This window comes from Leucopleurus acutus, assembly GCF_964270905.1.
Source record: "Leucopleurus acutus genome assembly, chromosome: 5".
NCBI lineage: Eukaryota > Metazoa > Chordata > Mammalia > Artiodactyla > Delphinidae > Leucopleurus > Leucopleurus acutus.
Genome location: NC_139147.1, coordinates 3,768,123 through 3,839,702, shown reverse-complemented (window position 1 = coordinate 3,839,702; position 71,580 = coordinate 3,768,123). Strand labels below are relative to the sequence as shown.

General features: G+C 50.3%; 1 protein-coding gene across 1 annotated transcript; it reads right to left on the bottom strand.

The window, feature by feature from the left end:
- Positions 1 to 11,213: 11,213 nt before the first annotated feature.
- On the bottom strand, positions 11,214 to 69,631 carry C2CD2 (C2 calcium dependent domain containing 2). Its single transcript, XM_082839149.1, has 14 exons — positions 69,355 to 69,631; positions 53,913 to 54,011; positions 43,263 to 43,382; positions 40,124 to 40,228; positions 35,125 to 35,247; positions 31,908 to 32,028; positions 30,040 to 30,148; positions 27,930 to 27,994; positions 26,114 to 26,238; positions 25,453 to 25,627; positions 24,521 to 24,634; positions 21,983 to 22,110; positions 20,031 to 20,358; positions 11,214 to 11,624 (listed from the first exon to the last, which is right to left on the bottom strand). Exons 1-14 carry the CDS (start codon positions 69,625 to 69,627, stop codon positions 11,404 to 11,406), a joined length of 2,106 nt encoding a protein of 701 aa, XP_082695275.1. The 5' UTR covers positions 69,628 to 69,631; the 3' UTR covers positions 11,214 to 11,403.
- Between the last annotated feature and the right edge of the window lie 1,949 nt (positions 69,632 to 71,580).

The window sequence follows — 71,580 nt, the reverse complement described above, 5'->3', positions numbered from 1 at the left end:
CAAATATAATTGTTCCCAGAAAAGCTATTAGCCTTGTAATTGGGGGTGATTTTTAAATTTATTTATTGGTCTTCTGGAAAAAACAACTATTCCTTCTGCTTGCAAAATCAAACATTGTATTCTTTGTTGGTAGCTTTTTTGCAAAAATATGAATCAAAGATATAGGAGAAAAAAACTTTATACAGGATAAATCTTACTATCTTTCCCTTTCAAAATTCAAACTATAGTCCTATTTCTTAACCATTCACCATAAGGCAGTGATGTCAAGGAAATCCAGAGAAGCAGAGTGGAGCCATGAAAATGTGGAAAACGTGAAAATGTCCAGGTTTGAAACAAAATACGGTGGTGTTTTGTGTGTACTGGGTGGCGGGGGAGGCTAACTTATAAAAACAAAGTGTCTGCATCATTACACTCTCCAGGGAGAGTTCTCACTGTTGCCTTTGAAGATCTGTCATAAAACCAATTGCTCATTTACTTTTCGTCCTTAAAAATACGTCCAGGAACCAAGCTGGGTTTCTCCAAATGTATCTGGTGAGTCCAGATTCTATGAGAGTGGCTTAAGCAAACGTGGTTTCTGTGGGTTGGCCGCTTAAATATGTACACGGGTCCACGTGTCTCTGATCACACACTTGTTTCTACCATTTTAATCTACCCTTGGTGGGGCAGGATGGCAATTTCTGAGCTTTTGTGGAAAAAAAGGAAATCTCATCTACTACCTTAATAGAGATTAACACATAACAGCTATAGCTATCAGCACGGTGGATATTTCCATAATGCGTTTTCACTTGTCTTCTCAAAGCTGACCTTCATCGCGAATACCCGTCCCCTCGCCAGAGGCCACATGGCCGGCTGGTCCACCTGTCCGCGCCAGGGCGGGGCCAGCGCGCCGTTTTCCAGCACAGCCACCCACCCCGAGGGCGGGCACATGTCACCTGTCCACGGATTTCACTACCTTGCCTCTGCCACCCAAGGGTTTACACAAACAGGATGCAGGGTGCTCGGGGCGGGGCGGCGGCGGGGGGAGGCTGGGCAGCCCCGTCGCCCGAATCCTGGGGTCTGCCTTGCTAACCGCAGGAGCGGGGGGTCCAGGGACCCTCCCCATTCGCCCCCGGGGGCTGGGCCCAGGACGGGGGAGAGTGACATCACGAGGAACCGTCGGCGACGAGGGCGCCCGGGGGCGGGACCGCGGGCCGGGGGCCGGGGGCGGAGGACCCCCAGCGCCGCGCCCACGGGCGAGCGCGGCCCCGGCCCCGCGCCCCGAGCGGGCGGGCCTGGGGGAGCGGGCGGCGGGGCCCGCGGCGGGGCCGGCGGCGGGCGGGCTGGCGGCGCGCAGGGCGATCCCGGAGCGGCTCCGGGAAATCCAGCCGGGTTTTGACTCCGATCGCCCACGGTGCCCGCAGCCGGCGAATGTAACAAAGAACAGGCGGCATGGCGGCTGGACCGGGGCGGGCGGCGGGCCGGGCGGGGCCGGGGGCGGCGGGCCAGGCGGGGGCGCGCGGGGGCGGCGGGCCGGGCCGGGCCGGGGCGGCGCGTGCGGGGGCGGGCGGAGGGCGCGGGGCCCGGGCTTTACCTGCCTTTGGAATGTGCAGAGCGGGATCGGATCCGGACTCCGGGTTGCGATCCGCTCCGGAAACTACGCAGCACCGGAAGCCGGGGGGCGGTGGCGGGGCATTGTGGGAGTTGTAGTTCTCCCGGGGCGCGGGCGGCGTGGACGCGAGAGCGTGGGAGCGGACGGCCTGGACGGGAGAGCTGGGGAGCTGGCGGCCTGGACCAGGGGTGGGCGGTGTGGTCGCGGAGCAGGCGAGCGGGCAGTGTGGACGGGAGAGCCTGGGAGTGGGCGGCGTGGACGGGGAGGCGGAGGAGCGGGCGGTGTGGAAGGGAAGCGGGCGGCGTGAACGCGGAGCGGGCGGCGTGAACGCGGAGCGGACGGCCTGGGCGCGGAGGCGGGCAGTGTGGACGGGGAACAGTGGAGCGGGCTGCATGGACTAGCGAGCAGCAGGGCGCGGGTCGTGTGGACGGAGGAGAAGGTGGCACAAACCAGTGGAGCGGCAGCGGGGTTGCGGACCGCATGGACGAGGGGGAGCCGGAGCGGTGTAGACAGGACTCTGGCGGGGCTTGGGCGGCGTGCACGGGGCAGCGGCGAGGCGTGGACGGGGCGCGCGGTGAGCGAGTAGCGTGGATCCGGATTGGCGAGTAGAAGCGGGGCGGGTTCCGGCTGCCCTCTCTCCGAGACTGGAGGGAGCGTCGTGCGGCCACGCGCGGCCCCTTACCCGGTGGCGCAGCCGGGTCCCGCCACCCCCGGCAACTTTGCGCTGGCAGCTCGTGCAGGGCCCCTACCCACACCCAGTACCTTTCTTCTGATGGCTCCGTCGAGCCTGAATTCCCTGGAGGGGGCTGGGAGGGTTAGGTGCGAGCGGGGGTCGAACTTTTCTTTAAAACAGTTCTAAGATTTGCCGCCCAAGCATAATGATTTCTGAATCTAGCCCATGGACTGCTGCCATTCTTGGTCATCTTTCTGTCCACACAGTGAACGCTTGGAAGCCCTTGCTCTGCCCCCCAATTTCATGAATCAGAGCAGCTCGCTGGTGAGCGGAGAGCGGAGCATTTCAATCCAGGCCCAGTGAGTCCCCGAAGTCCCCGCTGTAACCACTACCCCACACTGCTCTGTGCAAAGTTTGCACACAGACGCAGGCTGCGAAATTGAGGCCAGAGAGCTCCCTGGCACTGAGTGTTTCTGCCCCTCCCTCCACCCCAAGCTTGGGGGCTGGTGTGGCCTCCTGACCCCCACCAGTCACAAAGTATTAGAAATAGAAGGGACCAAAGGGATGGCTTATCTAGTCCTGGCCTCTCATATTCAGAGATGTAAGCTGTCTTGTTCATTTATGCCTGGCAAAAAGCCTTCGTTAACAAAGTCAAAGAGAGGGGCCGAACAGAGGGAAATGATTTGAAATTGATATTAGAAAGGGCTCGTTCCCCTCATATATGTAAAGCTCTTAAGAACCATTAAGAAAACGATAAAGAACCCAAGAGAAAAATGAACAGTCTATGGACAGTGCACAGAAAATGCAATGGCTCCTATAAGCGTAGGAGGTGCTAGTCAACTCTATTGTTGCAGCCATGTATGTAAAGCAAAATCACAGTGAGATCATTTTTATCAATTACATTAGCAAAGAATTTTCGAAGTTGAATAGCATGATTTTGGAGAGACTGTGGAAAAACAAATGTTCTCATCCTTTCCGGGTGGGAGATTTAACGGGTACAGCCTCCATCCAGGCCATTTGTTGATATCCACAGAAATTCTAGATGCACGTAGCCTTTAGCCCAGCAGTCCCGCCTGCAGGAATTTATCCTTCAGCCAGACTCACTTGTATTGGTATGTGTTTGAGGTTGATCTTTTTGGCTTGTGGGACCTTAGTTCCCTGACCAGGGATTGAACCTGCGCCCTCGGCAGTGAAAGCGCGGGGTCCTAACCACTGGACCGCCAGGGAAGTACCCATCAGCAGGGCACATCCTCAGGGAGTGGGGAGGGAGCCTGCAGAGTGTGCAGTGCTGCCGGGGCTCATTTCGCCACCCCCCATGTTTGATGTTCTGCAGTGGCTTCCCAGTGGCACTCACGGTAGGTCTGCACCACAGCCTCCTACACCTAGATCACCTCACCTGTGTCCCCTCACCTTCACCCTGCTAGTGGCCCCCACTCCGGCTCCAGCGGTGAAATCCCAGCCCGCCGCCAGGCTTCTGTTCCTGCAACACATTCCCAAGATCTGCACTCATTCCCACTATCTTGGAACACGCTCCCAGGTCCTCCACCACCATCTCCCCGTCATTCTGGTCTTTGCCCAAATGTGCCCCAACTCCCAAGAGCCCCAAACTGACCACGACAGCTAATGTGCTCCCCCCACCTACACACCCACCCCTCTGGTGACATCACTCACAATTCTCATCCCAGATGGCTGGTTCTCTGGTCTCTGCACACTAAGTATCTACTGTCATACAGGCACAAAAGCAGGTCGTTTATAGAAAAAAGTGTCAGGTCAGAGCCAGAGTGGAAAAGCAGACAAGACCTCAACCCCCCTAAAGCCATTTCTCATAGCAACACATGCAGCCCAGGGCTGGGTCCACATTCCCCAAGGTCATTGCATCTTCAAAAGAAATCTCAGCCTGTTCATTATATTCTGCCTGTGAGGGCTGGAAATAATTCCTTTTAAGGCAGGTTTGTAGCCAAAATTCTAAAGTTAAAAAAAAAAAAGGTTTGTTGCTGAAAGTGTCAAATTCTTATTGTTAACAACTAATGCAACAGGGCTTCACTGAATTCCAGGCAGAAAAAAAGGAAAACCATCTATAAAGGATGTCATGGAGGCAGTCGGGGAAATGTGAATATAGACTGTGATACTAGATAATAGTATTGCATTGACGTTAAATTGAAATTTTTAAACATTAATGTTAAATTCCCCAGATGTGATCATTGCATTGAATTATGACATGAAGATGCCTGTGTTCTTAGAAAAAGTCTTCTGAAGAATTTAGGGTGAAACATGATGTCCTCAAACAATAATTGATCGATTGACCGATAGATGCTGGACAGAGCAAATGCTGCAAAACTGGGGAATCTAGGTGAAGGGTATGTAGGTCATTCTGTAGGTTTGGAATTTTTAAAAATAAATTGGGAGAATTTTAAAAAAACATAAATAGGGAAGAGCCTCCCTTATTGTCAGTGGATTTTCCTTCCTGAACAGAGACTAGCTGTGACGTTAAGATGTCATCAGTTTACCGCATGGCCCCAGATTGGGTGTCATGCTCTCAGTCCTGACATTGGCTTGCCTGACGTGTACTTTCCAACTAACTTGTCTCATCAGCTCTGGTTTTTTGTTAATTTAGATATAAAACTCCTTTGCTAGGGGACATTATGGATGTACATATCCTAAGCTTCACTTCTTTACACCACCTTTAGCTTCTACTTTCATTCTGGCTAATTCTTCCCATCCAGATAAAGAGAGAAGTAATCAGCAAATAATCTCATTCCTACTGTGTGCAAAGCAGTGCATCTCACTTTCCATCATCCTCACCCACAACAGGGAGCACTAAAGTTCAGGAGAGACTGCATAAGGCCACAAGTCCTTGGTCTCTCCAGTTGACACAAGGCAGTAGAGACTTGTGGTCACGAACACGGAGTCTCCAGCTGGACAACCTGGCTTCAAATTCTGGTTCTGCCACTAATCAGCTGTGTGATCTTGGGCAAGTTACCTAACCTCCCTGTACCTCAGTTTCCTAATCTGTAAAGCAGAGATAGATCATAACTCATGGGGTTGCTTCAAAGAGTATAGGAGTCAGTATCTGTTAAATACTTTGCAAAATTCCTGGCACGTAGTAAGTGCTCAGTTAGTATTGGCTATAATCACTGTGATCTCGAGTCTTTCTCTCCTGGTATTTCTCTAAAATACCAAGTAACCCAAGGCACCTAGGCAAGCATCCAACTTTATAAATATTGATGACATCAATATAATGAATAGGTTTTTTTGTTTTTTGTTTGTTTGTTTTTTTGTTTTGTTTTTTGCGGTACGCAGGCCTCTCACTGCTGTGGCCTCTCCTGTTGCGGAGCACAGGCTCCGGACGCGCAGGCTCAGTGGCCATGGCTCACGGGCCCAGCCGCTCCGCGGCATGTGGGATCTTCCCTGACCGGGGCACGAACCCATGTCCCCTGCATCGGCAGGCGGACCCTCAACCACTGCGCCACCAGGGAAGCCCCAATAATGAATAGTTTTGAGTGCCTGGCACATGCCGGGCACAGCTTGGCGATTTGCATTATGGACAGTCATGGTTACAGAGCCAAGGTGAGCAGTGGACAATGGTGAAAGTTGGTGCTTCAGGGGGTCTGGCCTTGGCAGCGTTCTCTTGAGGGTGGGCACCGTGCAAGGTCCTTCATCCTGGTGGCCAGCCCTCTGTGGTGAGCGAGCTGCATTTTCTTTTAATAAACGATTTATTGACATATACTCACAGCAGCCTATAATTGTAGGAAGTGACCGAGATGAAGAGCAGCACGTTTTTTGTCACGTGCCGCCCCTCCGTGTCTGGCTCTGTCCCCTGACCCTGGGCCCTGGTGAGTGGGGTAGGATTGGAGGAAGCAGACTTCCTATTTGAGCTTATATAAAGCTGTCTGCTGATGTCCATCGTTGCTCTAAGTGGGCACCATCCTAGACCCAGGGGATACGGGCACCTACATTCTTGCTGGGGTGCAAGTCTAGGAGAGGGTGAGGTGGGGCCAAGTGACAGGGACTGAAGGATGCCAGCGGAAGTGCCCTGGGGCATCCGAGGCGCCGAGCACTTCATGCAGAAAGCAGGGCTTGTGTTTGGTTAGATCGTAAGAACAGGGAGAAGTGCATCCTGGGGCCGAGGGGTGTGCATTCCAGAATGCCCAAAGGTGGTTGAAGTGGATACGTTTGGGCTGTACAGAGGGGATTGGCAAGAACAGTGTGCACCTGCAGGTGACTGCAGAAGATCAGGCTGGGAAAGCTGGCCATCCAGCAAGTCCCTCCAGATTCCTAGAGTGTCAGTGCAGAGTGGACCACCGGCCACACGGGAAGCAGCAGTTCAGTCCCAGGCCCCAGGATACCTTAATCCCAAACCAGTCGCAGCACCATCGCCACCTGCCACGTCCAGAGCAGAGAATCCAGGGTCTGAGCCCCGCTAACGCTGGGGCTTTGCACGGGCAGACTCTTCCTCTGAAATGCAGAGCTGTGCATCAGTCTCGGCCCTCAAGTGACCACTCCACACCCGAGAGGACAGGCAGGGTCAGGACAGTGGAGAGGAAGGGTGGGGGGATGGGCGAGGGGCTGGGCTGGGTACCAGTTTTCTAAGTGCCAGGTGCTTGGGTAGATTAGTGGGATGAAACTGCTGAAACAGGGAAGCTGATGACCAGGAGAGACGTGAGGTGCAGGACGCTGTCTGTGCACCCCTCCCGGCCGACCCGTCCCCACCCAGTAACCGTGGAGGAGCCCAGGCCAGCCTGGATGCCAGCCACCACAGAGCCCCACCTGGCATATGCCCCTCTGACCCCGTGCAGGTGTCCACTGTGCACCCACCCTCAGGCGACTGCTGGGATGGGGCGATGACAACGAGGGCGATGGATGGATAAAGGCTTCACGCCCCGAGGGGACAGCACTCCTCATAAGGTCCCTGGGGATCATACAGGGTCACGTGGCCACTGGGGGACCCAAGCCAAGCAGGCCCTGACTGGCAGCACCTACAATTCACCAGAACCCCAAAGTTCACGGGAGACATGGACGGTCTAGTAAATGATTTTCACCCCAGGCCTAAAGCAGGTGCTAAGTGACTTACGAATCACCTAAGGAGACTGTTAGGAGGACAGCTCCTGGTTTAGCCAGCTGACCAGGGTGGCGCCTGACAAAGGAAAGACCAGGATTCCGGCGCCTCAGAGAAGCCGCTGGACTTCGGGGACAGCGCAGGACTCGGCAAAAACGACTCAATGTTTAGTGTTGCATGGGCACGTTTATTTCCTTCAAAGATCGTTCGTGTTCCAGCCACACCTTCCCCGCATGAACCCAGCTGCACAGGGCTGGCGCAGGACTGCAGTCTGTTTTTAAAGTGCTTCCCAGGGATACAATCATCGTCGGGTACAGTCATCACCACACTTGGTCATCAAGCCAAACCTCCCCACATACCTGGAAAACCTCTTATTTTCTTCTTTAAAAAAAAAAAAAAAAAGTAGCTTGATACGATATCGGGGGGAAAAAACCCTACAAGCCTAAATTATAAACGGCACGTCACTGACCAGTTGGCAGCTGGGTGAATGGGGCAGTTTGTTGTATTTCAAATGCGTCCTCATCCAGAAAGTAGGAATGTCCCCCCCAAAAAGGAACCAGAGAGGTGTAACCTGAGTTTGCTTCGCGGGATTAGCAGTGCTGGCGTCCCTGTGCCGCCTGCTTTGGTCATCACGCCTTCGCAGGTTTGGGGCAGCAGAGGCAGGGTCTGGCGTCAGGTCTAGGCCGGCGCTGAGATCTGATTTTCATCTGATGGAGTTAAATGTTCTGACTTCGAACATCCACCAACTTACACTGTCAGGTTGCAAGAGAGCCGAGCTGGTTACTCAGAAAACACTTGAATTGAGTGGCAGCAGCGTAAATGAATCTTTCCCTTTCTGTTCGAGAAGAAAATCTGCACTGTTCTTCTATAGATGTGGCCAGCGAAACAGTCAAACATCTGGACAGGCACCCAGCTTGTCGGCAGCGGCGGGCCAGGTAGCCCTCTCTAGGAATCCAGGGCCGCTTGTGAACTTAAACTTGAGACCTGATTTAAATAAAGTGCTCGGTCTAAACCTTCTTCCTCACGGCAGGTTTTCAACTGGAGCGATGAGATGGGTACTTCTGTTGACGCTACATGAAAACATACACGCACCCCTAAAGGTCCATTTCATTCCTCCGCAAAGAACACAGGCTCGTCCTTAAACAAATCCAGGAGAATTGTTGACAGCTCATTAAAACCAACGTGACCAGCTGGTTCCGGACATACAGACGCACATTAACATTAGTGCTCGCGAGAAACTGCTTTCAGAACACCACTCTGCAAAGATTTCATCGAGACAAAACAGAAACCAAACCAAAAGCCCTCAGAACACTCCAGCATGTGGAAGAGGTAAGGGAATAAGGTGACTTACAAATGAGTAGGTTTTGCATTTGGTGTATAATCTAGATTGATGTTATGACATTTACTTTGACATAAATATCCTACATCATTAAAAACCAGATCTGGATAAACAGCTTGGAAAGTAAACATTCACAGTATCGATACAGCCCCTGTTCTCATGGTGCGACCCTGACCCTACGCTTCTTTTCTCTCATCCTATTCCCTGCTACGTTAGTGTCCTCCGTAACTTCAGAAAAAGCCATTTGATGGTGACTGTGTGTGTGTGTGTGTCTGGAGGGTAAGCTCTGGGATTGACTCAAATGTACAGGGTTCTTGATGTATCCAATAGACACCAAGAAATACGCATCTCCCAGCAACACTGTCCCCCTCGTGTTAATCCACGCGCTTCTCACACACGGGGTGGACGCAGCCCACCTGACACATGCCCAGGACCCTGAAGAGGTTTCAAGTCACGAGGAAGCTGAGAGAGCAGAGCCCCGGATAAAGGTATGAAGCAGAGAATAGAATGCTCATGGGGTCATTCAGGAATGGGAACAGCTAAGACTTCTTTTCAGAGCGAGAAACGTGAACCTAAAACTCTTGACACCTTCACGCTTGAGTAAATCGAGTCCATCTGAATTTCCAAATCAAAAAATTGTACTAACTACTTCTGATCAGTGCCTGAAATTCGACACACAATATCCTCTTAGAATTAATTCTGGAATGTCACAGGTTCTGTCGACCACATGAGAGAGAACAGTAATCCTTCAAGTAGAAGAGAACATTAATGAGACCATCGGTTCCAGAAAGACTAGTAGCGATTACTAGCCTATGGGGACTAACTTGGTATGAATATACTATATTTTGGAATACCAGGTGCTAATTTACAGTGATTACAATTGGAGTATAATCTTTGAAAGCAAACTATGCTGAAAAAGTCATTTTACAGTTACTCGATAATTCTCGGGATACCTAAGAATTTTAAATGTGCATTTTCCAAAATTCTTAATGTAGTTTTCTAATCTCTCCCTCAGAAAAAAGGAAAGGAAAAAGTTCTATAATTTTGACTTTTATAAAGGTTTTGCTCATCCATGGCTCTCTTACTCCTGAAATATATGTTTAAGGATTCACAAAAGCAGCTATAGGAAGGAACTCACCCAATTTCACATCTGTGACAGGAGCCAAGTTTTCATTGTAGCCTTTAAATCTTATTGGAGGAAAATGAATCTTACTCAAAACCTTTCACCCTGATAACAAGTGCTTTTTTTTTTTTTTTTTTTTTTTTTTTTTCGGTACGCGGGCCTCTCACTGCTGTGGCCTCTCCCGTTGCGGAGCACAGGCTCCGGACGCGCAGGCTCAGCGGCCATGGCTCACGGGCCCAGCCACTCCGCGGCATGTGGGATCTTCCCGGACCGGGACACGAACCCGCGTCCCCTGCATCGGCAGGCGGACTCTCAACCACTGCGCCACCAGGGAAGCCCGACAAGTGCTTTTTAATAAGCATGTCTCCTAAAAGTGTTTCACTGAGAAGGAGTGGACGATGTGAAAATTGTGAATGAACCCCAGGGTAACGGCGTACAGATGAGGAAAGTGGTTTGGAAGACACGAAGGGATATTAACATCGTGTGCCGAACTGACTGTTTTTTCCACTGGAAATCTAAACAAGGGCATCCCAAGAGTTGCTAAACACAGTAGAATTCTGAAGAGCTCACAGAAGAAGTGTGACGCACGTTTGGCTCATTTGTTATTAAACTTCCATTCCTAAGACTCACATCTGAGACATGAAATAATTTCCTCTTTTGCCCTAAAAGTACTTTGTTTCGGCTCTGGGCAATATTTGGCAAACCCACCTTGGACTGCAGAAAAGCCATATGTGTGTGGTGCCCGTGTCCCTCTAGCTGTGGCCTATTGCTCCTAACTTCATCTTTTGGCGCTTCTGTGAACAAGGAGGCCGGACGGGAGAGAAACGTTCCCTGTGTTGGCTGCTCTGTTCGTATTATTACAGCTCTGATGCTACAGAGAAAAATATAAAAACCACGTAAGGATTTATATATCTCCCACTCGTAGATAGGCTCAAAGCAAACTTAGAAAAGTGTTCAGCATAATATGCATAGGATATATTTAGTATTTGCATAATTTTTCAAGTTATATGGCTAATACCAAAGGCAAATGTCTTCCTACGTTTGTCAGTGTTTCCATTCCCATGGTAATTTCTCTTGCCTGTGTCCCACCTCTCAGTACTCAGGGCCGCCTGCACTTTTTATTCTGAGCAGCCAATTAGGAGAGGTGACCCATCCATTCCGTTCACAGTGACAGCACAGAGGCGGCCTCCTCTTTGTGATGCGGTCCAGGCACGGACCAAAGTTAGAGCATGGAGGGCAAAGCTTGTCCCCCTCCCCTGCCCGTCCACAGCCCCTTATGGTAAGTTCCATAGTTCACACAGTGGTAAATATCCTTCTCCCATTTAACTTCAACTCTTAGACGTGAGCACCGCCCACGCTGCAGAGCCGTCGGGTCTCGTGGCTTCCGGTGGCAAACTGGGCTTTGTAGGTTCTCTCCGGGGGAAACCTCCTGGCTGCAGACTAAGAATGTTTTCTGTTGGTTTTTTTTTTTCCCCCTTTAAAAGATGAAATTGTTGGAAAAAACCCCAGCTAGACTGGGGACAGGGAGGCCGTCCACAACTCACGGGCCCTCTGGCTGTGTCCTGGCGGGTGGCTACGGAGGGTCCACGTCGGCAGCATCACGGGGAAGGAGGCGCGCGCCGGCCTACGGGCAGGGGTCCAGGGGGGCGCCGTTTGCAGTGCTCTGGCCCCGGTGTCTGGAGAGCAGCTTCTTGTTCAGGAACCGGGCAAGCGTCGACCCCTTCCTCCGCAGCCCCGCCGGCTGCTGCAGGAACACCAGGTCGTTGTGGGACTGGCTCAGGCCGGGGTCTTTCTGCTGGTGCCGCCGGCGGAAGAACAGCTTCGCGCCCTTCCTTAAAATCCCTCCTGCAAGAGCAAGGCACGGGGTCAGCGGGGCTGCGGGTGAAAAGCCCGGTGGGCGACGCGTCCAGGAGGAAAGGAAGGAAGGCGGCTCCCTCCAGCGACTCTAATAGAAGGCAGCCTGTGACTGCAGCGCGCCTCCCTGTTGGCACAAGAAAGGCAGCTGGGTCTGGCCTGAGCACAGCACAGGTGCTTCCAAGGCGCAGTGAGCAGGTAGGTCACTTGGAGTCCATTCCCAGGCAGGCGTCTAGATCCCTGACTTTTAGAGACTCCCCATCACGAGGAGGGGTATAAACGGCAGAGTGCTTTGTGCCCCAGAAAGGACGCTCATGCTATTAAAACCAAATTAAGGACTCTGAGAACAATGGTATTCACTCTCTTAGGAAATTTAAGTCACATTTATTCTTTTGGGGAGGAAGATCTTTTACAACTTCAGATCCAGCACGTGTGTATCAGGCTAAGTCACATGAAATGTCTGTTACTTGACCACTTTAGACCTAAACCCCTCAATTTTGTTTGCTTCGACCTATCTGTATATGACGTCAAGTGGTGCAATATGAAATAGAAAAAAAATTAGCAGCGGCAATGATTTCCACGGCAATGGTTCCTTAAAGGTTAAATGCCAGCTAACATATCGATGGCCAGAGCCCACTAACCTGCTTCCATTTTCACAAACTAGTTTCACATCCTATGAACAAGGCTCAGGGGGATCAGGGGGCCCTTCCAGCCAGGCTGGGAAACCCATGACCACGTGCATGTAGGTGTTAGTGACTTTGAAAGAATGGCCTGACCATCTCAATAAGGAGCTTTACAGCTGATTTGGCAAAATCCATTCTTTTCACGACAGATACAAAGAATACTTCAACACCTAAGACGTACGCAGAAACCATCCTGCTTTATCCAGATGGGAGGCTGGAAGGCGTCACTTGCTTTTCTACGTGAAATGTATGGACAGTTGTGGAATCTGACTCAGCCTTATGCACAGACCCTTGCATAAGCAGCACTTACCTCGGGAAAACCAGCACGCCCGTGACTTTAAGAGGCCATTTACTGGACCTGAACTTAAGGATGCATGTCCCAGGGGATATACATATATATATGTGTATGTAGAGCTGGTTCACTTTGCTGTACAGTAGAAACTAACACAACATTGCAAAGCAACTGTACTTCCATAAAAAAATTTTTAAAAAAAGAAATTTTCCAATTAACAATGAAATAAAAAAAAAAGGATGCGTGTCCTACTTGCTCTGCCCGGGTTAAGCAGCAGAACACAGCTCAAAGCGCCAGGAATGGGCCGAATTTAACTTGGTCAAAGCTGTCCAAGAGATTTGTTTTTCATTTGCTCTCTGGGTCCAATCAACCTACTGCGAAGACTCACTCGGACATTTTCTACCATTGTCTAAAGCTGGAGGCGGTGTACGGGGGGCTGAGGAAGGCTGCAGAGGGATGAAGCAGAAGGGTGAGTATAAAAGTGTCAGTGGCTTTAGGCTCAACGGGCTTCTCCTTGGGCCAGAAAGGTCTGTTCCGGGAGCCGTTCCAATCCCTGTAGGATGCAGCGTATCTCAGAAAACCACCGGGTAGGGTGTGTTACGGCAGGGGTCACCACCACCGACAGGGCTTGACTCTGGACTCTGGCCAGTCCCGGGGGCAGATGCAGGGATGCCCACCGGTCAGCTACCCAGCATATTGCAAGTCCCGGGGCCTCCCAGCCTGACCAGGTTACCTCAGATTGGGGTGGGGGGGGGACCTAGGAGGTATTTCTGATCTCTAGGTACCTGCTTTGGGTTAAGCTTGGAGCCCCCAAATAGCACGTGAATGGGGGGCTGTCACATTGGAATAGAGGAGAGGAAGGAAGGTCTGCTGGACCTACTCCGTTAACCTGGACCCTAATGCCACACCCCACCCCCATCTCCCCGGGGCAGGGGGCAGGGGATGGAAGTGTGGAGAGGGGAACAGACCAGTCCGTCCCCCAGGCCAGCTGCAGATCTAGGGATGTGGAAGCCCGGCAGAAAGAGGATCTCCCCGGAAGGCTCCATCTGCAAAGCCCATGTCATACATGTCCCTGTGCTGAAATTCAGTCTGGGGTCTGGAGCCAAGGTCTGAGGTGTGAGCGGGGGCGGTGTCATGGGTTGGATCGTGTCCCTCCAGAATTCTTATGTTGGGGTCCGAACCCCAGCACCTCAGAACGTGACCTTGTTTGGAGATACGGTCACTAAAGAGGCAATTAAGTTATAGTGAGGTCATTAGGACAGGTGCTAACCCAGTATGACTACTGTCCTTATAAGAACGGGAAATTTGGACAGAGACACACAGGGAGACGCCACGTGAAGATGAGGGCAGAGCTCAAGGTGATGCGTCTGCAAGCCTCGGAGTGACCACGATGGTTAACAAACCCTCAGGAGCTGGGGGAGAGCCTGGGACAGATTCTCCCTCGTAGGCTCAGGAGGAACCAGCCCTGCCACACCTTTATCGTGGACTTCCAGCCTCCAGAACTCAGAGAGAAGAAATCTCTGTTGTTTAAACCACCCCATCTGCGGTACTTTGTTACAGCAGCCCCAGGAATCTAACACAGACAAGAAAGGGCAGGGGAGGATGTGACTTAAGATGAGCGTCCTGAAGCAGCGGCCACGTCCTCCTGTTTATCCTCGGACCCTGGAGGCCCCGTGTTAGATCAGGGCAGAGGGCAGATGCTACAGCCGTCTTCTCAGCCCCAAGACACGCTGGAGTCGGCCAGCAACCTGGAAAAACTCCAGACGTCCAGGTCCCAGCCCTGGGGAACCTGATGTGAGGGGTTCTGGGGAGACATCTGGACATCAGCATCTTTTAAAAAATCCCAGGTCTTTCTAACATGCAGCTGGGGCTGGAAACCACCCACCAAGGTCTGGTCAAACCGCCATCAGTACTTGGTACGTGGAAAACTGCTAAGGACACAGACGTCAGCACCGGGGACCAGACCAGAGGGCAGAAGGTAAGCAGGGCGTTCACTTTCTTCTACATAGTTTCCTGATGCCCCTTCACGTTTTAATATCTCAGGGCCGTGCGGGACGGGAGATGGGGACATGGCAGCCTAGCCTGCAGGGCACAGCATCCGGTTCTGAAGGTCTGGCTTTGCACCCTGGCTTGAGCGAGAAAACAGAACACAGGAACAGGCGAGGGGCAGCTGTGCTCAAAACTCTTTAAAAAGGGAGTCTGCACACTTCTGAGCGGTCGCTTTCTCTCGTTTAGATGACATTGCACCTGAAACGCCTAAACTTCAAATTCTCATCACATTAACACAAAACAGCAAGGACTTGCGTCCTGGGAGCAGAGCTGGTAGAGATGTGTTGGCCGTAACTGTTTAAACGGCCCTGCTGGCTGTGCTTTGTTTCAACAGTGTCCCCGCCCCAGCCAGCGCCATGTCGGCTGCGGACCTGTGCTGCCCCGACAGGCCTGCCACGCGGTGTTTCTGTTCTTGGTCCTTACACCCACCCTCTGGAGCAGGTGTGCTGTGCTGTTAACTTTGCCTGTTCAGCGTCACCGCCTGAACCGGATGCTGTCATGTGTACCCTGACGTGCTTCGTCCTGAGGTCACGTGCACGGCTCACCAGGTCCGCGTTTCCCCTAACTTGACACCACTTGTCATGGCTTCTGTGGGGACGTCGGCTTCTTGGACAGAGGACAGTCATGTGAGGGGAGACACAGAGGTTTGCAAGTCTACAGGCTGGGGCCCCGGTTACGTCTCCCAGCCACCTCTGAGGGTGCTCTTATCTCTTGCTTACAAATAGGGAAGCAGAGACTCGGAGGGGTGACGTGCTCTGCCCGACAAAGCCGTGCTCTCGAGCCTGGCTCTCCTGTGCCGCTAAGGATGGCATCTGAGCTGGAAGTGGCCAGTAGGCGTCTGGAGCGCCGGTCTGCGGGGGGCCGCTGGCGAAGCCTCTGGAGGGCGAGATGGACGCAGCTCCCAGAGGGATCGCAGAGCACAGCCCTGCTCTCTGGGAACGACTCTGGCAGGCTTTCCAGAATGATGTAAATCTCCCGAGAGGCATGCTGGCGGCCTGGGTAGGACAGAACATTCTAGCAATGTGAGCCCATCTCCAGGGTCCACAGACTAACTCAGCAAACATGAAACATAACCAGCACAAACAGAGGTTATTCCATTTTCATGACTAAATAAAAATGTTATCGTCCGTTTAAACTTGGCCAGTAAAGCACACGACCTTTGGGGCAAGTAACGCTGGAAGGACGTGGCCACAGGTGGGCTCAGCGGACGCTGATGTGGCCGCACCACAGGTGGGCGTGAGGTCGTAGCTCAGACGGGCCAGTGCCCCCTCGGCTGCTGGCAGGTGGCGCCGTAAGGCGCCGCTGTGACCAATGGACATCGGAGCTCTGTTTTCTGTGCCAGTTTGTCCCAGAACGCCCAGTGACTCCATCCCAGTACTGAGCTGAGTGCCGCAGGGCAAGGCTCCTGGTCGATGTGGTCCAGATCTCCCTCAGTGCCTGAGCTCTAGGAGATAACCCGGAGTGAGGTGGGTGGGCTTCATCCAATCACTGAATGCTTGAGAACAAAAAGGAAGGTTCCCGGGGCAGAGATTCTGCCCCAAGACTGCGGCGCCAGCTCCTGCCTGCCCTGCAGATTTCAGACTCATCAACACGAACCGGTTCCTTGAAATACAGAACCTATTGGTTCTGCTTCCCTGGAGAACCCTGGCCGAGAGAAGAACTCCAGTTTGGTATGTCACAGTTGACTCTGGGCCCACAGAATCTGTCACCCTTTGCTGAAAGGGAAATTCACATCAATGGGGCAAGGCCGCTGGGGCCGTTTGGGTTTAATAAGCCCACCTCCTTCACTCTGGGCTACCTCATCCGCACAACAAGAAGCAAGACGCAGGCCTCACTCCCAACCTTAAAGATGCCTGAAGGTAAGATCTGGAAACAGGCTATGTGAAATTTCAGGCAAAGAACCAAAATCTTAGATGGGACAGGGAAGAAAACAAATCTTTCCCGGGTTCTAAAAACAATCATAAGACTAAAGGTTAATACAAAGACATCGCAAGGCTAAGGTATAAACAGATATATGAAGGAATTAAAAATAATTATTCTAAATTAGAGCTTTAATGTTGCAAACATTCCCAAATTTATTCCCACTCATCTCAGTTCAACAGACGTAAATTGCTCATTGAAGAATGCATCTTAACATCTTAGAGGTAGGAAAACAGTGACCAAAAGCAACCTTATAAATTATAGTTTGCTGCCCAAAGAACAGCTTTAGATGACAAGGGGAACCACGGAAGGCCCAGTTACAGAAGTGACGACTTTTTAGCACCAAGGACGATTAAGGGAGTCGGTCTGTCTGAATTTCTTGGCGAGGTGGTTTTGTCACGTCAGCTAACACAGGGATGCCTTCCCCTGAGATGGTGACCCTCTACTACCAGACCAGGGCACTTTGAAGGAGGAAGATGGGAAAACTGGCACCCGGGGACGGTCCAGGTGGAAAGCGATGGGAGGGAAAAGGAAGGGGGGGAGGGGTGAACTTCCGGCTTAGTTACAATATGTGCTCTTCCCATAGCAAGGCTATACTTAATTAAAAATATATATATATAAAACAAAAACAACTTACTGTGTAGGCAATTAATTCTGGTTGGCATAGCGATCCTCTTAAGTTAAAGGGCATGAGCAGGGATGGAGAGAAGGAAGAGGTGAAAAGAAAAGTTTGCAACAGCAGAATCAGAACGAGAGACGTAAGAGTTTGAAGCATTTGCGTTATACACCACATGGGACGTTACTGCGCAGTTTGCTTGGAGAGGTTTGTTTTTTCCTTTTTAATATTTTTCAGTCTCCACCAATGCTTCTGTTCTTACTTCTGGTAAAATACACGTAACATAAAATGCGCCATCGTAGCCGGTTCTAAGTGTAGAGCTCGGTTGTATTAAGTACATTCACGTATTTGTACCAGCACATCAGTGCTTTGTCAAGCTAAAAATGAAACCAAATTTGAGGAATGCATTTCCTGTCCTGGCTGCATCATGACCACACGTACATTTCCAATCAGCAGGGTTCCAGGGGAATGCTAAATAGGCAGTCTTGGAAAGCTAGAGCCAACTCCTTCCTATGACAGGGGATGCAGGTGGTTCTTGAACTGAAAAATAGGCTTCAGTTTACAAAGGAGAGAAAACTCCACAGAGCTGCCCCCTAGATCACCAGTTTGGAAGAAATTCTGGTGGAAAAGGAAAACTATTTGGTACCCATAAAGCGTAATCATCTAAGGTTCTGACAGTATCTCGTAGAGATGCCCAGTGCAAATCTCTCAGGAAACAATGGAATGAAAAGCAATTTTTAAAACGCTGCCCAGTGTGTCCCTTTAAAAGCTCCCGGGTCTGTGCAGCGCTAAGAGTGAGGTGCATGACCGCTGGCTCAGCGTCCGTGCCCGGCCCCAGCTGCCAGGCCTCAGGGTGGAGCAAAAGGCACACCTGCCGGCAGCACGTCCCCAAGAGTGAGGGTGTCATCCACCTGGCCGGCGACGGGAGAGGAGCGGGGTGGCCAGGACACAGCAAGGACGGAAACCCAAGGGAAAGAGCTCCGCGGAAGGGACAGCAGAGGGAGGGAGGGAGGGAGGCAGGGCAGGAGGGATGGGATGAAGGAGCAGCGGCCTCCGAACGGGCCCGGGGTGGTGAGGCTCGGCCTTCCAGAATGAACGGACGGCGGGAGGGAGGGGCGGGTTCTGTGAGAAGAGGAGGTGGCCTGCTGGTCCATCAGGTCACAGACAGGGCACCCCACCTGCACTCCACCCTGCCCAGCGCCCACCTGCCTTCCTCAGGTCCAGGGGAGCCCCCTTGGGCTGCTCTGGCCCCAAGACAAAGCCCAGGCCGGGGGCACGCGCCGGGCTGTGTACCAGCGGCCGGGCCACCTTTTCCAGAACAGAAGCCAGGGAGCCACCACAGAGGGCGGTGCTCATTGCCGTGCTGCTCCCGGCCCCCCGACAGGGTCCTCGGGATGAGGTGCCAAGCCCGGGAGGCAGGCAGACAGAGCCCGATCTCCATCGCAGGGTCTGCAAATCACACCCAGGAACCTGCTTCTTCCTCTCTCTCCGCCTCTTCCTTGGCCTCCACCCCGTCTGTCCCGCTCTGCTCCGGCGAGGGGGTGGGTCATGGGGGAGCCCAGGAAGCGAACGGGAAAGAGGAGGGCCAGGCAGGATGCCGACCTTCCCCGGCGGGGCTCTCGGCTCGGCCCCGGGGACGCTGGGGCCACGGGATGCTGCGGTGGGGTGCTGAGCGCCACCCCTGGCCTCCACCCACCTGAACCCCCAGCACCCTCTGCCCCCAGCTGTGCCAACTGAAACGGTCTCCAGCCATGGCCAGTGCCCCCCGGGGAGGGGGCACGATCACCCCACGTAGGAACCCCTGGCCCGTGGCACCAAGAACAGAGCAGCTCCCCAAGGCTCCCGACCCGAGTGGCCGAGACTCCTAACGTCCACACTCGCGGGGGAGCCGGGACCTGGTGCCGAGCTGCACCCAGGACGGCTGGTTTGGCTCCGGCCCCTGCCTGGGCTCTCCCGGCCTGTCCTCCGCACTGGGCTCTCCTATTACCGCCTGGCCGGTGGGGTTCTCGGGGAGGTGGGTGCACGTGGTGGGCACATCCCCATTTACAGAGGAGGGAGCTGAGACTCAGTGAGTCTTGAAGCCTCATATCTAGAACTGGCCCGAGCCTCTGGACTACATTCCCTCGGCAAGTATCTTCAGGGAAAAACTGCACGCGTTGAAGACATCTACAGATTTAGAGCACTGATTGAGCGCTAACGGGAAACAGTCGCTTATTCCAATGCAGTGATTCGCTCACCACTGCACACATACTAAGTTAATGGCTAATTTTCTAGGGAGCTCATCTCCCCGTGGACCCTGTCAGGGTCGAGTGGAGAAGTCTGGTTTGCTTTCCGTTGGGCGGGGGGAGTCTGAGAGGCACACAAGGGGAGGGGTGCCCATCTCCGCAGCTGAGGGAAGCCCAGTCTCTGCCCGGCTGGTCTCTTTGGCTCAATCGTGGTACCTGGCTCTTGGTGACCCCTCTCAATGCTCTGGATACTTCTACTCCTGCGGGGAGGCGTGCCCAGACAGAGGAAGGGGCGCTTCTAGCCATGAACACGAGTTGCCTCCACAAATGAAGCGAGACGACCCGGCCGCTCACACTGGGAAGGATTCTGAATGCAGCCCGCACCCCCTGCCCCTGCCCACGGGCTCTAAATGGGCCCGGATGTTCAGCGCAGGTGTTTCTGCAGGTGTAGGGGCGCTGAGGGTGGGGTGCCCTTGCAGAGGAGAAGGGAAGGAAAGCAGAGGGTGAGAACTTGCTTAGCTTGGAACTAGTAGGAGAGCAAAGCCGTGGGGCGGGGGGGAGTGGTGGGGAGTGAGGAGGGGTGGGCAGGGCGGGCACGGGAGGGGCTGGTACCTTTACGCTTCTGGGAAGTGCCCGGCTCCAGCTCAGACACACTCAGGGAGTGCTCCGACAGCTCATCCCCAGCGGGGTCCCGCGGGGCCGGGCCACCCCACGCGCCGGCCCCGGCCGGTGGCTCCTCTTCCAAGTCCCAGGAATCCAGCTCAGTCTCCTGGGGCTCCAGGGCCAGCCGGGCCCCTGCGGGGGTCTCCTTCCCCTCCTCGGGTGGGGCAGGGGCCACGGCCGCCCCTGGCTGGTCCGGGGCACCCTTCTGGCAGGTGCTGTCCATGGAGGCTGCGTAGTCCAGCATCAGGGAGGCGTCGTTGTCCTGAGATAGTGAGGTCTACCCAGGGGGTGAGAGACAAAGTCAGGGTGAGGAAGATGCCAAGGGTACTTGGAAGAAGCAGCGGGCGAGGAAAAGCCTCAGCAGCCCTGTCCAAACATCCTGGCTGGCGGTTTCAGCGTCAGAAGGCACCCCGGCCCTCCAGGGAGGCAGGTAAGGGAAGCATGGGCTGAAACGCAGTGGACGAAGGTCTCCAGTGGCAGAGGGTCGGCCCGAGGTCGCAGGCTGGGGGGGTCTGGGGGAAGAGCATCCTTCCTACGTACGTATGGGATGGCAGACAGGGTGACAGAGGATGTGAGCTCCGGGGTGCCAGATTCGATTTATCTTTAACCTTTGTTCCTACAGCATTTTTGTGTTTCCTGCAAGGAGGAACTGGCTGCTATGCACTTTGTATCCTAAGAATTATATTTATATGTAAAAGAGATGTAGGCGCTTGGGGGTGGGAGAGTGGCTCGCTGGAGGGCAGGAAAGCGGCTGCAGGGACATGGCGGTGGGGGGGGCGGGCACCTGGGGGCCGGTCTGCTGTTCCTGATCTGCGTGGCAGTTGCACAGGACAGTCTGCTAAGTGACAGGTGACAACTGCCCTTTTCTGAGCCAAGTCAGAAGTGCCCACTGACTCAGTTTGGGAGAGTTTTGTCATCAGCAAAGATATTAACTGCAGTCGGTTGGATGGACTAAATGATCTAGAATAAAATCTCAGAGAAGGCACAGAGGAGGAGACGGTCACGAGCCTTGCCCTTATTTCACTCATTTATTTATTCATCCTAAAGAAAACCCAAGACATTGGGCCAGGCGCTTCCAGGGACGCCATCGCCCCCTGCTGGCTGCCTCTGGAAGCGCACGCAGGTAAGCCCAGAGACTCACCCGGCCCCTGGACACTAAGGCCACATTGGTGACTCACCTCCGGCGCCTCCCAGGACCTGTTCTGGCTCCTCTCCCAGTAGCCAAGGGGTCAACTGTCATCATGCCCTCCCGCCCCACCCTCTCATGCCCTCAAAGTATCAACCCACCCTCCGTGTCCAAAAATTCATCTTCCTCATCCTCTCCCAGCTACCCAATGTCCCACCCGCCCCTCCATTGCTCACATTCTCCTTGCTTGTTCTGAAACGTTAAAAAGGGTAAGGGACTGTAATGTGGGCCCTTGCCTGCCCGGCGTCCGCCCGGGACGCCTCGCACCCGCCAGCTGCTCTGGACAAAGGTCACAGAGCAGGAGAAGGAAGCAATGGGGGTCAGGATAAGTTTTAAAACAAGCTTCGTTTCTCTGATCGCGAAAGGCATACACATTCACTGCAGAATGGAAACGGTTTGGAAACGTGTAATGTGTGAAGTGAAAGCTCCCCAGGATGGGGCAGCCACGAGGGTGGAGGTTCTGCCCCAAAGGGGAGTTGACATCACGCTGGTCTTTTCTCTTTCAATAAGTTTTCTTCACATGATTCACCAACCTCTCGACAACCAAAGCATCCCCGGTCAGAAACTTTCAAGTTTCCTTCCTCAGCAGGATAAGCTGCGTCACGAATGACCCCTCGTGGGTGAGGGAAAGTAAGCTGACATTTGGGGGTGGAACTCGCCGGAGCTGATCACAGGCTGGGGCCGGGCTGATGCGGGGCGAGTGGCAGAGGCTCACCTTGGAGACCCCAGATATGACGATCGTGCTCTTCTTCCGCGGGGATTTGAGCTTCAGCTTCGAGGACTCGCTGAGCTGTCGGATGGCGACTTCGGCCACCGGGTCGGCACCGCTCAGCACCAGTAGCTCTGCCGGAGGAAAAGCGGGCGTGAAGCACGTTAACGAAATCTGAAGCTTTGGCAGGAACTTCTGCAGTGACAGATTTGGTCTTTAAGCAGGGGTTTGGCAAATATTTTCTGTAAAGGGCCAGACAGTGACTTCGTGGGCAGCCGGCCCGTCACAAGTACTGCAAGCTGACTTGGAAGCTAGGAAGCAGAGGCCGGATGTCAAAGTGTCCACAGCTGGGTTCTGGGGAAACTTCATGAGCAGGACAGGTGACGCCCCTGGGTCTGGAGCTTATGCTCTGTGGTTACACACACTCACCGAGGTGTACGCTTCAAATCACGCACTTTAATGAATGTAAATATGCCTCGATTGAGGTGAAAAACAGAAACCTCTGAGTTTTGGGGAGACTGTGAACTTTGAAAGGCAACGCAGCTACTCCCTGGCCCTCCCAGGAGTGGTTGAACACAAAAACTAGTGTTCAGGGTGACGGAGGGCTGGTTCACAGAAGCTGCTTCTTCCCAGGGTTAATTCCACACCCGGGCCAACATCCGGGGAGGGCTTACACGGACCTGTGCCCTGCAAGGAGCTCCGTGCACATTATTTCAGGTAATTAACCCCAAGCCCTCTGAGGGAGGTGCCTTTCAGTTTCCATTTGAGAAATGGGGCAGGTAGGAGACAGCCAGGTGGGCGGCGGAGCTGAGATGCCCCGCCAGGTCTCTCCCACGCAGAGCTGCTGCTGGAACTCACACTAAGGTGTCTGCTGCGGCAGGAAGATGGAAAGGACAATGGGATTAAGGGGCAGGATGTTACCAGGACTTTTTCTCAGTCTGGCCTCGACCCGCTGACAACAGATGCTACATTTTGTGTGTGTGTGTGTGTGTGTGTGTGTGTGTGTGTATTTTAATGACTTAAAACATACATTGATATCCCACAAAAGGATGATCAACTTTTTTTGGTAAACATATACACATAAAACTTTATGATAACTTTCAGTTAAACAACAAAAAAATTTATGATATCAACTCAAAGTAGTAAAGGAATTTTAATTCCTGAGAATGTTTTTTACAGAAAAAAATTTCTCAACTTAGAACTTCCTAGAAAATGTCTAGGTCAATGCCAGGAGGGTTTAGAAAGGCCCTTAAGAGAAGGCCAGCCCAGCATCTTTCTCGGAAGTAGAGGTGGATTTGGTTTCAAGAAACTAGGCCTGTTGAAAGTGATAAAATGGAAGAAATCCTTTAGGAATCACTGGATGTTAAGATACTATTAAAATCTCTCTAAAAACACAGATGCTACATTTCCCGAGGCAGTGGCGAGGGACCAAGCAGCTGAGAACTCTGTGGCTGCCGACCCCGGGGGGAAGAGCGGGATGTGGTGAGGACGCCTGGGGAGAGGGCTGCGCTGTGAGTCCCAGGCCGTGGGACACCAGTCGGGGGGGCGCGGAGCCCAGAGCTTCTGTCCCTCGTCGGCGAGCCCGTCCAGGTGCCAGCTGTGCCTGAGGAAGCTTGCAGGGCTCCTGGCTGCACGGTGCGGGCTGCCAGCACCCACAGACAAGAGGAGGAGCCACAGCAGGGATGTCAGCCCGCGGTGAAGGTGCCCCCGTGGTACAAAGCAGAGCTGAGACAGGGCCCCCAGGAGCGGCCAATGAGGGGCACTGCTTCTGTCTAGGATTTTGCAGCTGGGGGGGCCCTGCAGCTTCCAAACAACCAGGGAAGCTCCCCCAGGGAAAGAGGCAGTTTTCCACTTCCGCCAGGTTTGGAGAACACACGGCCATCCCAAGACAGCAGGCATCACATGAGAGCTGCCTGCCCACTGCCTATCCCTCCCTGTCCTGTCCTTGATGTTGGCAAGGTCAGAAACAGGACTCAGTGGACGGCGGTGGGGAGAAGCTGCCCACCCAGCCCTTCTCAGACTGCAGGTCACACGTGAGCGAAGGGAGAAAATTTAACCCCCCAATTTAGATGGTGCTCTGATTCCAAGAGACAAGCGACCATAAAAGTGGGAAATCTGCATTCAGAGTTCCAGGGGAGACTAATCCTATTAAACAGGTTTCAGGGGACAGTGGGGGACAAAATAAAGTTGCCTTTATGATTATGGCCCCTGAGTCCTGCTTATTTTATGACACCCGTGGAACTAGTATGTTGAATAAGAGAAAAAATAACATTCAGAAATTTGACACAGTGAGGCACAGCTGGCTTTTTGCGCTTACTTTGTTCAAGTGTTCCCTAAGACTGAAGGCAGGGATGCCAGCGCCACACCTGGTCTTCCATCGACTTCCATTTCCCTTCTCTCCTTCTAGTTAGTTCCTCACTTACTTTATTAAAACACCTCTCCCCAAACTCTACAAAGGAAAAGCGTCCTTTTCACCAGATGTGGGGCTCAAGGGCAGAGCCTGAAGGAGCTGAGCGGGGACCATCTCGAGTGGCCTTGCGTTACCTGTATCTGAGGAAGAGAACATCTTGCTGACGGGGGCGCCGTGGCAGGAGATGGCCTGGATGGAGATGTCCTTCTCGATGACCTTCACCTTCACAGGTGTTCTCAGGGGAGATTCTGCCCGGGAGACATCCTGATTACAACAGCCCTCCGAAAGCTGTCTGACTCTTACAGTTACCGGGAAGTGAAATCACACCTCACTTCAACTCTACTTCATGCAGTTGGAAAAGGTAAGAGGCAAACCCTAAGATATTTTTAACAACCTCTCTGATTCTTTTTTTGGGGAGGGGAGGAATGCCCAAAAGGGGCATTGGAAGCCCAGGTTTAAATAAAATTTCAGAAAACTTTTGATTAAATTGGAATCTCACTTTCTGTTTTGCATTCAAGAACAGTGCCAGGTGATTTATTCTGGGATGATAATACTCTTGTACAGGCAGGAACACATTATAAACTTAAAAAAATAATAAATCATACACTTATACAGAAGTTGTCTCCAGGGCAGTGGCCATGGGGACAGGTACAGAATTCGGCTAGATCTAAAATGACTGCACGTCAAGCCTTCGAATGAATGGCTTTTACCAGAAGAAACTCTATGCTGGCCGCTCACATCTAATGTTTCAAGATAGTGTGCTGTCCCCACGTAAACCTCATGGAGTACTTAATGTAACGGGATATTTCATCTAGTATCTAGATTTTACCTTCAGAATTCACTACAGGTTTGAACCTTGCTTTGGCTTGTCATGTGTCTGACAAGATAGAAAGATAATTGTCTGAAAAAAAAAAAGCTATGCAGAAGCCTTGCCAATTCCCATTCTTCCCGTACCAGGACATTTTCTTACAGATAATCCTGCAGCCTACAGCGCTCTGCAGTTTATAGAGGCAAGACATTTACAGGGGAGGCGTGACTTCAGAGTTTCTGTGGGGAGGAAACTCACCGGAGCTCAGTGGGGACGCCCTCCCTGCGTCGAAGCGTGGCTTGGTTTTCACGGCAGTGACAGTAGTGACCACGGTCCCGCACGGCATCACCGTGCGGTCTTTTTCTATCTTTGCAGCAGGAACAGATGGAGGCAGTTGCCAGGGTTTCGCCTCACCGGGTTCTATGTAAGAAAACTGCAGAGAGGGCTGGTTACATGCTTCGTAGGCAGCGCAGACGGACACCCCGCCACGGCACGCTGCCTGCCTTTGCAATAACCTCTGATGTCTTTAGCTGTCGCTTAGTATCATAAGTAACTTATAATTAACCGATATCCCCGGAACTGACACAGGATGATGAGACCCGGGCTCAGACCCAGCCACTCAGCACACAATGATGGGAACAAAAGCTGGAGAACCAAACGACATAAAAGAGCCCTTTCTGGGTTAGGCCGGCGTGAAAGGGCATCACGGAACGTTACGTCAGGTAGACAGTGCAACGCAACCCTGGGCAGGAAGCAACCCATTCATGTCTAGAAATGCCTGGGAGGAAACATCAGGTCTTGGACAAGCTCCTTGCTTTACGTTGAAGCGAGAGCAAGACCCTGACAGACATAAATGAAGAGGTCCCTTTTCTCGAGGGGGTTGAGCTGGGCCTTGGCATCGTAGAGAATGACGTCATACCTCTGCAGTGACCGAACCCAATGCTGAGCTGCCTGAGGAGGACCCGCTGGTCAGCGTAAAGCTCTGTGGCCCAGAAGGCTGCTTCTTGAACAAATCCAAGGGGACGGTCGTCATCGCCAACAGAGCTAAAGAGACAAGGGACAAACAGGGAACATCGGGGGCGTCTCCATGGGGTTCCACAGGAACAGGATGCCCACGAGCGGCTGCAGCCAGAAACAACTCTGGACACACGCCCCGCTCACTGGGAGATGCTCCCGTTTCAGAAAGTTTTAGAAAAGTCAAGGTCATAAAAGACAAAGGAAGGCTGTGGAACTGTTCCAGACCAAGGGAGGCTACAGATGTGACAATCAAGAGGTAGTATCTGATCCTACACAGGACTGGGAAATACTGCTAGGAAGGACCTCAGGGGCTTGGCTGATGGAAACTGGAATCTGGGCAGTGAAGAAGTGGACCAGTGTAACTCAGGAAGCTGATAACTTGCTGTGGACAAATAATATCCCTACTCTTAGGAAATACGCACTAAAGAATTGAGGGTAAAGGGCCAGGATGCCCGAAACTTACACTCACATGGTTCACACATTTACCCTCGGGGTGTGTGTGTGTGTGTGTGTGTGTGTGTGTAGACAGACAGAGAGAGCAAAGTGAGAGCAACCAGCAATTGTGAGTACAGATAATAAAGGAAATGGGGCAAAATGTTAAAAATATATGAGCCTGAGGAAAGGTTATATGGTTGTTGTTTGTTCTGGGTTTTGTTTTTTTTTTTTTAAGTTTGAGATTTCATAGATCCCATCGGGCTGGACTGGAATGAAATTCCAATGGAGCCAACAGGGGTGGTGCTCCAGGAATGGATTAGGAAAACAGTGGTTCCGCCCTGTGCTCAGACCACATGCCCTCTCTTGGAATGTCAGTTCTTATCTCAGGAGTTATCTCTAGACTACAGAACCAGGGAAACTGCCTCAAAAATCCTTGCTACTACCCAGGAGCTTGAATTGTTTTTCCTATGCCTTTGTGACTTTAGGAGGTAACCAGATGGCTAGGTTTCACAGCTGAATAAGCCAGGGAAGGGTCACCTTTCCCAATTCTGGTACGTTCATAGGGATTCCTAAAAACCTACTAAATACTGAAACTACTGATTTACACACATACACACCAGGTCCATGCTCACTAGTGATTTTTACCTCTATTCGTTGCTGACTTGTATCTAAAGCATGTGTCCAAGTTAAGCTGCTACGGCTTATTCTACAAGGAAGAGTCAGCTGTAATTCATGGAGACAGAGAGCAGAAGGGTGGGGGCCAGGGGCTGGGGGAGGGGCCTGGGGAGCGAGTGTCTAATGGGGACAGAGTTTGGGTTTTGTAAGGTGAATTCTGGAGCTGCACGGCGGTGATGGTTGCACCACCATGTGAATTCACTTAATACCACTGAATTCTACACTCAGAAGTTGCTAAGATGGTAACTTTTATGTTATATGTATCAACACAATTAAAAACTGAAGAAAAAAAAGTAAAAGGTCTATTAAGGCTAAGAGGGTTGAGAACTTCTCTAAGCCAAGAACTGTTGAATAAAAGATTTTTGATATTCGTTTAAAAAAGAAAAAGAAAAGAACCGGTTGAATATACTCTTTCCCAAAACGTTTGACCTTGCTAATAACAGAATGGACTTCCAACCAAACATTCCCTTGGGAAGACCTGGAGTGGCTTAGGGGGAGGGGCCGAGGCTCTGCTGGGTCTCCCACCCTCCCCACCCCAAGGCCCTGGTCAGGGCCACTGGATGACCCTCCCAGAGAGCAGGGTCTCCGTCTGCCTGCTGACCACCCACCTTCTGAGGATCGCCCATCCTCTGAAATCTGCAGGTGCAACTCCCTCGACTTGGCATTCAGCTCACTGTGGAAAGGAAGAAGGGCCATGAATCCTTAAAAATGCTTTACTATTTTCTTGAAATAGTATTTTTTTTTCCTGATGATAGAAAGGAATGCAAATCACCATCAATATTTAAGAGACAGATATATAACCAAAATACAAAGATTATCTGCAACTTCACCATCCAGAAATAGTTACTGTTAATATTTGGTGACTGGTCTCCTAGGGTAATCCAATGGGACTTTCTGAATGATGGTGGAAAGGTTCTGTAGAGCTGCTATCAACTTCGGTGGCCACTAGCCACATACAGCTATTCAGAACTTGAAATGAGGCCAGTGCAAACTGAGGAACTGGGTTTAATTTTGTTTGCTTTTAATTAATTGAAATTTAAAGAGTTACATGTGGCTAGTAGGTACTGTATCGAAAGATATAGCCATATAATTGTCTGAAAACAAATACAGAACATAACATGCCTCTCTCCTCCTTTGTAACCTATTTTTTTCACTTAAGATATCATGGACGTCTTTCCATGTCAATAACTACAGAGCAACATCCTTTTTCATAGGTGTCTAGTATTCCACGCTCTGGCCTTAAGAGATTTTATGCAGCCGGTTCCTTAATCACCAACCCTTAATAATGGGTTGTTTCCAATATTTTGTAATTATAAACAAGCTGAGATAAATATCCTCATACATATGCCTTTGCACACACTGTGATTATTTCCTTAGGAAAAGAGCAACTGTCAATCAAAAGGTACATGCATATAAGAGATTTTCTTCTTTTATACATATTGACGGCCTCCAGAGTGATTATTCTAATATATACAGCATTTCCACTGGCTTTTCTCACTTTTTCTTTACCAACCTATAAGGCGAAAAACAATCTCTTTTGTTTAAGTTTGCATTACTTTAGCTATTAGAGACTGAACATCTCTTCAGATGTTTCTGGCTATCTACGGCTCTTACTTTTGCTTTTCCAGTACAGAAGTTTTGCCCAGTTTTCTTAGAGAGTACTCATATTTTCATTAATAATTTATAAAGGCTCTTTATATTATACACGGGACACCGTCTTCCCTTACTTTTTCTAATTATGGTTTACGCACCAGAAAGGGATTGATTTCTGTATTTTTGTACTCAGCTACTTTACTGAAATATTATTTACATTAGTTTTTATAATATTATTATTTCTACCCTATATTCATCATTTCTAATAGCTTCAATTGATTTTATGGAGTAGTCTAAATATGCAATAATATTATCTCCAAGTAACGATTAGTTTTGCCTCTTACTTGTGTACTATTTCTTTTTCTTATCTAATTGCATTAACTAGTACTTCTAGAACAAAACAGTTGGTATCCTTCTCTTGACTTTAGTGGGACTGTTCCTACTACTTATCACTTACAGTGTTTCTTTGTTTTTAATCATATGAAAAAAGTGACCATAAATCTTGTTCTAATTAAGTTTCAAAAATTAGAAATGGTTATTAAATGTCACTGAATATCTTTTGGGCATATAGAGAAATAATAAGTTTGTTTTCTCCCTTGATCTAGTGACACAGTGGATTTCATTAATAGATCTCGTCACATTAAACCATCCTTGCATTTCTGGTATGAACTCAGTCGGTCTTGGTGTATTATTTTTAATGTGCTACTGGATTCTATTTGATAATACATTAGTCAGAATTCCTACATCATAATTTGTAAGTGGTCTATAATTTTCCTTTTTTCCATTCTCTTTGTCAGATTTTGGTAACAGTTGGAAGTTTCCTTCCATTCTGCTCTGGATGGTGTGTGTTTCTAAAGCAAGTGGAAGGCCCAACGACAGATCTCTCGTCACAGCGGGGCGTGGGTATGTCGGTGAGGAGTGAATCGATACTAAGAGCTGCCTTCAAAAGAAATCCATGTCTGACTTACAGCTTCCTCAGATGCTTAATATGCTTCTTTTTAATTTTTTATATTTTCTTTTTTCCTCCCTCCCTCCCTTCTTTTGTATGAACAGTGCTGCAGAATGGTTTTAGAATTTGGCAGTCTTGAGTAGGTGTGGCCATGGAAACCCGAGCCCCTTACGCACAAGGTGAATTCTTCTTCCCAGGTGAGGGTGGTAGTGTTTTTCGAGAGGGTGCTGGAGAACTTCTGGATGGGATCATTCAGCTGAACTACACATACTGGGTTAATGTTGCCTGTAATCAAACAGAGGGGCACCATATTGGCTTTTATTTTTGTTTTCTAGTTGCATTAAGACATTTTGCATCTAAAAGAAAGGCCGAGTTAAATGTCTGGTGTTGGCTCACTGGACCTGTGGCTCAGAGGGTCCAGTGTTCCTTTCATTTGCCATTTACAAACTCTCAAAGCACCTCATCTGGGGATACTCACTGGATGTCCACAGCCCAGGGCTGCCCCAAGTGCCCCTGCTCCCCCCCTTGGTTCTGACTGCGGGCTCAGGTCTCTGGTGAGGGCCCTCCCTGGGGGCAACATTACTCCAGCAGAGATGTGGGCCTCACTTGGGACAAAACTAACAGCTTGGAAAAGGAAGGGCATCTGGGGTAACTGCTAAATCTGGGGATACCTCCCAGAGAACCCATTTCCCTCTTACAAAGATGTAGGTTTGTTTTTTTTGCTTTTGTTTTTTTTGTGGTACACGGGCCTCTCACTGTTGTGGCCTCTCCCGTTGGGGAGCACAGGCTCTGGACGCGCAGGCTCAGCGGCCGCGGCTCACGGGCCCAGCCGCTCCGCGGCACGTGGGATCTTCCCAGACCGGGGCACGAACCCGCGTCCCCTGCATCGGCAGGCGGACTCCCAACCACTGCGCCACCAGGGAAGCCCAGATGTAGGTTTTTATACCTAACTCAGCTCAGTCAAAACTTTTTGAGGTATTTGATCCAGATAACAGGACATTTCACTAGTGAACAGTTGTGTCTGCTTCGAGGCAATACTTGCCCCATGGCAGAAAGCCGTGAATATACTGTGTAATCAATAATCAACGGTAGGGCTTCCCTGGTGGCGCAGTGGTTGGGAGTCCGCCTGCCGATGCAGGGGACATGGGTTCGTGCCCCGGTCCGGGAAGATCCCACATGTGGCGGAGCAGCTAGGCCCGTGAGCCATGGCCGCTGAGCCTGCGCGTCTGGAGCCTGTGCTCCGCAACGGGAGAGGCCACAGCAGTGAGAGTCCCGCGTACCGCAAAAAAATAAATAAATAAAAATAAAAAAAATTCAACAGTAAAGGACTGGAGTATGTTGGCCCTTTACCGTGTACCAGGTGGTGTTCGGTGTTCTACACACATCATCTTACTAATCACCACAGTCACTTTCAAGGAGAGATTCTGACTCAGATGGGGACCTGCTGGCAGAGGTTAGAAATTGGGACCCCAACCTTGGCCGACTGGGTCCCGGGAGCCCCTCCCGGCCGCTAAGCGGCGTGGCCTCAGGGGGCGAGGTGTGAGTTACCAAAACACCACCCATACCCAGCTTCATTCACAGTTTCTAGGTAGTTCAGTGAGTCCTACCTGCACTTCTGGAACAGGAGGAAACTCCCCACAAATAAATATAAGTAACCCCGATGTTCTCAGACAATACAAAGAACTCATCGCTGCTCTTAGCAAAAACCACACCACAGTGGAAAGACGTGTCCGGTCCCAGGCTACTAGGCATCCGGGGTCTCAGCACTGACTCAGAATCACCGAAAAGGAATCACCCATTCTGCAATGTTTCTGTCTTGTCTCCATAGGAGCCTCTCTGGGCAACACAGGGTTCCCGGCAGGCCCAAAGCCTTCCGGACACCCATAATCCCCCCCTGTGGCACCCCCCTTCCACAGGAGGAAGCAAAGGCCACGGACAACCCACAAGGCACCTCCTCCCCTCTGCTCACACCGCAGACGGTCACATCCACAGCCAGCCGGGTGCCCCGCCCTCACCTGGGCGCCCCTGCCACGCCACCACCCACCTGAAGCACCAGGATGGCTCAGCAGCGAGGCTCGAATATTCTTCACCAATAGCTTGAGCTCATGAGCCCTTGGAGGTTTGGGGGGGCAGGATTCCTGAGTAGATGAAGTGCGCTGCAGATGCTGCAAAAAGGAAGACAAAGAACGGTGAGCCGTGGCACAGAGGCAGTGGCCGCTGGACACCTGCTACACGGAAGGAATCTTCAAGAAAACCTCCAGAGGGAGCCTGGCTCCCAGGCCTGCTCTGTAACAACTGGGGAGGGAGGGTACCAGTCACCCACAGCTGCTTCCCCTCCTTGGAAGCCTTGTACATCCCACAGAAAGCGAGCGAGGGAGTTAAGCATTCCCCCAGAGAGGACTCCCCTGAACCTCACTGTGGGTGGAGATGGGGCCACGCGTGACCCAGGGCAGGAGCTTGAGACAGAGTGGGGCGCCCTCCCTGGGATGCAGGGGCCACTGCCCACTAGCACTAAGTGTGACACCAGCCAGGACACTGGCTACTTCCCACCTCCTGGCAGACCTGCCATCCACGTGGGGAGGATCTAAGTGTCATCCAGGTGCCACGCTAGGGACAAAGCAGAGGCAGGTACCCCTTGAGCCTGCTTCATCCCCATATCCTCAAATGGGCATCAAGGTGTTTCCAACAGAGAGACTCCCCAAGCTTGTGGGCCCTCACCTTCAGACCAGCCTTTCTCAAGCTAGCTTCCACCTCCCACTCATGGCTACGCGTGTTAGTTACAAGGGGCTCCTTAGGTACAAACATTTGGGAATCCTGGGAAAGCTTCTCAGAGACACCACAGGCCTCTGCACAGCGAGCGCCTCCCAGGGAGGGATCCTAAGAGCTGATCTGACCTCAGAGTGCTTTTGGCGGGGGGATGCTTACTAACACCTCAAGCGACTGTAGTGTTCTTTAGGTCACCACCTAGAAAACATGATTCTGAGCCAGGGCAGGGCCTTGCCCACTGTGAGCTGCAGGTGCTTGGAGGCCAAGAAGTAATCACAGAAGTCCTCAAGACCCAGGTCCCTGTGCACTGGGGACAGAGCAGCCCACATGTCTGGGGTGGAGATGCAAGGTTTTCTCAATTGCGTATGCGTGATGGCTAATCTTATGTGTTGACTTGACTGGACCGTGGGGTGCCCAGCACGTGGTCAGACGTGACTCTGGGTATGTCTGCGAGGAGGTTTCTGCCTGAGATTTACATTTAGATCAACAGACCGTGGAAAGCAGATTGCCTTCCCCACTGCGGTGGGCCTCGTCCAATCAGGTGAAGGCCTGAATAGAACAAAGGGCTGACTCTCCCTCAGATAAGAGGGAATTCCTCATGCCTGACTGCCTTAGAGCTGGGATATCCATTTTTCCCTGCCTTTGGACTTGAGTGGAAACATCAGCTCTCCTGGGTCCCAGCCTGCTGGCTTCTCCTGCAACTCTCGGGGCTTGCCAGCCTCTGGCATGAGCCAACTCCCTAGAATAAGTCTCCTTATATGTATAAATATATATATTTTATACATAAATATATAGTCGGCTCATGCAGTTATGGACGCTATTTTATACACACACACACACACACACACACATCCATTGGTTCTGTTTCTCTAGAGAACCCTAATATAATATGCATGTTATTTTGATACATACAGTCTACAAATTTATTTGAAAGCATTATTGAATTTATGGTAGTCCTGGTCCCTTTATTTTCTGAATCAGTGTATTCTAAAAATGCACTACTATTTTGTGAAGTTTCTCAAATGTTGACATTAAACATGTATAGTCATATTCAAAACAGGCAGCTCCGATCTGAACTAAGCCACCAGGATAGAATTACTGAAAGAGAGAACAGCCAAGCCTCTCTGCTCTCGCCTCTGGGAAGCCTGGCCTGACCCCCCCGTCTCTGGGCCGAGCCCCACCTGGCGGCACAGCCCTGGGAACCCTGCGCGCACACCCACGAGCCCCTCCCTCTGCTCGTCTGCTTACTCAGCTGCTCCTCTGCCGCATCAGGTTTCTCCTGTTCTGATAACCTTCAACCCAGAGTGAACCACAAAGCACTGTGATCCCCTGATATCTGTGCAGTGAATCAAAGAGATTTTGTCTCCAGGCTCTACACATTCACAGTGGTGATGCCCTAACAGGAACCAGAGACCGAGAGCCTGCATCAAAAAATCATATGAAAAGTTATACTTTAGGGACTTCCCTGGCTCTCCAGTGGTTAAGACTTCGCCTTCCAAGGCAGAGGGTGAGGGTTCGATCCCTGGTCAGGGAGCTAAGATCCTACATGCCTCGTGGCCAAAAACCCAAAACATAAAAAACAGAAGCTATACTGTAATAAATTCAATAAAGACTTAAAAAAACAAAAAGTTACACTTTCACACTGACTTCACCCCCCACTATATAATAACAGTGGCTATTCTACATGCCACATAAAAATACTGGAAAGACATAGGAAAAATAACTTTAGGGACTGTAAGTGTATGTTCTGCATAGTCATCACGAAAAGATCTGCTCATGACTAGGAGAATTAATTGACCTCAAGCCAAGGTTTTCAGATGTGTCGCCAAAAGAGATGTGCGGGACCAAACCCAGGGAGGCTGTCCTGGGCGAATGCCCTGGACGTGAATTTAGCCAGAGAATTGGCACCTAATTGGGCGGTGGGGAGGGCCCCAGCATGGGGAGGGGGGTCGCCAGCGGGGGAAGGACCCCACAGAGGAGATGGCCTCATGTGTCCGCACTGCCTGAGGGCGACAGACCCCTGAGAGGCAGTGTGGACGGAGGCTGTCCCCGTCCTGGGCTAAAAGTCTGTGGGTCCAGCGCGCTCACTCTGCCTGCCTCGGGGCAGTTCCCAGGTACCTTAGTTCTGGAAGGGTGCGATCCCAGACAACAGTCTCTGGGGGCACAGCAAAAAGTCAAGTTCTGGTTCCTAAAAGGAGAGGATCTGGGCTACTTCGGCTTGGACTCTGCTGAGCGGGCCAGACTCCTCTTCCTTTCCTCCCATGGGGCTTCGGAACCCTGTGCCCTGAACTCGGAGCTTTGCCCCAGACCGTGGTCATCACCCACCAGCAAGCAACCGTGCAATCTCGCTCTACCGCGGTGGGGTGGGGGGGTGGGCAGAGGCAAGGTGCAGGGATGGGGGGCGAGCGTGGGAAATGCACACAAATTCTCCAGGCGGGTGGACCACGGTCCTTCAGGGGGTCATGAAGCACCCACAACCCAGTGAACTGGTTTACCTGAACTCCCCTCACATCCGTAGGCTTTGTGCTCAGAACCGCTGATGGGGACGCAGAGCTAACCAGGTGCTTCACAATATCCTTGAGACTTTCAGAGACTGCATCTGCCCCAACCGCCTGGTCCTGCCAAAAGAGGAGGGAGTCACCAAACCATCTCGTAACCAGGAACATGTACAAGTGGGCAAGCAAATGCCTGGCTCTCCAGATGTCCCTGGGACCAAACAGACTTGGGGGTCACCAGGGCTCCAGGAGATCAGACTAGGACAGTGAGACACTCACTCACTCTTATCTTTGCTGATCTCAGAAGTCATTCATCCTCCTTGTGTTTTTTTTGTTTGTTTTTGTTTTTTTTGCGGTACGCGGGCCTCTCACTGCTGTGGCCTCTCCCGTTGCGGAGCACAGGCTCCGGACACGCAGGCTCAGCGGCCATGGCTCACGGGCCCAGCCGCTCCGCGGCACGTGGGATCTTCCCGGACCGGGGCACGAACCCATGTCCCCCGCATCGGCAGGCGGACTCTCAACCACTGGGCCACCAGGGAAGCCCCATCTTCCTTGTTTTTAAAAGTTAAAGATAAGACATGTGCAACATAGACATGTGTTAACATTTCTGTGTATATCTTTTCAGTCCTTTCCTGTAAACATACAGGCACATGTTTTTTCTTTCTTGCCTGATGTTTGATTTTTTTTTTTTTTTTTTTTTTTATTAAAAGGTAGTCAAGGGACTTCCCTGGTGGTCCGCTGGTTACAACGTCACCTTCCAATGCAGGGGTTGCGGGTTCAATCCCTGGTTGGGGAGCTAAGATCCCACATGCTTTGCGGCCAAAAAAAAACAAAACAAAACACCAAAACATAAAAGCAGAAGCAATCACGTAACAAATTCAATAAAGACTTTAAAAATGGCCCACATCAAAAATAAATAAGAAGAAAAAAAATAAATGGTATTCAAGTAAATGGAAAGGCTCAATAAAAATGAAGACAAGCTTGTAGAAGAATAACACAGCAGGATGACTTGCATCACCAGGTGTCAAGCTCTAGAAGGCTACAATAATTAATACCCAACAGAAACGCACTCATGTGTCCTAGAATGTTCAGAGCACCACTATGCATAGTGACCCCAAACTGGACACTACCTAAGTCTCCATCAATACCTGAACAGATACACAAGTTCTGTGCAGTCACACAATGGAATACCACAGGGCGATGAGCACAACGTACAAGCACAAAGACACAGATGAAGCTCACAGACATAATGTTAAGTGAAAGAAACCAAACACGGAAAAACACATACACAGTACTGCATGACTCCTTTATTTAAAGGACCAAAACAAGCAAAACTAAGCTAATGCTGTTTGTGGGCAGAATCCTAAGATGACCCTCAACGAGTCATGTTCTGCATCATCCCCTCGCCTGGAGGGCAGGTGGCGCCCGTGACTTGCTTCCAGCCAACGGAATACGGCAAAGGGATGTGATGGCCAAAGGTTATGTTATATACAGCTCCCTCTTAGCAAACCAGAGCAAGAGATTCTCCTCCTAACCTTGAAGAAGTCAGCTTCCACGTGTGAGGGGGGCCACCTGGCACAGAACTGCAGGGCTTCAAGGAGCCGAGAGCAGCCCCAGCCCACAGCCATCAAGGAACTGAGGACCTCAGTCCTACAACCACAAGGAACCGAGTTTTGCCAACAACCATAGGAGACTGGAAGAGGATCCCGAGCTCTAGGAAGGGCAGTCAGCCCACACCATGATGACAGCCCATGAGACCCCGAGCAGGGGACCCAGTTAAGCCTGGACTGACCGACAGATACTATGAGGTAAATGTGTGTTGTTTCACGCTGCTGGGTTTGAGGTAATTATTAGTTGCAAGCATAGGTAAGTCATACATGTTAGAAGTCAGGAGCATGGTTAACCTTTGTAGGGGCTGCAGGTAGTGAGTGGAAGCGGGTAGAGGGGGTTTTCTGGGGAGCTGACCCTGCTCTGTTTGTGGCGCTGGGCGCTGGGCACTCATGAATGGTCAGTGTGTGAAAGCTTCAATCAGCTGCGCGCTTACAATATATGCACTTTTCTGCATATCTTATCTCTCAGTTTTTAACCAAGGAGGATCTATTTTTTAAAATCTCAGTTAAAAGCCTTGTTTAAATATAATAGCTTCTGTTTTGAACGCTTAAAAGCTGGATCTGGCTGGACACTTGCTAAAAGAAAACGTCGAGCCCTGCCAGCCCTGCTGCCGTCCACGCCATCGTTCGTGGTTTCAGGAGAGCAGCTGCAGTGTGGTGGGTGCCGGTGCTCGGCCACGCTCTGGCTCTGCCATTACCGGCTCCAGGGCCCTCTGTGTCCCTCGTCACTTCTGGCGTAAATGTCCCCACTGTGGGGCTCCAGCACCCCCTGCGCAGGGGGATGGACACTGGCAGGACTTGATTTCCACCAGGACCACAGACCTATTGAAAAATCTTCCAACTTGCGGGGCTGGAAGTGATTTCAGAAATTGGTCTGTGGTGTCCCAAGGACAACCAGCTGGCCAGGCCTTGTTACAGCAAACTTAGGCCAAATCTGCCATTTACTGAAAATCTACTCTCTGCCAGGAACTCTAAACTACTAATAATCAAAATGGCTCACACTTATGTCACTCTTAGGATGTGTCAGGCTCGATGCTACGCACTTACACATATTAACTAGTTTAATCCCCACAACCACGTTGCAAATCATCATCCCCATTTTACAGATGAGGAAACTGAGGCACAGAGAAATTAATTAGCATGTGTGGGGTCTCGCAGCTCATAAGTGGCAGAGCTGAGAGTTAAGCCCAGGCACTAAGGCCCCAGGGTCTGCACTGAGAACCGCTCCGCCACCATCTTTCTCTTATTGCAATAGGTTCTTGATACCCTTATTTTTAAACTGAGGTGAATTCACATAACATAAATGTAACCATTTTAAGGTATGCATTTCAGTGGTGTTTAGTACATACATACACGGTGTTGTAAAACTATCACCTCTATCTAGTTCCAAAATATTTCCATCACCTCCAAAGTAAACCCTTTACTCATTAGCAGTCACTCCCCAATCCCCCCCACGACAGCCCCTGACAGCCACTAATCGGCTTTGCATCTTCATGGATCTGTGTATTCTGGGTATTTCATAGAAATGGGATCATGTGACATGGTCATTTAGGTCTGGCTTCTGTTACTGAGCACAATGTTTTCAAGGTTCATTCCTAATCTAGCACATATGAGTACTCCAATCTTTTTAACGACTGAATAATAGTCCATTTATGGATGTACTGCACTTGGTTTATCTATTTCTACCTTTTTTAACCCGTACATTTCTCCTCACTTGACAGAGGAGGAAACCAAGGGGGAAAGATGGGTTCTGGGGTGCTCAGAGACCATCACAGTTTAGATCCACAGAGCAGCTGACTTGGCGAACTTCCGTTATAGCTGTCCCCCTGCCCCCATGCCATCTCAACCACCAGGGGTCCAAGGGGTTACTAAGTCCACAGGACCCAGCTCCAAGGGGCTGTTTAATCCCACAGGAGTACTTCATTGGGAAAGTCACGCTTCTCGTTAATATGGGGAGCCCATGGTTGGCAGAGAAACGTACAGGGCCTTGTGGGGAGCAAGGTGTGAAGAGTGCGCACAGCATGCCACTGAGTGGGTGAGAATGGGGGAATAAGGTCCGTTTTGCAAAAAGAAACCTAGGATGGGTAAACGAAAACGAAAGAAACAAGCGAGCAGAGAGCAGGGCACGGATGGGGTGGAGTTCATGAACAACAGTTCATGTAATTTTGACTTTTGAACTATGTTAATATTCTGCACGTTCAAAAACTATGTAAACCAACAAAGATGGGGGACAAAACCTGAAACGGCACTAACAGAAGCAAATGCTGACATCTGCTTACATGAGCTCACATCAGGTTGGTGACATAAACACACAGAGCAAAACACTTAATTCGAGTAGTTTTTGAACACAGAACTCAGTACCCCCTCGGCGGGATACACTCTGCTATGAAGACCAGCAGAGCAGTCTTGAACTTTGGAAGTTTGATGTCAGAGGTGGCAGGGGAGCCGCTCACAGAACCGTTCTGTGTGTACTGTAGGCCTGAAAAAGCAGTGCCAGGCGGGGGAAAGCAGATGCAAACGTGGGCGGGAAGGAGAAAAAGAAAATAAAGCAGTGACTAGGGAAACACTTAACACGCGAACTTTGTACAACTAAACGGTCAGGCCACCAATTCCACTTCTGACGTATGCAAGGGAAAAGAATTACAGTTCAAACTTCTTAGTCCTAAAAACAAACTGCCTACACCTATATCAAGGCTCAAACAGTTATACTATTTATGGACAAATTATTACATTTTGCATGATCTTTCCAGCAACTGAAAGCGACAGCACCCATGTGACTCGGCAGGCCCCCCCTTCTCCCAGATTCACTTCCTCACACCCCCAGGACCACAGGAAGCGGGGAGATCACCTTCAGACTTGAGACACAGCTATGCAAAAGCTGTGGGGAGAAAGGAGGTGGTGGCCTTGGAAGCCAGGCTCTGGACTCAGGCTGAGCTGTAGGTGAGTCGAGCGCCCTCACAGTGAAGGAAAGCATCGGAGGGTCAGGTGTGATAGAACGGTGAGGAAAACCTAGGTTCCATCACTGCCATGGTTTTCAACCACTGCACACAAGTGCTTTAAAAAATCCCCGGTCCAATTAAACCTGCCTGGGGGACAGGGCAGGCTTCAGGATTTTTAAAAGCCTGGGGGACAGGGCAGGCTTCAGGATTTTTAAAAGCTGCCAGGTGATTGCCCAGGTGAGAGCTGGCGTTAAATCCACGGAAGGCCCTCCCCACCTCCCCTACCCCCCACCCCGCCCACCAACGCTGCCCCATCACTGCCCTGTGCATTCCCCGGGATCACACGTCAGACACGCGTTAATCAGAGGCCCCGCCTCCCAGGGCAGGTGGTCATAACGTGCGATGTTTGCGCGTACACGAGGCAGGAATCACAAACACTCACGGACTGACCTCCCCCGGCGCTTTGGGCTGGATCGTAATGGCCATCTCTGGCGCGCTGATGAAGGACCACTTGACCTGGATGTCTTCTCTCTTCTCCTTCATGTGGAGCTCCAGCTATTAAGGAGAAAAAAAAAAAGATTATTGGAGGACTGCTCTCTTCACTGGAGCCTCAAAATGTGTCTGTGTGTTCATTTGTTTCCTTAGACCGTTATTTATCGCCTCCTTGGCATACGGTGTGCTTTCAAAATGGAAAGGAGGGTCCCAAATCCTCTGACCTCCCTGTCCCCGTTGTGTAGCCCCCCCCCCCCGCCCTGCCCGGCGCCTTCCTCTGCCTCAGCCTGTCACTTGGAGAGGAACGTCAGGATCGGGGCTAAAGGCCAGGTGCCATGGAAACCCTGCAGCCTCCCGATGACCAACCCTCTGCCTTGCAGCTCTCTTCTGAGAGCACCACCAAGGCATAATGGAGCCGGAGGGACAAAGAGAAGGGAGCCGGACGCCTTGTCCAGCCCCACATGCTGACACAGCCCCCGAGGCTTGTGTACAGAGCCGCCAGCATTCTTATCCTCTCTTGCCGGGGCCACTACACAACCTCCACTTGGACTCTGATCTCTCCCGATGCCCCTTCCGGCCCTACCCATCTGTTGTGGGAGAATAACGCCCGCCCCCCCAAAGATGTCCACACCCCAGTCCTTGGAACCTCTGGATATATTACCTCACATGGCAAAAGGGACTCTACAGGTGTGATTAGGGTAAGGACCTTGGGGTGTGGTGACAACCCTGCATTAACCCAGTGATCCCTGGGAAAGCATAGGACCCTTAAAAGTGGAAGAGGAAGACAGACGAGCATGCCAGGGAGACGTGACTGGAAGACAGAGAAGGATGCCAGGAACCCAGGAATGAGGTTGCCTCTCGAACCTGGGACCTTGCCCTTAGCTGACAGCCAGCAAGGAATTCGACCCGCAGTCCTGCAACCATAAGCAGCGGAATCCTGCTGATGACGGGTGAGCAAGGAAACAGATTCTCCCCCAAGAGCTTCCAGAAAGGAAGGCAGCCCATCAACACCAGGATTTTAGCCTGTGTTGGACATCAGCCCTCCAGAATGGTGACATGATAAGCGTGTGCTGTTTTCAGCTAAGATTATGGTGACTTGTTTCAGCAGCTAGAGCAAACTAATATGCCATCCTCCTCCTTCAGCTGGAGGCTCATTCGAAAGCCAAAATCTTGACCCTTCCCACCTCCACGCCTCTGCCCCACCACCCAGGGAAAGGGAAGGAGAGAATGGCTTTAGACGTGTTTCCTTAGTACTCAGTACTCTCCCTCACACTAGCAACTAGCATGAGGTAAGAGAAATGATGCTTCCCTTGCCCTATAATTCTGGGTGACTCTCGCAGAAGTGCACTTTAGGGCTTCCCTGGTGGCGCAGTGGTTGGGAGTCCGCCTGCCGACGCAGGGGACACGGGTTCGTGCCCCAGTCCGTGATACCACATGCCGCGGAGCGGCTGGGCCCGTGAGCCATGGCCGCTGAGCCTGCGCGTCCAGAGCCTGTGCTCCCCAACGGGAGAGGCCACAACAGTAAGAGGCCCGTGTACCGCAAAAAAAAAAAAAAAAAAAGTGCACTTTAATTTCATTGCCACAGTCCCCGAGTCGCTCCCACCAGGTCGGGGAGAGGGGTTAGCCGCTCGTCTCTATGCATCTCTTATCTGAAGAACAGCAGAGGACGGGATGCCTCCTGCCATGAGCATTAATAATTCACCAACCTCTAGCAGCTGCCCCTGCTCTGAGAGGTAATCCACAGGCTGCTTTTAAACTATGGTAAGAGATCAAAGATACAATTGTGTTACCTGTATCTGAGCTGCCGAAAAGGGCACATAAACAGTATCTCAGAAACTATGTTTCCTCAGTGAATGTTTGTGGTCCTTGCTGGACTCACCCCATCCTGAAACGTGTGTCATGTCGGGTACGTGTGTCCCAGACTTTAAAATAATCTTCTAATCACACTGTCCAAAAAACTAAGCGGGGGAGCAGCAGGGCTTTAACATCTGACAAGTCCACGGGGTCAACTTAACCTCTTCGACTCTCGGAAAGGGCATGTTACCAGGGTAGGGCTGGGGAGGCTGGGTTTCAGAGAAAAGCCATTTAGGGAGCCAGAAATTTTTGTGCGTGCTCTGGTTGTTTCAAACCATGTCTTTTAAGCAAAGCAAATGGAATATAATCTTCCCCTGTGGTTGAGAACCGTGAATAATTGCGCTCGTTCCCCAGATTAGCAGTCAAGCACAAGGACAGAGGAGAAGGAACGGCCTGAATCAGCAGAGACCCCCGACGCAGACTCAGAAATTCACAATTTTTACACACCGGCTAAACAAGAGCTTCAGTGAACTCCTGCTTCTGTGTGTGACATGCACAAGCTATCTGACGGTTTAGGCATCCATAAGTTTCACTAATAGGTCTATTATAATTATTACATATGTCTCTATTTATAATTGCTTTATGTATAATTATTAATGTTACAGATACAATATATAAATGTATCAATCATAAAAGTTATAATTATGTAAGTCTAATATAATTATTATAATAATGTCTATTATCCAAAAAATAATGGTAGTACTACTCATCCTTTAACATATAAAAATAATAAGGGGTCTTTTAAAGCTGACTTTTTCAAACACTAAAAGGAGGAATGCCAAGTCCAGACCCAAGCTGTTTTCCAAGCTGCAGGAGACTTCTGAGGTCTAGTACTTGATCCTGAAATAGAACCACCTGCCTTCTCTCAGATGACATTTTCCTTAATCTAACAGTCGACACACCCTTGATATGCTTCAGTGCCTTGAAAAATACCATATCTCCCGTACTTGATGGCTGGGAAATTCTGAATTCGTTACATATACGTGTACATATGTGTGTGTGTATATATATGTGTGTGTGTATATATCTATGTGTGTATATATGTGTGTGTGTGTGTATACATACACCTATTTCACACACACTTTATTTCCTACAGAGACAATATGGAAGGTGACAGTTCGAAACTTATGAAATGAACAGTAATTAATGAAAACAGGAGCATGCACGTCTGATTGCACCCCCCTCACCCTGCAGGTTTATGAGAACTGTTTTCCTAGGACTCGCTCAGCCTCCCCAACTTTACCTGTAGATGAAGCGGGGAGAGCCGCACACTGTAGAGCGGGCACCCCGTGTCCTCGGACGAGGGTAGCCCCACGCTGACCAGGAACTGGATGGTCTCGCCCACGACGTGACAAAACACCACCTAGAGAAGGGGCCATAAAACAACGGAACTTTACGCAAGAGAGAGGAGAGCTCGCACCTCACCCATCTGCATTTCACTGTACAAAGTAATCTGGACTCTATAAATCAGCAAGGACAAGAATTCAGAGTTTCAAATATGGATGAATACCCAGATTCACACCTTTTCTACTATGCAGTCATTTGAAAACTAGAAACAATATTTCAGATCTCTTCTTCCTGGTGGATTCCTGGGAGCTAACTCTGGCTTGCCCAAAGCTAGTTAGGATCTTTCCACTCATAAAGATCTTTTTCTTTAAACATGGCTTCGCTCTGTTTCTCCACGCAGCCGATTTTAAATTGCCCAGACAGTTCCACATTCACATGGAGTGAACGCCATTAGCCACCGTCTCTCACTGAAAATGGGCCTTAAAAAGAAAACTTCTTATGGATGTTACAAGGAAAAAATTAAAAACGCACGCAGAACGCAAGAAATTGCTTCTATTTTAATAAATTTTAACCTATTGTGGTTTTCAAAGATGCAGGGATAATTCAAAGAATGAATGAAATATTAAACAGTTACAAAATGATATAGCCTTAACAAAAATAGAATTATAAAATGAGCTCAGGGCTTCCCTGGTGGCGCAGTGGTTGAGAGTCCACCTGCCGATGCACAGGACACGGGTTCGTGCCCCGGTGTGGGAAGATCCCACGTGCCGCGGAGCGGCTGGGCCCGTGAGCCATGGCCGCTGAGCCTGCGCGTCCGGAGCCTGTGCTCTGCAACGGGAGAGGCCACAGCAGAGAGAGGCCCGCGTACCGCAAAAAAAAAAAAAAAAAAAAAAAAAAAAAGTTGTAAAATGAGCTCATTTAAAGACCTATGAGACAAAATAATTCCATCAGGAATAAACCTGACCATATTCCTGCCATAAATCTCAAAGCATTTTAGAGGGATGAGTGTGAACGCTGCTACCACACAGAGAAGTACCGCGTTTCTGTCACAGAGTCCCCCTACTGGAGCAGACCTTCCAGAACGAGGGGTCGGCCACCCTCCTGGCAAAGATGCCACGCAAGCCAAGTGTGGGAGGACCAGAAGGCCAGGTGCCAGGTGTGCAAAGGCAGAGGGAGGAAGGGCAGTGGGAGAGGATGGAGGGGGTCCAGTAGGCGGCCCGTGCGTCTGGCCAAAGCCGGGTTGGCAGAGGCTGAGGGTACGGCGGGATGGATTCCACATTCCCCAGGGAACTGCTGACCCCATATTGGATGGTGTCACTTGGGAAGGAAGGAAAAATTCTTTTAATTCTCTGGTGGATTTAGAACCTAAAATACCAAGTAGGAAGACTGTCAAAACATTTACTTTGTCAGGATAACTGCTATTTCACAAAGTTCAGACTAAAAACGTGTCCCCCTGCTGATCCCTGGCTAACCCACTCCGCTCGGGGCCCACCCGCCCCTCCAACAAGAACCTGAGCTGTACCATACCAGGCCGCCTGCAAGGGGCCCATTTCCAGTGTCCACTATAAATGCTCTTGACAGAACAGGGTATGAGAAAGAAAATCTTGCCTTTTCCAAATACTGGCAGAAAACCGCACCACCCTTATTTTCATCCGTTCTTGTCAAGTCCCTCTCAGAGGACTGATCTACGTGGGTTATTTCTACATCTTCATCATGTTATTGCATCTCCAGAGCTCATCAAAGGGTGGCACAAAAAAATGTTTGTATAAGAAATGTCATGTATTCATTTTAAAAATAAATGCTCTATAAACAACCCTTTTAGAAGGAACTTGTTTTTGGCCAAGCCACGTGGCATGCGGGATCTTAGTTCCCCGACCAGAGATAGGACCTGGGCCCCCTGCATTGGGAGCGTGGAGTCTTAACCCCTGGACCGCCAGGGACGTCCCAGAAGGAATGGATTTTGATGCCGGATGAGTTATACACACAAGTGACACGACTCTCTGTTCTTTGTCTCACTGCTTAAAATTAAAAACCAGACAGGGACTGGTTGACTTCTTTGGAAACGTCTACACTAAGCGAATTACAATGTTACCGAGAACACTGACAGCTTCCTTAGCGCCCTGACTCAAGAAAGAGTTTGGTTTCCGTTTGTACCCAGTTCTACAAAAAGCTACCCCACTGCTCCATTCCCGATACACAGATAGCCCAAGCACCTGGTTAAAAGCAAATAAACAAATAGTCCAACAAAGATTTTAAAAGACTTCAAAACTTCTAGAATGCAAGCCTCCAAAGGTCACATCAGGAAAGTAAGTGGAGTCACTAAAAGTGGGACATCCAAAGGTCTGAACGCCCTTTCACAGAGGCCCCCCTGGAGGGTCTTCCCTGGCCCTATGGCTTTCTGACCCTCTAAATAACGCCTGCCATATAGACCGACCATTGCTTGGCCTCTCTTTAGTATATTCAGCTGGAAAAACGAATCACATCAACAATCTGGTCAGTTTTGATACGGCCAAACAAAATGCCACCAGTGTTCCTAGGGGTCCAGCTGGAAGGATATGACCATTAGGCCAAATCCGTGTCCAGGGCCAGGCTCTGCCCCTGCCTCTCTGAGAGTAACAATGTCCCATTTGCCAAATGGATGAGAACAAAATGGAAAGCAGGCTTTAAAAATAAGTAATCTTCTTTTAGTGCATTAAGGTGTCATCCACAACGGGGATTAAATTCTCTCACCCAGGCAAACAGCGGCGAGGCCGTCCGCACCCCCAAGGGGTCCCCTCTTGGAACAGCAGAGGCAGAGTCACCTGATGCCAGGTCAAGCAGACCCTTCCAGCTAGTGCCAGAGCGTCCAGGGTTGACTTCTACCTACATATGGACGAGCGGGTAGAGACCCTGGTCTTGACCCTAGAGTCTCCCTGCCCCCAACACAGTCGTGTTCATGGGCTCCCTTCTGAAGTTTACAGGTCAGCTCCTTGGGGGATCCCAACGATACAGGGCTGTTTAAATATGGCTGTCAAACCTTTCCTGTGTGGGCCTCCCCCCGAAGCAGTCTGATATCGGTACTGGATTTTTAAAGTTAAACTGAAGCAATATCTAGCTTCCGCGGTGGAGGCCCTGAAGCAGGACTCCACAAAGCCAAGATCTGGACGCACAGAAGTGAGCTCCCTTGAGAGCAGCCAGCCACAAATCCACCTGCTTTATCTTGAGATTCTTTTCCCAAAGCAAAGCAAAGAGATCCTCGATTACACAAACCATTTCAAAAGTCACACAACAGGGGCTTCCCTGGCGGCGCAGTGGTTGAGAGTCCGCCTGCCGATGCAGGGTACACGGGTTCGTGCCCCGGTCCGGGAAGATCCCACATGCCGCGGAGCGGCTGGGCCCGTGAGCCATGGCCGCTGAGCCTGTGCGTCCGGAGCCTGTGCTCCGCAGCGGGAGAGGCCACAGCAGTGAGAGGCCCGCGTACCGCAAAAAAAACAAAAAAAAAAAAATCACACAACAGAAGGCTGAACCGTGTATTCAGATAAATCCCCTTCCTCCCTCCTCTCTACATACAAGAGCCTTTCATGGGGGGTGGGCTCCACATGGGGAGGGTTTCAAAGGTGCAAGTCTTTAGCCCAAGGAGAAGCTGCACTGACAGGAGAAGGGTCAGGGTCCCTGGTACACCCCCAAGGGTCAAGAGGGGAGGCAGCCGGTGAAAGTGGGCACGTTTCGTTATAACTGCAGGGAGGCCATCCGTCAAGGTTTTTTTTTCTCTCTAGCCTCCAGACCTTAAACTCAGTCACATACCTATGCAAATCGGTCTTATCTTCAAACTATATTCCTTTGTTTAGACAGGGGCCTAAAGAATTCCAGGCCTAGGTAGTCCCAGGTTTTGCTACTGCCTGCCAACAAGAAAGTCCTCAGATATCTGTCAATCTCACCACGCTTTTCCACTTTCCTTTTCAATTAAGCCTCTTGTATGATTGCCTCAGCTCCTCCTCTGAGAACACTCTGGAGAACTGGAAATAGTTTAATTACTTTTGTCTCCAAAAGAATCAGGAATACAGCTGAGAAAAAGGACCTAAAAGGTTTATGTCACCCAATATATTTCACTTCAATCACGCTATATGGCATCGTGTGGGAAAGAACTCCAAAATAAAAATGGAAGTAAAGACCCTTCGCTAACCCTTCAGAGTTCCCAGTCAGATTTCTTCCCCAACTCTGCAACCCAGTCTTGGCCCTGTAAGTATTCTTTACGATGGCACGAGCCTGATAGAAAACATTACTTCTACTCTGGAACAGACTCAATTTAAAAAGTAAACTGCGTCAGAGCTGACTATTCTCAGAACATCTATAAAGTTAACCCTACTTGCCCGCCTGTTCACAATACCTGAGTGAAGGTATATTTCTAGAAGGACTCTCCCAGTGGACCCAGGTGAAAAATGCTGGAAACAAGATGGCAGCCAACCCCAAGGAAGGCTGGGTAGATGCTCTATTTCGTCCCCTCGAGGGGTGTGCCTTGGACCACGCGGGCTCTGATGCCCCACCCCCAACTACACCCTCCATCCCTTCTCTTGTTGGGATACTTTAGAAAGAACAACGAGGCTTTTCCGTAATAGTACGCGACCAGAAGGTATTGTTACTACATCATGTGGTTTAATGGGAGCATTCCTTGGCCTAAGAATCCAAGAATGTGCTGTTCTCCTCCGCGGACTCTATGCATTAAAAGACATATACAGGACACTTCCTTTAAAAGGAAGGCACTTGGTCACACCTCCACGTAATGCCGCTGCTGCTGATGTGTTCCAACTCACAAACAAAAGCCCAGCTTACCCGAGGGTCCTTTTACCTGGTCTTCACCAGGCCAAGTACCTGAGGGCTGACTCAGCCCAGAATTCCACACGCCTTTATCCAAACAAACAGGTGGCCCTCCCAGAGACACTGCTCCCATTCACATCTCAAAGGGCGGGGCCTCCAATGAGAAATTTTGCACCTGCCCTTGGAAAGACCTGGCTTCAAAACAATTTCACAACCGGTTAGTATTTTAGCATAAATACCAGGCTAATGGTACCTGGAATTTCAAGACATGCAAAGTCAAACAAGAGTCAACCAAATTTCCTATTTGCAACTACAACTTTGCGTGCTCTACCCTTGCAAAGTAAGGAGTCCACCAAGGTCTGGAAAGAGCACAGGGGTGCCCAGAAGCTCCCAGGGTATATTTTAGTATATGAATGTATAACAGCCTTAGGTAGAAAAAACCCATGTGCTCACAATATACAATTCATCCCAGTGACGGCTGTGGGGTTCCCCGACATACACTGTGGAATGAGATTCCGGGGGAAATTCCATGCAGTTGCCCGAGGTCTGTTCGTTGCTATGGTTTTACGGAAGCAAGGGTTGGTTAGTGCCTTTCAGTTCCTTTTTTCCCATTTTCGCCGTCTCTTTCCTGGTGGGGGTGGGTGGGAGCTTAAGTGAAATGATAATAATAAACATGTAAAGAATAATAGTAACAGTGCTGTTTATGGTGTATGGCGGCTGGGGCTGGTTTCTGGAGGCCGACTCGGGTTCAGTTCCAGCCTCTGTTATTCAGCAGCTCTTAGTTCCCTTGCCCGAGTGCCCCAGCCTCTCTTGGCCTCAGTTTCCTCCTCCGTACAATGGGCACAATGCGTCCTTGGGCAGAGAAGAGCTGTGGGCACTAATGAGGACGGACACGGCCCTTATTGCCCGACGGCATCAGAGCTACCACGTGGCAGGGGCCCTGCAGGTGCTGCACAGGCCGGGGCCAGGGAGGGATTCATCCTCTACAGACACAAAGCCTGTGGCTCAGTGAGGGCCTCACACCGAGAAGGCCAGCGTCACTGCCGTCCCCCAGCAGCAGGCGACCCCTGCTTTGCCTGGCAAGCCGTCCACATACACATCCTGTTCACAGGGACACTCGCCACGCTTGCTAAGTACATGTGTGGCCTTTGCAGCGAGTGCCTGTCCCAGCACAACACTCCTAACCCTGATTCACGCTTGGAGAGCTCCCACGCTGCCCTTGTAGACCTCACGCCTTCACAAAGCTTCCGAACCCACGCATTTGCCCTGAAGGGGTTACGGCTGCACCCCAAGAAGGAAGAGCTGCTCTCAGGCCACTTGGAAAATTAAGTCTGCTCCTTCTGGGTCAAACGTTCTGGAGCAAACCTCTCCTAGGACATGAGGAAAGAGAACATAGCTTACACTCTTCTGTAAGAGCGCAATTACAGTCTGGGAGAGAGAAATGGACTGGGGGCGTGTTGAGACTGGAAGGGAGGACACAGAGAGCCCCGGAGAGAAGGTGAAGGGCAATGCTCTCCTCCGCAAGAAGTGTCCCACCGAGAATGCCTCTTGGTACCGAGCCCTCACTGGGTCTGCCACCCGGCTAAGCTGAGCGTGTGTCTGCAGACCATGAGCCCTGGAGACCCAGGGGTGCCTCCAGTCGCCACCTGAAAGGATGCCCGTCCACACGAGCACGGGCGTCCTGCCCTGCACGGGGAGAACTCCTTCAGAAAAATGCCCCTGCCCCAGCACGGCTTGCCTCTTGGGATAAATATCTCGTCTTTGTCCTCAGTTCCTGGCACACAGCTCCTAAAGCCCGAGGAATCTCGAATGTCTTTTGTATACTAAGGAGATGACTGGTGGTTGCGGGGCGGGGTGGGGGGGAGCTAGATAACATCAGGATGGAGACTGGGGGCCAGAAAGACCAATGCGTGGTTAGAGGGTAGCAGCTTTGCCACCTGGACTTCAGGGGAGGGGATGGCAACTAGAGAGGGAACACACCCATGCCTGTGATTTAATCAGCCATGCCTCCGTAATGGAACCTCCAGAAAACCCCTAAACAATGGGGTTCGGAGAGCTTCTGGTCCTGGGAGGGCGGCACACGTGGAGAGTGTGGAAGCTCCCCACCCCTTCTCCCTTCCCTGTCCCAGGTACCTGCCATTTGGCCGTTCCTGAGCCGCGTCCTTTATTAGACACTGATAATAGTAAGTAAAGTGCTTTCCCGAGTTCTGTGAGCTGTTCTAGCAAACGATCAAGCATTTGGAAGGGGTTGTGGGAACCTGCCGCTTTACAGCCAGTTGGTGGGTACAGGAGGCCCAGACTTGGGGTTGGCGTCTCAAGGGAGGGGCAGTCTTGGGCTGAGCCCTTAACCTGTAGGGTCTGTGCTGTGTGGGTGCTTAGTGCCAGAGTCGAGTTGAATTGTAGGACACCCTGTTGGCGTCCTGAGAACTGGAGGACTGCTTGTTGCGTGCAAGAAAAATCGCACACAGTTGGTGTCAGAAGAGTCATGAGTAAACTGCTCAGAAGCCCCCAGTTCAGCCACAGCTGCAGGGTGTGGACTGTGCGTCTCCCACGGGTCCTGCAGGGTGACTCAGATGCTCTAAGCTATGCAAGACCCCACTCTCTGTGCACGACGGGGGGCGGGGGGCGTGCCGAGGAGCCAGGTACTTGCAAAGGGAGCTGCTCTGGCACACGGGGGTCTTCGGGGGCTGCAGGAAGAAGTCCGAGCACATGGCAGCTGGAAGGCAGGGGAGACCCGGTTCTGTTCTGCGAGGGTCGTGCCGGGAGACTCAAGACCAAACCCAAGCTGGGAAGATGCTCACAGAGGGAGACCAGAACCCCATCCTCATCGACTTGATCGAAGACGTGACTAGACACCAGACCCCAGAGTCATCCCTTTCGTTACCTCAAACGTCATCCACACGTCCCCTGTCAGGACTGAGTCAGAGGGGTGAGAAACACAGACCCTGACACTCCGGAGGGAGCGTGGAAAGGGGCGGGGGGTGTCATTGAATCTCCTGTCTGCATTCCTTGGACACCTTCGGAGTCCTCAGACTCTGCTACGGTTCTTCCCTTCTCAAGAATTACACAGAGCAGAGAGAGCACGTGACGTTGCTGGCACAGGATTCAACCTAAGTTTGGAACCCATGGCGGGTGTTTACATCCTAAAAGGAGGAAGACACCGTCATCAGTGTCCTGCCCAACAGGCAGTCCTAGAGCCTGAGCTCCTGGGACGCCTGTCCGTCGCTTAACGCAGGGGTCCCCAACCCCGGGGCCGGTCTGTGGCCTAACAGGAACCCACAGCAGGAGATGAGTGGTGGGCGAGCGAGCGAAGCTTCATCTGCCGTTCCCCATCGCTCACATTACTGCCTGAACCATCTCCCCTCCACTGCTTCCCACCCCCCATCCGTGGAAAAGTTGTCTTCCACAAAATCGGTCCCTGGTCAAAAAAACACAGGAGTCAAGAACTACGAAGAAACTTGTAAAAGAACACAAGATCGTGTGCACTTTCCCAGTAGTTTACCGGGTAAAAAGCTTCCTAGAAGATAGCGTGGACAGCCGTCCATGGTCCTATCGGGGGGAGCAGAGGAAGGAAGGCTGAGAGCAGAGAGGAAGCGGGCAGACTTAAAACAAAGCTTACGCACTTCTATATATTGTTTTTAACTTTTTGACGGGTATGCACAATTTCTGTAATGGTATTAAAACAAACACAGTTTAACTGTCCACTTTCCAAAGGATGCTTTTCCGGCACTATATATCAAGACCTTTAAAAATAGTCTATTGCCATTTCCAATCTCTGCTCCCTCCCGGCACCTCCAGCCAGCCCCTGAGATCTGTCCCTCTCTTAACGCTGACAGTGTCAGAAATCAGCAAACAGAAACTGTGCACCACAAAGGGACCTGGGGTCTATCTGTAATAATAGGGCACTCACTGCACAGGGGCACTTCCCAAGCAGGGGCCTTGGGTAGGTGAGGCCAGCAGCAATCTTTCCCTCAGTCCTCCAGCCTTTGAAACTTAGGCACTGGAGCATCTGCTCGCAAGGCCCCTTCCAGCTGTTCCGGGCTGTGTCGGTGTCAGCATCCTGCCTTGTGGCCACCAGTTTCCTCCCAATACCTTCCAGAGACTTCTCCACGCTTGTTGCAGGGGTTATGGAGCTCTGTGACCCCCGTATCGGCCAAGGGTAGGGAAAGAGAGCTTCCCTGCGCTGCCCCGGCAGAGGAAGCTGGGCCAGCCCCTGGGCGACCAATTCTGGAATCCATGGTGGAGCTGAAGCGTGCGTACCTACAACCTAGGAATGCCACTCCCGCCCTGGAGATACTCCCGTTCTTGTGCCTGAGGACTCAGGAGACAGTCCACGGCAGCTCTGCTGTACTTGAGAAAAAGAGAAAACTACCTAATTATCCATCAGTGGAAGGTGGAAAAAGCAGCCCTAGTCCACCCAGAATCCTGAACTGTAGTTCCAGCTAATGAACTAGAGCGACACAAATCAACCTGGATGAACCTCCAAACTGTCACGTTCTATAAGGAGAAAGCTTCCTGTGAAATTGTGCGCACAGAACCATAAACGTTTGAAATGCCCCAACAATGCTGTAGCTGAGCCAGGGGGGACATACACAAGAGGTGGGATTCCAGGGGGCTGGATGGGAGCTCCTCCTGGGCCCGGGGGCCGCCCAGGTGTCCCCTCCTTGCTGTCTGCTAAATGATATGCATTTAATTTGATAATAAAATATACAGAGATACAAGGGTAAGCCTTGTACCTAAGAGTTTCTCAGCACTTCTACAGATACTTTTTGTTAAAAAAAAAAAAAAAAAGAACTTACAATTATTTATGGTATTTGACCAGTCTAATAAGTAACTTCAGCATGTGAGCTCTTAGCAGCTATAAAATAAACTCTACATAATATCTAAATGACTCAAATCTATATATCGTGTTATGGAAATTATTCACATATTATTTATATAACTATATATATAGAGAGAGAGAGAGATAATTCACCCATTTAAACTATACAATTAAATGGTTTTTAAATATATTTCACAGCATTGTACAAATATCACCAGTTTAGAACATTTTCGTCACCCCCCAAAACCCTGTCCCTGTTCACCTGAGCAGTCAATGTTCACGTCCCCGCAAGCATTACCCGGCCCCAGCCCCTGGACACCACTAATCTACTTTCTGTCTCTACTGATTTATCTACTCTGAATATTTCATATAAGTGGAATCTTATGTGTCCTTCCATGTCTGGCTTCTCTCACTTAGTGGAGTGTCTTCGAGGCTCCTCCACGTGGGAACACGTGTCAGAACTGCATTCCTTTAGAAGGCCAAATAACACTCCATCACGTGGAGAGCCCGTATTTTATTTATCTAGTCATCAAGTTGATGGGTCAGATTTATTTTTTTGATGTAAGGTGTATGGCGTTTTCAATAATTCTAAGACAGAATAAATTCCCCCACCCCAGCTTTTTTTCTAAGTTGAAGTCTAGCTGATTTACAATGCTGTGTCAATCTCTGCTGCACAGCAACGTGACTCAGTTATCCAACCCCACTTTATTTTTATTTATTTATTTTTTTGCGGTACGCGGGACTCTCACTGCTGTGGCCTTTCCCGTTGTGGAGCACAGGCTCTGGACGCGCAGGCTCAGCGGCCATGGATCACGGGCCCAGCCGCTCCGCAGCATGTGGGATCTTCCTGGACCGGGGCACGAACCCATGTCCCCTGCATCGGCAGGCGGACCCTCAACCACTGTGCCACCAGGGAAGCCCTCCAACCCCACTTTAAATTCGCTTCCTCGGTGAGGAAAGGCCCAAGGCAGGTGACGGTGCCCGGCTCACCTTCTCCTGGGCTGACTGGGTCACGCTGGACACTTGTCCCATGGCCAGCTCCAGGGGCTGCTGCAGCGGGTCCTCCTGGAAGCAGAGGAGTGGCGGGCCCTGGAACGGAAAAGCACAGTGAGGAGATGGGTGCAGTGCCAGGCAGGGTGGCTACTTTCTAAAGGCAATGACTTACTTGCCGCAAAGCTCGGCAGACCTCAGAACATGTGGTCTGACTTCCTTTGGTTCAATCCATGCCTCTAAGTAGCAGCAACGGGCCAAAAACAGTAAGAAGCGCAGGGACAAACCCAAAGATGTTGCAATAAAGTCGGCAAAGGATATTTTGAGAGTTCGTGTTTACGGTGTAAGGGGAGAAGCCCAGGCTCCTGGGGTGGACGGTGGGTCTGGAGTACAAGCACAGCACCTGGCCAGGCACAGCAGGTTCAAGGGCTGTGCTGCCCTTCTTCTGGGAAAGCACTCTCTCCGGTTTCAGAGAATCACCTCTCCCTGTTCCACGTGGGCGCTGGCACTCTACTGAGGGCGGCCCCCTTCTCCTCTCCCACTGCCCAAACGGCGCGTGAGGGGGAACCCGGGGGCGGGGAGCACAGTGGGAGGCTGTGGCTGCTTCTCCCTGGAATTTGGGATTCCTTGGCTGGAAATGAACTTGGGCCGGTGGCCATGCCCAAGGATCGGGTTCCTCCAGAGCTGCCAGGCTCCTGCCCTCCAGGGTCTCCTGGTTCAACCCCGCCCTCGGCTCTGTGCATCCCCGTAAGCTTCCAGAAAAGTCCCCTGTGGCTTGTCGCCCTATGTCCATTTTGGTTCCTGCAATTAAAATCTCCAAGTGCAAGACGTGCAAGTAATGAATATGACCACAAGGCGACAAGATTGATGTTTTATAAAAGAACAAACCAGGCCTGGATTGCCAACCAAGTCTTGGCCTTTTAAAAATAAGTTCTCTTGAGAAGCTGAACACTTACGCCTACAATACGACCCCGGAACGAAACTCTTCTTAAACTCTTTTCCTGACATGTTCCAGAAAGTACATCATCGTCAAGTGAGCTCCGATCGACTGGCTAAAAAAGAGATTCAGACCCACAACTTCCCTCCGTATCTCATCGATTTCTGAGACTCTCAGCTGTGACGTGCTCGTTCCAACTCCAAGGCCAGATCAAGGGTAGGGAATTAAAATGGTACAAAAAGGCACTAAAGCTCTGCTGGCAAGTGCAGTGCAGAGGAACAAGAATGAAGTCATCACGGGGCTGTGTCTTAAGAATTCCCAGTGATCCAGGGTAAACCTACAGGGCACAGAACATTGTCACTGACATGCTTCTAACCTCACCCTGTCTTAGCAACACTGATCTCACCCCCTAAAAATCATCAGGGAAGAATTAAATCTATTAAATCTTCTCAAGCGTGATGAAGTTGTGCTTTGGGGGCTGCTCTGCTGACATTCTCCACGGCTGGAGCTTGTTTTGGTGTGACCTGCTGACCAGGGGCTTGGGGATGACATCACCCTGTGTGCCAAGCTGCGTGGCTGAAAGCGCAGCGCCCAGCACAGAGCCTAGCACCAGGCAGGGAGCTGACCCCTTGCGGGAGTCGTTACAGCCGCCGGGACTGCGTGTGAGACAACGCACCTTCTGCACCAGCCTGAAGACACCGCGTTGCCTTAAGCAGCCCCGATGCCACCTCCTGCCCCTGCCCGTCAGGAGATGCCATCTATGCCCTTTTAGGTATGACAGCTTCTGAATGAAAACCCTGGAAATATTTTGCTAGGGAAGTTAATGTCAAGGGGCAGTCACACGAAGGAAATACATTATGAAATTAAAATAAGGACCCAGAGGTTCCCCTTCCCTTTCTGCTTGATCCTTGAGTTTCAGGAAGCCCGGCGTGCGTGCGGCATAACCACAAACTCCCACATCTCTGCACCCTGTCCTTGGGAAGGCAGCCCCGTTCCGAACTCAACCCCACTCAGACTAGAGCAAGATTTTACATCCACAGGAAAAGCAACAGGCAGGAATTGCCAGGAAAACACTGCGAAAGCAAAAACAAGAGACTAGCTCTCCTTGACGCTAAGACGCACTCTAGAACCTCTGTGATTCAAAGCGCGAACACACAGACGACTAGTAGGGCTGGAGCGGGATGTCCAGAATAGACCCCAACACGTGTGGACACGGTATGTGACAAAGGTGGCATCCCAAATCACTGGCGAAAGATGGAGTTTTGAAAAATCTGGGTACGGGAGGAAACCCAGATAGAAGGCAAACCTCACTCCACTACAAGTAAAGAACACGACCACGTGAAGGGGTGGGGAACAGATCTAAGCTGAGAAACTGAAGAAAACAGTATCCCGGCTGCACATAAATGCTAGAATCTAGTCAGTAAATGTGTTTCTCATGGGGGTACAGGTCAGCAATTCAGAACGTAAGTTATGTGTAAACTAGAATTGGCCAAATAAATATGCTACAGAGAGTAAGTCCCAGATACCTCACTTCTGGAGGAAGAAGTTCGAGATAAGGAAAGGGGAAGATGAAAATGAACTCTGTGCCGCTGACCTGGAATCCAGGATATAGGTATAGTCGTGGTTCTGAAGATACAGACAGAGAGCTGTGTGCACATGAATGTGTTAGCGTCCACATATACATTTCCTAGGTCTGTCCACTAAGAGGGTCTAGAAGCAATGAGACCCCAGCGGTAATGAGCACACCTGATGCCCAGATCTTGTTTTCTAAACACTTCTCCAGGAAAAGGAATCAGAGCTGCTTGGAAAAGTGGCTGAATCCAGGGCCAGAGAAGAGGAAAATACAAGACGAGCTCAGAGCAGACACCTTGTGGAACCGTCAAGAAATGAGATGCTAAGAAAAGAAAAAAGCTATGTGTGTGTATATATATATATCTCGATGGAAGAACACAAAAGAGCTTCTAATGGCCAAAACAGGAACAGTTTAAGCAACAAAATAAATAGTGATGGTACTGAATTATAACCCATGGAATAAAATAAATACCCATGAGTCCATGCTGATGTAAATAATCAATTACATATATAGATGGAGGAGAAGTGGCAGCTCTTTCTTGCAGCAGGATTCCAATGAATAAATGCAGAAGGAGAGAGGGAAACAGAAAATCATCATTAGGCAAACTCCACGGAAGTCAATGGCTGCAGACCAGATACACAGATGGATGCCAAAATCAGTGAGTGAAAGTATGAGGGGTGACAGGATTTGTACAACCTCAAAGTATCTCCCCAAGTTATGTGATAACTATAGCAGGAAAGGATAAGAGGAGACCTAAGATGTAAGAAGAGAAACAGGCGGAAATCACCTTAACCAAGGAATGAAGGCCACTGCTTCTCCCCAGCGGTACGCCACACTGACATCACGCACCCCGTGGCGCAGCACACTGAAAGGGGCACATCACTTCCGTGGTTTGTATAACTGCAGTCCACTTGTGTGAAAACACCAAACTGAGGGATATTTGGCAAAATAACAATCAATAGTCCTCAGAGTTGTCAAGGTCACAAAGAAACAAGGGAACACTGGGAAACTGTTACAGCCTGCAGGAGACAAACGCAAAGCAGCAACTCAATCCATGTAGGACCTGAACGGGACCCTGGAACAATAAAAGAATACTGGCAGAAAGCCGGTGAAATTCAGGCGGTTGCAAAGTCAACACGGCCTCTGCTGTTGCAGGCTTGCCCCGCATTCCAATTATAACTACCGTACCCCTCCCTCCCCCCCACCCACCCCCCTGCCCCACCGCCCCCGCCCCCGGCCTGAGTGAGCCAGAGTCCCCTAATCTGCCACTGCTTGAACCCTGTCCTGTCTGGGTGGGAACAGATGCCTGAGGGCAGCCTACATGCAGAGGCGGGGCCCAATCCAAAGCTGAGCCCCGGGAGCTGTGCAAACAAAGAACAGAAGGGAAATCTCTGTGCAGCCTCAGGAGCAGCGGATTAAATCCCCACAAGCGACTTGAGGTACCTCCATCTGTGGAATACCTGAACAGACAACAAATCAACCCAAAATTGAGGCAGTGGACTTTGGGAGCAACCGTGGACTTGGGGTTTGCTGTCTGTGACTGACTTGTTTCTGATTTTTATGTTTATCTTAGTATAGTTTTTAGCTCTTGTTATCATTGGCAGATTTGTTTATTGGTTTCGTTACTGTCTTCTTTTTTTTTAATTACTTTATAATTATTTTATTTTAATAATTTTTAAATTTGAATTATTTTATTTTATTATTATTTTTCTTTCTTTTTTTCTCTCTTTTCTTCTGAGCCATGTGGCTGACAGGGTCTGGTGCTCCGGTCCGGTGTCAGGCCTGAGACTCTGAGGTGGGAGAGCCGAGTTCAGGACATTGGACCACCAGAGACCTCCCGGCCCCATGTAATATCAGTCGGCAAGAGCTCTCCCAGAGATCTCCGTCTCAACACTAAGACCCAGCTCCACCCAACGGCCAGCAAGCTCCAGTGCTGGACGCCCCATGCCAAACAACTAGCAAGCCAGGAACACAACTGCACCCATTAGCAGAGAGGCTGCCTAACATCATACTAAGTTCACAGTCACCCCAAAACACACCACCGGCCGCAGCCCTGCCCACCAGAAAGACAAGATCCAGCCTCATCCACCAGAACACAGGCACCAGTCCCCTCCACCAGGAAGCCTACACAAGCCACTGAACCAACCTTACCCACCAATAAACAACGGGAACTACAAACCTGCAGCCTGAGAAAAGGAGACCCCAAACACAGTAAATTAAGCAAAATAAGAAGACAGAGAAACACACAGCAGATGAAGGAGCAAGGTAAAAACCCACGAGACCAAACAAATGAAGAGGAAATAGGCAGTCTACCTGAAAACGGATTCAGAGTAATGACAGTAAAGATAATCCAAAATCTTGGAAACAGATTGGAGAAAACACAAGAAACGTTTAACAAGGACCTCGAAGAACTAAAAAGCTAACAAATAATGATGAACAGCACAATAAATGAAATTAAAAATTCTCTGGAAGGAATCAATAGCAGAACAACTGATGCAGAAGAATGGATAAGTGACCTGGAAGATAAAACAGTGGAAATAACTACCCCAGAGCAGAATAAAGAAAAAAGAATGAAAAGAATTGAGGACAGTCTCAGAGACCTCTGGGACAATATTAATCACACCAACATTAGAATTACAGGTGTCCCAGAAGAAGACAACAAAAAGAAATGTCTGAGAAAATATTTGAAGAGATTATAGTTGAAAACTTCCTTAACATGGGAAAGGAAATAGTCAATCCAGTCCAGGAAGCACAGAGAGTCCCATACAGGATAAATCCAACGAGAAACACACCAAAACACATACTAATGAAACTATCAAAAATTAAATACAAAGAAAAAATATTAAAAGCAGCAAGGGAAAAACAACAAATAACATACAAGGGAATCCCCATAAGGTTAACAGCTGATCTTTCAGCAGAAACTCTGCAAGCCAGAAGGGAGTGAGAGGACATATTTAAAGTGATGAAAGGGAAAAACCTACAACCAAGATTTCTCTACCCAGCAAGAATCTCTTTCAGATTCGACAGAGAAATTTAAATCTTTACAGACAAGCAAAAGCTAAGAGAATTCAGCACCACCAAACCAGCTTTACAACAAATGCTAAAGGAACTTCTCTAGGCAGGAAACACAGGAGAAGGAAAAGATCTACAATAACAAACCCAAAACAATTGAGAAAATGGTAATAGGGACATACATATTGATAACTACCTTAAATGTAAATGGATTAAATGCTCCAACCAAAAGACACAGACTGGCTGAATGGATACAAAAACAAGACCCGTATATATGCTGTCTACAAGAGACCCTCTTCAGACCTAGGGACACATACAGACTGAAAATGAGGGGATGGAAAAAGATATTCCATGCAAATGGAAATCAAAAGAAAGCTGGAGGAGCAATTCTCATATCAGACAAAATAGACTTTAAAATAAAGACTATTGGAGGAGACAAAGAAGGACACTACATAATGATCAAGGGATCAATCCAAGAAGAAGATATAACAATTGTAAATATTTATGCACCCAACATAGGAGCACCTCAATACATAAGGCAAATGCTAACAGCCATAAAAGCTGAAATCGACAGTAACACAATAATTGTAGGGGACTTTAACACCTCACTTTCACCAATGGACAGATCATCCAAACAGAAAATAAACAAGGAAATTCAAGCTTTAAATGATCCATTAGACAGGATGGACTTAATTGATATTTATAGGACATTTCATCCAAAAAACAACAGGATACATTTTCTTCTCAAGTGCCCATGGAACATTCTCCAGGATAGATCATATCTTGGGTCACAAACCAAGCCTTGGTAAATTTAAGAAAATTGAAATTGTATCAAGTATCTTTTCTGATCACAATGCTATGAGACTAGATATCAATTACAGGGAAAAAAAGTGTAAAAAATACAAACACATGGAGGATAAACAATATGTTACTAAATAACCAAGAGATCACTGAAGAAACCAAAGAGGAAATAAAAAAATACCTAGAAACAAATGACAATGAAAACACGACAACCCAAAACCTATGGGATGCAGCAAAAGCAGTTCTAAGAGGGAAGTTTACAGCAATACAATCCTACCTCAAAAAAACAAGAAACACCTCAAATAAACAACCTAACCTTACATCTAAAGCAATTAGAGGAAGAAGAACAAAAAAACCCAAAAGTTACCAGAAGGAAAGAAATCATAAAGATCAGATGAGAAATAAATGAAAAAGAAATGAAGGAAACGACAGTAAAGACCAATAAAACTAAAAGCTGGTTCTTTGAGAAGATAAACAAAATTGATAAACCACTAGCCAGACTCATCAAGAAAAAAAGGGAGAAGACTCAAGTCAACAGAATTAGACAAGAAAAAGGAGAAGCAACAACTGACACTGCAGAAATACAAAGGATCATGAGGGATTACTACAAGCAACTCTATGCCAATAAAATGGACAACCTGAAAGAAATGGACAAATTCTTGGAAATGCACAACCTTCTAAGACTGAACCAGGAAGAAACAAAATATAAACAGACCAATCACAAGCACTGAAATTGAAACTGTGATTAAAAATCTTCCAACAAACAAAAGCCCAGGACCAGATGGCTTCACAGGTGAATTCTATCAAACCTTTAGAGAAGAACTAACACGTATCCTTCTCAAACTCTTCCAAAATATAGCAGAGGGAGGAACATTCCCAAACTCATTCTACAAGGCCACCATCACCCTGATACCAAAACCAGACAAAGATGTCACAAAGAAAGAAAACTACAGGCCAATATCACTGATGAACGTAGATGCAAAAATCCCCAACAAAATACTAGCAAACAGAATCCAACAGCACATTAAAAGGATCATACATTATGATCAAGTGGGGGTTATTCCAGGAATGCAAGGATTCTTCAATATATGTAAATCAATCAATGTGATAAACCATATGAACAAACTGAAGGATAAAAACCATATGATAATCTTAATAGATGTTGAAAAAGCTTTCGACAAAATTCAACACCCATTTATGATAAAAACTCTCCAGAGAGTAGGCATAGAGGGAACTTACCTCAACATAATATAGGCCATATATGACAAACCCACAGCCAACATCACTCTCAATGGTAAAAAACAGAAACCATTTCCCCTAAAATCAGGAACACGACAAGGATGCCCACTCTCACCACTATTATTCAACACAGTTTTGGAAGTTTTAGCCACAGCAATCAGAGAAGAAAGAGAAATAAAAGGAATCCGAATCAGAAAAGAAGAAGTAAAGCTGTCACTGTTTGCAGATGACATGATACTATACGTAGAGAATCCTAAAGATGCTACCAGAAAACTACTAGTGCTAATCAAAGAATTTGGTAAAGTAGCAGGATACAAAATTAATGCACAGAAATCTCTTGCATTCTTATACGCTAATAATGAAAAATCTCAAAGAGAAATTAAGGAAACACTCTCATTTACCACTGCAACAAAAAGAATAAAATACCTAGGAATAAACCTACCTAAGGAGACAAAAGACCTGTACGCAGAAAACTATAAGACACTGATGAAAGAAATTAAAGATGATACAAACAGATGGAGAGATATACCATGTCCTTGGATTGGAAGAATCAACATTGTGAAAATGACTATACTACCCAAAGCAATCTTTGGGTAGTATCAATGCAATCCCTATCAAACTACCAATGGCATTTTTCACAGAACTAGAGCAAAAAATGTCACAATTTGTATGGAAACATAAAAGACCCCGAATAGCCAAAGCAATCTTGAGAAAGAAAAACGGAGCTGGAGGAATCAGGCTCCCTGACTTCAGACCATACTACAAAGCTACAGTAATCAAGACAGTATGGTACTAGCACAAAAACAGAAATATAGATCAATGGAACAGGATAGAAAGCCCAGAGATAAACCCACGCACATACGGTCACCTTTTTTTTTTTTTTTTTTTTGCGGTACGCGGGCCTCTCATTGTTGTGGCCTCTCCCGTTGCGGAGCACAGGCTCCGGACGCGCAGGCTCAGCAGCCATGGCTCACGGGCCCAGCCACTCCACGGCATGTGGGATCTTCCCGGACCGGGGCACAAACCCATGCCCCCTGCATTGGCAGGTGGACTCTCAACCACTGCGCCACCAGGGAAGCCCTATGGTCACCTTATTTTTGATAAAGGAGGCAAGAATATACAATGGAGAAAAGACAGCCTCATCAATAAGTGGTGCTAGAAAAACTGGACAGCTACATGTAAAAGAATGAAATTAGAACACTGCCTAACACCATACACATAAATAAACTCAAAATGGACTAAAGACATAAATGTAAGGCCAGACACTATACAACTCTTAGAGGAAAACATAGGAAGAACAATCTTTGACATAAATCACAGCAAGATCCTTTTTGACCCACCTCCTAGAGAAATGGAAATAAAAACAAAAATAAACAAATGGGACCTAATGAAACTTAAAAGCTTCTGCAGAGCAAAGGAAACCATAAACAAGATGAAAAGACAACCCTCAGAATGGGAGAAAATATCTCCAACCAAACAACTGACAAAGGATTAATCTCCAAAATTTACAAGCAGCTCATGCAGCTCAATATCAAGAAAACAGACAACCCAATCCAAAAATGGGCAGAAGACCTGAAAAGACATTTCTCCAAAGAAGATATACAGACTGCCAACAAACACATGAAACATCACTAATCATTAGAGAAATGCAAATCAAAACTACAATGAGATATCATCCCACACCTGTCAGAATGGCCATCATCAAAAAATCTACAAATAAATGCTGGAGAGGGTGTGGAGAAAGGGGAACCCTCTTGCACTGTTGGTGGGAATGTAAATTGATACAGCCACTATGGAGAACAGTATGAAGGTCCTTAAAAAACTAAAAATAGAACTACCATATGACCCAGCAATCCCACTACTCGGCCTACACCCAGAGAAAACCATAATTCAAAAAGAGTCATGTACCACAATGTTCATTGCAGCACTATTTACAATGGCCAGGACATGGAAGCAACCTAAGTATCCGTCCACAGACGAATGGATAAAGAAGATGTGGCACATATATACAATGGAATATTACTCAGCCATAAAAAGAAAGGAAATTGAGTTATTTGTAGTGAGGTGGATGGACCTAGAGTCTGTCAAACAGAGTGAAGTAAGTCAGAAAGAGAAAAGCAAATACCATATGCTAACACATATATATGGAATCTAAAAAAAAAAAAAAAATGGTTCTGATGAACCTAGGGGCAGGACAGGAATAAAGACACAGATGTAGAGAATGGACTTGAGGACATGGGGAGGGGGAAGGGTAAGCTGGCACGAAGTGAGAGAGTGGCAGGGACATATATACACTACCAAATGTAAAATACATAGCTATTGGGAAGCAGCTGCATCGCACAGGGAGATCAGCTCGGTGCTTTGTGACCACCTAGAGGGGTGGGATAGAGAGGGTGGGAGGGAGACGCAAGAGGGAGGGGATATGGGGATATATGTGTACATATAGCTGATTCACTTTGTTATACAGCAGAAACTAACACAACATTGTAAAGCAATTATATTCCAACAAAGATGTTAAAAAAGAAAAAAAAAGTAGGGTCTTCAGTTTAGTTAAAAACTTCTGTTAATTTCTTGTACTGTTACAATGTTAATATCATTTCATTATAAAATATAGTAACGTTGTGCCGATATTAATTTCGTATAGGTTACAATGATAATATGATTGTACTATGAAACATAGTAACATTATACCAATGTTAATTTCTCATATTTTTACAGTGTTAGTATCATTATACTATATTATAGTGACATCGTACCAATGTTAATTTCTTGGTTCTGCTCTTGTGCTATGGCTATGTAAGGCTGGCTGAGGAAAGTATGGAAACTGAATTATTTTTGAAACTTCTCTCTAAATCTAAAAGCAGTAAAAAATGTAAAGCTTTTTTTTTTTTTAAGGAAGATGTTACAAGAAAGCAGCCCATCTTTGTTGACTCTATTGACTAAAGGCCTCGCACAGATCTCATCGCATCTGGAGTGGATGCTGCTTTCCAGACTGAACCCAAACTTATCCTCTTCCACGGATGAAGCACAGAGAGGTCAGGGCTTGCCCAAGGTCACACAGCCCCAGAGCTGCCTTCCAGCCTAAGCAGTGGCCACACAGCTCTTCCGAGTGGCTCAAGAGGTCCCTTCCCTCCTCAGCAACCCACGAGGGGCTGACAGGCGTGGATGCTGGCTTTGGCTGCATTTTAGTTGACACTAACACTACACCCACTCTTCCTTCCCCTGAATTCCCGTCTTGCTGAGAGAATGGGTGAATGCAAAGAACAACCTGAACTGGCATCTACTCCTCGTTTCTATTGACAGTTTGCAAAGTCATCAGTGAGCCTCCTTTAATGTTGATTCTTTAGAAGTGAAAAACAGAGCACATTAAACAGCTTGTTCGGCCCAGGCCTGGCCAGCTCCCAAGCAGGGGAGGCCTGTGTCCAGACGGGGTGATGCGCATCTCCACCGTTTGTCCCCCTCCAGCGACAATTTTCTAACAGGGCCTGTTATTCATGCTCCAATCGCCACCTGGCCCAAGCCAGCCGTGCGCTGGGCACCGGGTGCGCTGTGCCTGGATGGACAGGGCTCTGGCCTCCCTCACAATCCCGGGAGCTGATGAGGGCACCAGTGACCACAGGGTCCTGCTGGGGAGAGGGTGGGGCAGCAGAAGGTCAGGGACCCCCGTGCTGAGACCTGAAATACTGACAGGAGTTCAATAAGGAGAAAGGTTAAATAATGTTGGAGATACAAGAAATGCCTTGTGGGAAGATCCCACACAGGAGAGAACACTGAATGTTTGAGCAATGGAAAGGAGACCGGTTTGGGGGTCAGGCAGAGAGTGCCTTCCCATTCTTACCAGCTGACTTAGACTGTGGCCACCGTGGGTGGTCAAGGAGCTTGAATTTTTGGGAGCAGCGCACGAAGGAAGCTCATTAAGAATAAGGAAACTCCCAAGTCTTGTCACTTTGTTTACTTTTCAAGTTGCCACACCTCCTATACGAGTCAGAGCTATTAATAACATGTTCTAAGTTCACAGGACATTTTTTTTTTTTTCCCACAAAGACCACAAATTGTCCTACAGTCTCGGTCATTTGCATTTAGAACATTCCTCTGAAAAAAATCCTGGGGCAAAAGACTAAAGAGACAAACAGCTCTGTTAACCCTCCCCACCCGGGGCCTGGGCCTGCTGGACAAGTCCAGAATGTGGCCCTCACTCTCAGAATGCTGCTGCCCGCACGTGGTCCCAACAGCAGCAGCCTTGGGAGGAAGGTGCTGTCCAGCCCACCGGGAGGGGGCAGGGGACCATGGGCACGCTGGCTTCCATAGCTGGTGACCTGCTGTGGAAACGGCAACACTGGAGCCACCAGGTGTGGACCACTGCTGGGGTGACTGTCGCCCCAAACCACTTTGTAAATGTTCATGTAAATGCAGGGGAACCAAAGGGAAAACCTCAGCTGTTGCCTTTAAATAATACAGCATTAGTTCCCAGTCTGGTGACTGAGCCAGTTCTGGGAACTTTCTGTTCTCTGGGACCGAACCGCCATCAGATCAGCTGGAATTAGGTGTTTGCGATGGCAGAGTGGAGAGACGTTGTGGGGTGAGGGGGACCTGACTGACTGACTGGTGGCTGGCTTACGGACACTGTGTGTACCCAGCAGCTTCTCACTAGTGAGGGGCTAGCTCGGGGAACTTGTGAACAATATAGGAAGCTCCCTGCACCCCCAACAACTTCCTGAGTCTGAAGTGGGGGAGGGAGCAGGCATGTGTATTTTTTCAAAGCTCTCTAGGCAATTCGCCAGTGTTCCCCAAACACCTGGCATCAGCCTGGCCAGCTGGCAGAGTAGCCACGGTTTCCTCACCTGTCTCTCCAATTCACCATTCTAATTACTCAGAGTGAGGGTTACAATCCCAGGGGCCCTCTGACACAGGGAACCTGCAGTGCCACAGTCCCTGGTCATCCGGGGCCAAAGGAGACTCCACAAGCTACTGACCCACCCTCAGCTCCTAGGAGATAGGAGCCCCTTTGTTAGGGATGATGCATTAAACAATCGCACCCTTTTATCCTTTCTTGCTGGACCGCAACTAAAGGAAACATTTGGGTCTCAAAGTCAAGTTTGCTGCCCACAGGGGACCATGACTGCAGATGTGGATGGACCAGGAAGACCCCCCAGCCCAGGGTCTAGGTCAACCCTGGCAAGTCTCTCTAGCCCGTGGGCCTCAGTCTCGCCTTTCGGAGAAGCGAGAGGTGCTGCGAGAAGGGTTTAGGGTTCCTTGCAGTCCTAAAACACAAGCTGGAGTAAAACAGAATGGGAGGAGTCGCTCCATTCAGGAGAGAATCCCACCTCACACGGAAGACGCTGGAGATGCCTGAGTTACGGCCAATCCCCCAGCGATAGGCAGAGAAGTGGTCTCCTCCCGGGCCAGGGCAGACAGATAATAGGACAGGGTGGGGGCAGAAGGGGGCCGCTAAGCTGTGGCTCGCCCCGGGCTGAGTGCGGGCTTGGAGGGTCAACCCTAATCGGGGATTAGTGGAAATCGTGTTGGAGGCAGGGCAGAGGGAGACTCCGCAGGGCTGGCTGCCAGGTCAGGACAGCCGCTAACGGAACACCAGGGCCTGCTCACCCACGCTGTCGTGAGTGTCGCGGTCGGGATGGCCCAGGACAGGGGAGAGGTATGCCAAGGCCAGGGCAGGAGTCACCCAGATCCTATCAGCCAGCAGAACGTTCCATCTGAATTCAAATCGAGCAACATTTCCAGGCACCAGGGAGAGCAAAGTGACGCCAGCAATTCCCTCCCCCATCACACACGCGCACACACGCGCACACACACGCACACACACGCATGCACGCACGCACACACACGCACACACCTGACACCACAGTCAGACCCAGTCTACTGTCAGAGGAGACTCAGGGCTGCCTTGAGCTTAAACCCAGTACATTATTGCCCCTTCCGGGCAGGAGCTCTGGAAAAACTGGTGTCTAAGACTCTGCAGTGCATGGCGAATAGCAGAGAACGGAGAAGGTGCGAAGGAGCCAGATCTCTCCCCGCCCCCTGAGCCAAGGGCCCTCTCTCCTCCCACACGGATTCAAGTGAGTAGGGAGACAGGTTTGCCTCCGAAACCTTCAGGTATTTGCTTCAGTTCTCAGCCTTACCCGACCGGCTGCAGACAAATTCCAGAGCAGGGATATCCTCCTTTCTCTCTGAGGGCTCCAGGCAAGCGGGTAATCTGGAAGCATTGTATCGAAGGCAATCATAGTTTCTAAGCCAATCAGGAAATGTCAGGAAACACGGCAGAATGGTTTAAGCAGGACTGTCCCAGACTTACAGGAGGGAGGCTCGTGCCTCTGCCTGACCCTCTCAGGAGTCCCAGGGGGACGACCAGGACCCTACAGGTCACTCGCCCAACACCAACACGCATGTTACTGCTCACGAAAGGCTGAGACGCGCCCTGTCTCATCCAGCTGGGACAAGACGTTCACCCGCTCACAACTCCAGCCTGCAGTGTCCTCAGCCCCGGAACGCAGGCCCTGGACACCAGGCCAACCAGGGATCAATGACAGCAGCTTCGTGGGGAAACAAAGCTGTGTCTTCTCACATAGGTGAGGTCACGTGGCTTTAGGGGCTCCCACAAGAGGTGGGCTGCCCCCCCTGAAGAGCTGTCCGGTTCTGGCGGCCGCGGCACGGACTCCAGGCACCGAGGCAGACGGCAGTCAAATGACCTTGAAGGCTTTTTTCATCCAAAGGTTACGGTTATTTTTTTCCCCAGGGTTCAGAACACGGTCTTTTGTTGGATTTATGCTCATTCACACTCAAAGCTATTTTGTTTTTTAAATCCGTGGCTATGTGAGTCAGTCAAGGCCATGCGCAAAGACCACACAGAGGGCCCACCGTGGAATATTTTGAAGGTTGATGGTCCAGACACACAGCATTCACTATTTCCAAAGCAAAGCGCCACAGGCTTCTCCACTGAGTTCCCAAGCAGGTGACGGAATGTGGTACACCTGGGAGCCATGAGGCCAGGCGAAGACTGGGAGGTACCCCAAACCCCCCAGGCCCCCATTCCTCCTACGGAACACCTGGAAATAGCAGACGCCAGGAGCTTGTCATTAAACCAAGACGTCTTAGAAGCAAAAATAAGTCACCCAGTCATTAACCAGACAAGAAACATAACCACAGGAGCATGAGGTAGCAGAGCTCCGTCATAAGCCCCTGAGCTTTGAGGTAGGAGATAGGTGGGTTCAAATCCCAGCTCTGCCACCCACAGGCTGTGTGACCTTGGGTGGATTACTTAACCTTTCCAGGCCTCAGTTTCCCCACCTGTAAAATGTTGACAACGCCTCTGTCGCAGGAGTTGCGAGGATTCAGAGATGACAGACGTACCTGAAGCCCCCAGTACATGTCTGGCGAGTGGCTAGCCCTCAACGGTCACTAATTTTAAATGCCAAGGAACGCAAACCTTCTGGAAATAACACGCTGGGCAAAATTCAGCTCTGTACGTGGAAGCATATTTGGTTCACGGTTATTCAGGTGCAAACGCAGTTCGGTGTCCACCTGAATACGGGAATCCACCTGGGACGCCAGGAAGGGCAAGTATGAGCCTGAAGGGGAAGGGGCACCCCGAAAAGTCTCTCCAACAGCCAGTCTGTCCCTCCAGTGGAGCCTAGGGCCTGGCACACCTCATGTCTGGTTAATAAAATCGAATCATTTTGTCTTGATTCCCCATCAAGGGTCCTCCAGTCTTCAGGGTCTTTCTCCTAACTTTCAAGGATGCTCTGCCCCTTGAATCAGTCAAGGGTTGTGGCGAGGCTCCAGGGAAGAAGAGCTCTGCTCTGAACCCGCGCCCCGAGATCACCGCGCCCGACCCCGCAGCACGACCGGCCCTCACGGAAACTCACCGCTCTCCGTTTGGCCTCATCGTTCAGGGCGGCCACCCAGGCGGCCTGCCACTGCTTCCTCCAGATGCTCAGCGTCACGATCCAGGCGAGCAGCGCATCCGGCTCGGGGCGCTGGCCCTCGCCGGGCTCCGCCGCCCGCCTCGGGGAGCGGGGTCGCGCCCTGGCCAGCGCCCACTGCGCCAGGTACAGGCCCACAGTGCCCAAGGCCACGACGAAGAGCGCCACCAAGCCCAGCCACTGGACCTCACCGAGCCACGAGTCCAGGCGGGACATGGTGATGGCGCATACCCGGCGCGCCTCGCCCCAACTTCCCAGGCAGCCCCTGGCCGGGCGCACAGCCCGCGGACGGCGAGCTCAGGACATCAGCTCGCGGCCGGCCGGGGCTCGCGGGGGGCGGGGAGGGGGCGCGGCGGGCGGATCCAGGCGGCTGGCGACGCGGGCCCCGGGCGCCGAGAGGCCGGCGGGCGGGGTGAGCGGGAGGAAAAGCCCAGCCGCCTCACGACGGCCACGGCCCGGGACTGCGCCTCCCCTAGCAAATGGGGACGCGGCGTCCCGCGTTCCCGACTCGGGCGTCTGGTAGTTCCCGGAGCCGTGGCCGGGCGCCTTTCCTCCAGCGCGCCGCCCGAGGCGTCCCGCCCGCGGCCCAGCGGCGGCCGGAGGAGGGGCGGGGCCGCGGGGCGGGGGAAGGGGCGCGGCCTGCGGGGCGGGGCGGGGCCTGGGCCTTCCCTGAGCCCGGGTCGTCCCCGCCGCTCCCCACTCCCCGCTCCCCGCGGCCCGCCCCGCCCGCCCCTTGAAAGGCCCAGCGCCCAGCTCCCCTGCCGACCCCGCCCCCGCTGCGGCCTCGGCCCCCGCCGGCCGTGTGCGCGCGCCGCCTGCCACCTCCGGCGCCTTCGCCCGGACCATGGCTGCGCGGTGGCCGCGTGTGCGCCCGGCGCTGCATCCTCCTGCGCGGACCTGTCTCCGGCGTGGAGACGCGAAAGCGCGGGACTTTCCAATTAGTCAGCCCAACCCCAGGGCTACAGTGGGGCGGGCTGGCGGGGCTTCCGTGAGCCTGTGTGCGCGTGTGTGCACGCGTGTGCGTGCATGTGTGTGCGCGCGCCTGTGCGTGTGAAAGGGTGATTTCTAGGATCGCCATCTGCCCACCAGCAAAAGACAGTTGTCCGGTTTTAACATACTTGGAAAGCCCCTAGAAATCCACCACTCGCACCCTAAGTCTGGAACCTGGCTTTAAGAGCTGCCATGATCACTCCTGGGAGGGTCTCAGGAAAATGCCCATTAAGAAGTTTGTGTGTGCGCATGTGTGTGGCGCGCTCCCTGCGCCCCTCAACCTTGCAGTCCGCCCCCGTCATTAGGCAACGCCTCAAAACACTAGCCTGAGATTCTCCAAGGCCTAATGCAAAGCCTGAATCATAAAATCGTGATTTGCTTGTAGTTCTGCGGCTGTATGAAGGGGATTTGACCTTGAATTGGGTTGGTTAGACCTGAGCACTTAGCCTTCTCTTACCTAGCCAGGGTCTGCCTGTCTGGTTGGTAACATCAGTGAGGATTCTGGCCCCGACACTGCAGCAGAGGGTCCTCACTGGCTCCTCCCCAGCCCCTCCCTCTGCCACGGCAGTGGGTAAAGAGAAGCCTTCCAACCTGGCTCAGAGGGGAGATTGCTAAGAAGACGGACTAGTTGGGCCGACGGAGGTTAGGGTCTGGATCTGGTTCAGAGGCTAATGGCATTTATTGACAGCTATTTCGTGAAAACCCTGGGAGCAGTAGAACAAAGAGAACCACAGATGCTGTGACGAATCTGCCCTGGATACCAAGTATTGAAGAGGAGGGCGAGGTGCCGGGCTGGAAAGGGGGAGGTTGGATGTAATGGCATTTGAAGAAGTGTGTGTGTGCAAAGTCCCTGAGGCCTGCATGTAGCTCAATACCCTAAGCCCTAGAGTGTGGGCCCTCATAGGAGAGGGTATTTCTGGCTTAGAGACTGGAGGCCAGGAGATGAAGGTGAGTGAGGGTTTTTTTTTTTTTTTTAATTGAAGCATAGTTGATTTACAATGTTGTGTTAATTTCTGCTGTACAACAGGGTGATTCTGTTATACGTATATACCTTCTTCTTCACATTCTTCCCCATTACGTTTTATCCCAGGAGGTTGACTATAGTTCCCTGTGCTCTACAGCAGGACCTTGTTGTTTATAGGGTGGGCGAGTCTACAGCAGTAGGAGGGTGAAGGAGTT

Excerpts from the sequence above, each read along its gene's own strand:
- C2CD2 (XM_082839149.1), bottom strand. The coding sequence starts at position 69,627 with ATGTCCCGCCTGGACTCGTGGCTCGGTGAGGTCCAGTGGCTGGGCTTG. Across the intron at positions 43,383-53,912 it reads CCCAGTCAGCCCAGGAGAAG|GTGGTGTTTTGTCACGTCGT; the intron begins GTGAGCCGGGCA and ends CCCCTTCTCTAG. Across the intron at positions 27,995-30,039 it reads TGGGAAGAAGAATTCACCTT|TGAGCTGAATGCCAAGTCGA; the intron begins GTGCGTAAGGGG and ends TCCTTTCCACAG.